Raw genomic sequence first — 70,317 nt, 5'->3', positions numbered from 1 at the left:
GATCAAGTGTAATATACAGTTGTGTAAAGTACTTATTTAAGTAAAAATACTTTAAAGTACTACTTAAGTAGTTTTTGGGGGTATCTGTATTTTACTATTTATATTTTTGGCAACTTTTACTTCACTACATTCCTAAAGAAAATCATGTACTTTTTACTCCATACATTTTCCCTGACACCCAAAAGTACTTGTTACATTTTGAATGCTTAGCAGAATAGGAACATGGTCTAATTCACAAACTTATCAAGAGAACATCCCTGGTCATCTCTACCACCTCTGATCTGGAGAACTCAGTAAATTATGTCTGAGAGTTGGAGAGTGCCTCTGGCTATCCGTAAATACAAAAAAAAATAGAAAATGTGTCGGTCTGCTGTGCTTAATAATGAATTTGAAATGATTTATGCTTGTACTTTTGATACTTAAGTACATTTTAGCAAGTACATTTTTATACTTAGTACAGACAGTACCAGACAAAAGTTGACACACCGACTTATTCCAAGGATTTCTTTATTTTTACTATTTTCTACATTGTAGAATAATAGTGAAGACATCAAAACTATAAAATAACACATATGGAATAATGTAGTAACCAAAGAATTATATTTTATATTTGATATTCTTCAAAGTAGCCACCCTTTGTCTTGATGACAGCTTTGCACACTCTTGGCATTCTCTCAACCAGCTTCATGAGGAATGCTTTTCCAACAGTCTTGAAGGAGTTCCCATATGTGACAGACCGGCTCAAATCGTTCTTGTGTAGCAAAATTTGAAATTGTGTTTTTTTACATTGGATAAAATTAAAGACCCAGAGCTACAAAATTGTATATCATACACTACAGTTGAGGAACAATGGGCAAGTAATTTAGCTTTAAAAGTTGATTAACTTGTAAACTCACTTTTGAGAAAATGGCCTTTGAATGTTTTGGTACTACTACTGGAGAGCCCTTCTTTGTCTACACCCATTCAGCATTCTCCACACCCTCTTAAGCTTTAGCCACACCATCTCTTTAAGGGTTGATCTGAGCAATTTGTACGAACTACAGCAGTCAAGCACCCCAGTAAAGATATTTTGTTATACACAGATTCAAAATAGCAATTGATAACAAATGTGTATTTTGTGGTTGTGACCCAGAGACACTTGACCATTTATTTTGGGACTATTATGTCAGAAGATTTGAGTGAGTTAGAACATTTTATTTTAAAATAAACTACTATTAATGCTAATTTGATAGACTCTGATATGTTTTATTTTGATCCAAATTATATCGACCCTGATTCAACTTTCATTGTTAACCTCGACATGGTGCCGGAGGAGATGGCCGCCGTTTTACGGTCTCCTAACCAATTGTGCTATTATGTGGGGGTTTTTCGCGATATTTGTAAATGATTTTGTATATAATGATTCTGCAACCATATCTTACGGCAGAAAAAAGCTTCTAGATACCAGGACAGCGATCACTCACCTCGGATTAGACTAAGATTTTTTTCAACAACAACAACAGCAGCAGCAGCAAGCAGAACTCACACGATATTCTCCAAATACCCCGCAGGGTAGACATCCCAATTATTCGCAAAAGGAAGCGACGCAAAGGAAGAAGAGCCGGATGCCTCGTCCGGACCCGCAGAAGACAACTAGGAAAGCTGCCGTTACCGTCTATTACTCGCCAACGTGCAATCATTGGACAATAAACTAGACAGGGTACGATCACGAACATCCTACCAATGGGACATCAAAAACTGTAATATCCTATGTTTCATGGAATCGTGGCTGAATGATGACATGGATCTTCAGCTAGCGGGATACACGCTGCGCCAGCAGGACAGAACAGCACACTCCGGTAAGAGGGGGGGGGGGGGGGGTCTGTGCAAATTTGTAAACAACAGCTGGTGTACGAAATCTAAGGAAGTCTCTAGATTTGCTCACCTGAAGTAAAGTATATTATGATAAATTGCAGACCACACAACTTGCCTAGAGAGTTCTCAGCTATACTTTTTGTGGCTGTTTATTTACCACCACAGACAGATGCTGGCACTAAGTCTGCAATCAGCCAGCTGTATAAGGAAATAAGCAAACAGGAAACCACTCACCCAGAGGCGGCGCTCCTAGTGACCGGAGACTTTGATGCAGGGAAACTTAAATCAGTTCTACCAAATCTCTAACAACATGTTAAAAGTGCAACCAGAGGGGAAAAAAGAGATATTGTAGATCCCCTCTACTCCACACATAGAGATGCGTACAGAGCTCTCCCTCGCCCTCCATTTAGTAAATCTGACCACAACTCTATCCTCCTGATTCCTGCTTACAAGCAAAAATTAAAGCAGGAAGCACCAGTGACTGTCTATAAAAAATGGTCAAATGAAGCAGATGCTAAACTACAGGACTGCTTTGCCATCACAGACTGGAACATGTTCCGGGATTCTTCCGATGACATTGAGGAATACACCACATCAGTCACTGGCTTTATCAATAAGTGCATCGAGGACGTCGTCCCCACAGTGACTGTACGTACATACCCCAACCAAAAGCCATGGATTACAGGCAACATTCGCACTGAGCTAAAGGGTAGAGCTGCCGCTTTCAAGGTGCTGGTCTCTAACCCGGAAGCTTACAAGGTGAGAGGTTGTAACCTAATGTAACGGATGTGAAACGGCTAGCTTAGTTAGCGGTGTGCGCTAAATAGCGTTTCAATCGGTGACGTCACTTGCTCTGAGAGCTTGAAGTAGTGGTTCCCCTTGTTCTGCAAGGGCGCTTTTGTGGAGCGATGGGTAACGATGCTTCGTGGGTGACTGTTGTTGATGTGTGCAGAAGGTCCCTGGTTCGCGCCCGGGTATGGGCGAGGGGACGGTTTAAAATTATACTGTTACACTAAGTTGTGACCTGCTTGACATCATGGGAAAATAGGATGGGACTGTAGGATGTCTGGGCTGATTTTCCCATGATGTCAAGCAGGTCACAATTTAGGTTACAACCTCTCACTTTCTGTTATTTGAAATGGAAATCATCTCCAAAATGTCTCTATTTTTAAAACAAGCCATAGAAAGTAGGTTGCAATTTCAGTTTAATCCTCCAGAGAAAACTGAACAAATAATACAACAAATATTGTGGCTAAACTCATATATACTACTTGATTTTTAAAAAATGCATTCATTTATTTTTTATATTTTTTAAAAGGTAATCTTTGTCAATTATATCATACATAGGACTGGTGGAGTTATGTCACAAATGCAACTATAAAACATAATTTGAAATGTCTGCTTAACTCAATGACTTTCAACTAATTGGCAAGTGGAAGGGGGAGAAAGTCAAAAACTTGTCTGTCAGCCCAGATTTAAAGACCAAATTGGCTAAAGAAAAGTATGATGAATAAAAAAAGTATACCAGTTTCATTTAAGGACTTAAAAACGTAAAAATTAACAGCAGCGCCAGAAATATTGCAAAATAGTTGGGAAGAGATTTTAAATGTACCAATTCCATGGCATATGGTTTATGAACTGATACACAAAATAGCGCTGGATTCAAAACATTTTTCAATTTATATTATTATTGTTGTCATGTTTTGTCTTATATCATCTTGTCATTTTGCTTTTCCTTCTGTTCGTTTCCCCCTGCTGGTCTTATTAGGTTCGTTCCCTTTTTCTATCCCTCTCTCTCCCCCTCCCTCTCTCTCCTCTCTCTATCGTTCTGTTCCTGCTCCCAGCTGTTCCTATTCCCCTAATCATCATTTAGTCTTCCCACACCTGTTCCCGATCTTTTCCCCTGATTAGAGTCCCTATTTATTCCTTTGTGTTCCGTTCCTGTCCCGTCGGTTCCTTGTTTAGTATTCACCATGCTGTGATTGCGTTTCGCCCTGTCCTGTCGTGTTTTTGCTGTGATTGTGTATCGCCCTGTCCTGTCGTGTTTTTTGCCTTCATCAGATGCTGCGTTGAGCAGGTGTCTCTGTCTACTAACCCCCAAGCGACCTGCAGTCTGTGGCCGCTTCTCCAGTTATTCCCCTCTACAGACTAGAGGATTTCTGTTATTCCCTGTTTGGACTTAAATAAACTCTGTTTCTGTTAAGTCGCTTTTGGGTCCTCTTTCACCTGCATGACAATTGTTACGAATAACTATGAGTGGTGGATGGAATCAGGCGCAGAGAGCAGGGGTCTGTCGTTTATCAAATTTATTACACTATAAAGGTTGCCAGTCCAAAACAACAGGACAAAACAAACCAGAGAATAAAGATAAGAAAACAAATCACATCATCAAACACAGTAACAAAAAACAAGCCCGCACAAAATACCCAGCGGGCCTAGTGCCCTTAAATACCCTACAAACAAACCCTAATACAAAACAGGTGTACCCAATAAACCACTAACCAACACAAACGGAAAAGGAATCGATGGCAGCTAATAGGCCGTTGATGACGACCGCCGAGCCCCGCCCGAACAGGAAGAGGCACCCTCTTCAGCGAGGTTCGTGACAATTATACAAAATTCTTGCAACAAATAGAATATTATATATATATATATATATATATATATATATATATATATATATATATATATATATATATATATATATATATATATATATATATATATATATATATATATATATATATATATATATATATATATATGGGGGATACAACCATCCCAGCTCTGCAAACTAACATTCAAGACTCTTGGTGCGAAGAGACAGAATCATTAGATCATTTGTGTTGGTACGGTGCATATGTAGCTTGTTTTTAGTCACAGGTTCAGGAATGGCTGAAGAATAGCAACATTTACCTAGAACTAATAGCACTGCTGGGTGATTTAAAAAGTCATAGTCAATCAATCAATAATATAATAATACTCTTAGCAGAAATGTTTCTTTAATTTACAATCTGTAGAATCTATGAGAATATAAAGGTTCAGAACTTTAGTGAAACATTACAGCACAGTTAAAAAGTGTATGGCAAATAGAAATGAAAACTGGTATTTAGAGATAGATGGGAGGCGTTGAGTGGAGCTGAAGGATGGAATATTGACAAAATAAAATATGGGGGATTGGAAATTATACAGAAAATTACATTGATGGAAGCCACAATCTATCTGCAATATAAATAACAATACCTATCACATGACACATTTAATGACAGCATTTTTTCCCCAAACAATGTTTTTCGCACAATTGATATTTTGAAATTTGCAAAAGACAAATGACAGCGGCAATCAACCATAGACATAGATTATGGAAGGCAGTCGGAAGGAGGCAAGATCAGGTGGGACTTTTCTAGCTAATGAGAGAGCAGATACTAGTTATTACAGCTTCAAAGTCAAAATTGGTTATCATAAGAATGTGCTTTTTGGTCTTAATTTAGAGTTGCACTATGCAGAAATTGTTCCACCATTTCCTGTTTGCTAAAACTCTAATAGTTCACCTAATTTCATTTTGTGACAAAATAAGATAGTATAGTGTAAAGAATCATTGTACCATCCGTGTATACGATAACTGCTAGAAATAATAGAACACCATGAAACATTTAAGAAGCCAGGCCTGCTATTTATAGCAGATTTTGAAAAGGCCTTCTATAAAGTAAGACCACATTTTATTTATAACTGCCTTGATAGTTTCAATTTCAGTGATTCTCTTATGAAATGGGTAAAAGTAATGTATAGCAACCCCTGGTGTAAAATAGCAAATAGCGACTACTGCTTAGAGAGTTTTGAATGGTCAAGAGGAGTTAAACAAGGGTGTTTGCTGTCACCTTATCTATTCATTATGGCCATCGAAATACTGGCCATCGAAATACTAGCCATCAAAATAACAACAAAACGATTAGAAATCCAAGACTTAAAAACAAAGATGTCCATGTATGCCGATGACTCAAGTTTTATATTAAGTCCGTAAACTAGATTCCTGCAATGTCTCATTGAAGATCTAGATAACTTTTCTGGACTCTCTGGACTAAAAACTCATTATGATAAGCGTAAAATATTATGTATTGGATCTTTTAAAAAATACAAATTTTACATTACCCTTCAGTTTACCTATAAAATGGGCTTATGGTGATGTAGACATACTTGGTATTCATATCACAAAATATATAAATGAGCTCTGCACATTCAATTTCAATAGAAAAGGTGTAAAAATAGACAAGATCCTGCAATCACGAAGAGGTAAATACCTGTCTATTTATGGAGAAATTGCCCTGATTAACTCCTTAGTCATATCTCAGTTTACTTATTTACTTATGGAACTGCCTATTCCTGATGATTAGTTTTTCAAATCACATTAGCAACAAATATTTAGCTTTATCTGGGATGCTAAACCAGACTAAATAAAGCGTGCCTATCTATATAATTAATATGAACTGGGTTGGTTGAGATGATTAAATATAAAAGCACTAAACCTCTCTCTAAAAACTGTACTTATCCAAATGTTTTACTTGAACTCTAAATGGTTCTCAACTAGATTACTAACAAAAGCTCATCCATTGTTTTAAAACGTCTTATGGCTGTGATCCTTTTAACGGGATCAATATGACAACAGCCAGTGAAAGTACAGGGCACCAAATTAAAAACAACAGAAATCTCATAATTAAAATTCCTCAAACATTCAAGTATTTCACACCATTTGAAAGATACACTTCTTGTTAATCCCATCACAGTGTCCGATTTCAAATAGGATTTACAGCGAAAGCACCATAAACGATTATGTTAGGTGAGTGCCTATTCACAGAAAAACAGCCAAAGAGGAGGCAGTAATAGAGATAAATGAATCACTAACCTTTGATGATCTTCATTAGATGACACTCATAGGACTTCATGTTACACAATACATGTATGTTTTGTTCGATAAAGTTCATATTTATATACAAAAATCTCAGTATACATTGGCACGTTCTGTTCAGTAGTTCCAAAAACATCCAGTGATATTGCAGAGAGCCACATCAATTTACAGAAATACTCATTATAAATGTGGATGAAAATACAAGTATTATACATGGAACTTTAGATAAACTTCTCCTCAATGCAACCGCTGTGTCAGATTCAAAAAAACTTTACAGAAAAAGCAAAACATGCAATAATCTGAGTATAATCTGAGTATGGCGCTCAGAGTCAACAGAAGTCAGAAATAGCATTATAAATATTTACGTACATTTTACATTTACATTTAAGTCATTTAGCAGACGCTCTTACCTTTGATGATCTTCATCAGAATGCACTCCCAGGAATCCCAGTTCCACAATAAATGTTTGTTTTGTTCAATAATGTCCATCATTTATGTCCAAATTGTCATGTATTGTCATATATTGTCATGTCTTGTCCCTGTGCTTTCTCTTCTATTCGTTTCCCCCTGCTGGTCTTATTAGGTTTCTTTCCCTCTCTCTATCCCTCTCTCTCTCTATCGTTCCGTTCCTGCTCCCAGCTGTTCCTCATTCTCCTAACGACCTCGTTTACTCTTTCACACCTGTCCCCTATTTTTCCCTCTGATTAGGTCTCTATTTCTCTCTCGGTTTCTGCCTCTGTCCTTGTCGGATTCTTGTTTGCTATTGCTGTGTTCTTGTTCCGTCCTGTCGTGTTTTGCCTTCTTCAGATGTTGTGAGCAGGTGTCTCTGTCAGCTACAGCCCGCGCCTACCCGAAGGGACCTGCAGTCTGTTGCCGCTTATCCTGCAATTCCCCTCTAAAACTAGAGGATTTCTGTTATCCCCGTTTGGACATTTCCTGTTAAGGATTGAGGATTATGTTATTTCTGTTTGGACTTAAATAAACTCAGTTTCTGTTAACTCGCTTTTGGGTCCTCACTCACCTGCATAACACAAATAGCTCCTTTTGTTAGCACGTTCAGTTCACAAATCAAAATTCATAACGCGCGTTCACAAGGAGCAGACAAAAAGTCAAAATGTTCCATTACAGTCCGTAGAAACATGTCAAACGATGTATAGAATCAATCTTTAGGATGTTTTTAACATAAATCTTCAATAATGTTCCAACCGGAGAATTCCTTTGTCTGTAGAAATGCAATGGAACAGAGCTCGCTCTCACGCGAACGAGTGTCAACAGCTCGTGGCTCTCTGGCAGACCTCTGACTCATTCCCCTCTCCCCTTCACAGTAGAAGCATCAAACAAGGTTCTAAAGACTGTTGACATCTAGTGGAAGCCTTAGGAAGTGCAACATGACCAATATCCCACTGTATCTTCAATAGGGAATGAGTTGAAAAACGACCAACCTCAGATTTCCCACTTCCTGGTTGGATTTTTCTCAGGTGTTTGCCTGCCATGTGAGTTCTGTTACACTCACAGACCTCATTCAAACAGTTTTAGAAACATCAGAATGTTTTCTATCCAATACTACTAATAATAATATGCATATATTAGCAACTGGGACTGAGTAGCAGGCAGTTTACTCTGGGCACCTCTGGGCACATTATTCATCCAAGCTACCCCAGCCATTAGAAGTAAAAAATGTCATTTTTACCTTTATTCAGATTGCCATGTCTCATGTTTGATTAATTGAAAAAAAAACATTGTTTCAAAGTATCTCTCTTTTTCCAACAAGCATTGCAGAGCTGGCTAGAATTTCAATTTCATCCCCCTGAAAAGATATAACAAATATTACAACAAATATTATGGCTAAACTCAAATGTATTGGTTAATAAAATACCTGTATTTATGGAAAATAGTATTTTTTGTTTGAAAAGGGTATTTGTTTTTAAATTATATTTGAAATTGGAATGGTAGAGTCTTTCATGGAGTTATCAGAATTGTAAAGGAAGGACTGCTCAATCCCAGATTACAACCAATTGATAACACCGTTACCCCAAAAATGGAGGACAGGTGGCAGCGGGAGCAGGTAAGGAACTGGTCTGTCTGCCCAATATAAAGGATCAAAACTGGCGGAGGAATAAAAATAGCATAAATAGCAAAGTATACCAGTTTCATTTGAGGACTAGGATGTTGACAGCTGTGCCTCGGTCATTCTTCAAATCACTGATTATCTGTTGGCCCTATGTTGCCACAGTAGGGACCACTCATTAAGGAGAGAGCCGATTCAGTCTAATTGAACCCATTACCCAATTAATCGTTCTCCCATTTTGCAATGACCGCATTCAAATTGTCTCCATTAGAGGAATTCACATTGTCTCCTTCCTTGCATTGTATCGTTGTCATGTTTGTTTACACTATGCTATTAAATGGAGCATGTAATGCAATGATTTACTTCTAAAGAACCAAAGCCAAACCAGACCAGGGAGGGAAATGGAAGTGCAACAGAGAGATTAGTTCTAGTTGTTTGTTGTTCTTTAGCCTCATCGAGAACCAGTTTTACCTATACTGAGGGGTGTCACGCCCTGACCTGAGTATTCTTTGTTTTCTTGATTGTTTTGGTTAGGTCAGGGTGTGACATGGGTGATGTATGTGTTTTTGTAAGGTCTATGGGTTGTGTAGGTTTATGCGGTTGTTTATCATCTAGGTGTTTATATGTCTATGGTTGCCTAGATTGGATCTCAATTAGAGGAAGGTGTTTATCGTCGTCTCTGATTGGGAACCATATTTAGGCAGCCATCTTCTTTGGGTATTTTGTGGGTTATTGTCTATGTCTAGTTGTCTGTGTATGCACATTTATAGTATAGCTTCACTTTTGTTTAAGTGTTCTTCGTCTTATTAAAGAAGATCTATTCATATCACGCTGCTGTTTGGTCTCCTCCATACGACGAACGTGACAAGGGGGGACACCGACCTAATTTTGTAGGTCTGGCTACACCAGACTAGTTGTTCTGTAATTACACGGAGAGCAGGGTTTCCTTATTGGAATTAAGAGCTGGTCAAATGCAGGGTTGGCCCTCTTCTTCTTTGAGGTTTAACGGTGGTTGGCATCCAATAAATGTTGCATTGCCGCCACCAACTAGACAGGGGTATATATCCCTTATACTTTGTGTGGAAAAAGGGGAAAGGGAAAAAATAACCAATATATTTAAAAAATACCCTGCCATCTAACCCTGCACTCATTAAAAACCCACCACCCTTTTACACTATTGAAACCTATTTGGTCCTAGCTCAGGCCAATGGCCTGAGAGGACAGGATTCAACCACTCAACACACCCTGTAACTCTTCTGACATCAAATCTCGTACACTCAAATTGTTCTCTGCAGCTGCCACCGCACAACCTCTATTTTCTGCAACTGAAGTTCCATCGCTGAAATACAGTTAACTATTGCTATGAACGTTATAAAGTATGCCTTACTGAAGCATATATCACTCAAGGTCCTATCCCTCTGTGTTGGCACAGATCTACTGCTCACACGAATCCTCTCAGGATCCCCCCCCCCATTGACCCATCTTCCTCTACTTTTTTAAAAATATTTTTTTTATTTCATCTTTATTTAACCAGGTAGGTCAGTTGAGAACAAGTTCTCATATAACTTTCTTCACTGCCTCATCATATGACACCCTCTGCACTACTCTAATACTGGTAACCTCAAACTGCCTCTCTCATACTGGACACTTCTGATCCCCAACCCCATGGGCACCCCTACAACTAACACATACCACTTATTTCCCCAATACTACACATTCCTTTGTCTCATGCCCTTCTGCACACCTACCTCCCTCCAACACACTGCTGCCACATGCCCATAAGCTTGACACCTGTAACAACGTCATGGATTCGGCACAAAAGCTCGTATGGGATAACAGAAAAGCTCGTACGGGATAACAGAAAAGCTCGTACGGGACAACAGAAAAGCTTGTACGGGATAACAGAAAAGCTCGTATGGGATAACAGAAAAGCTCGTATGGGATAACAGAAAAGCTCGTATGGGATAACAGAAAAGCTTGTATGGGATAACAGAAAAGCTCGTATGGGATAACAGAAAAGCTCGTACGGGATAACGGGCAAAGACTCAACATCAACTCAAAAGAACTCTTCTGTTCAATGAGTCTTCTGTTCCACCTCTCACGCCACCTTGTCTGCGTCACACCAAACAATGAGATTCACAAATACCTGGAATCTTCCACATCAGTTGGTTCACTTTTTCATGTACATGTACATTTTTCATGTACATGTACATTTTTGAGGACAAAACAAGCCACAGCTCTTGACCCCATTCGTGTGGCGCGGAGTGCCTGCTCCCTCTGACTGGCAGAAACACAAACAATTATCACAAGACCACTTCGTATTACCTTCACCGATTCCACAGCAACCAACTCCATTTTCACCCACCCTGAAACCACTTATGGATCAGCCAAAAGGCAGGGGGTCCACTTTCTCCAAAAATAAGACTCATTTTTTTGTGTACTTGCAAAGTGGAGGAGGTCGAAGAGAGGGAGGGAGGTAGAGGGTGAGCTTGAATCGGTTGACTTTCTCCAAAAATATGACAAATTTTAACCGATTCAAGCTCACCCTCTACCTCCCTCACTCTCTTCGACCTCCTCCACATTGCAAGTACACGTCTCCTAACATGATAATATTGCACTTCTCCTAACATACATCTAGCTTTGGACCTCCACAGTGGTGTTTCTTTTTATTCCCTGAGATATGGGTCACGTTGAGTAGTGACAAAAATGTTTTGAATTGGGGAAATTCTTTTCAAAATAATACTGAACATCACAGTGGGTTGCATTCAGTGGTCACAAACTCCATTTAATTGGTCATACTTCCTCAAAATAAAAATGTAGAATTGTTCGGGCTCCTGAGTGGTGCAGTGGTCTAAGGCACTGGATCTCAGTGCTACAGACCCTGGTTGGATTTGAGGCTGTATCACAACCGGCCGTGATTGGGAGTCCAGCATTGTCTGGATTAGGATTTGACTGGGGTAGGCCGTCATTGTAAATAAAAATTTGTTCTTAACTGACTTGCCTAGTTAAATAACGTCCGAATGCAAAATAACCAGTCATTCAACAACGTATATTGTATGATTAGTGGAAATAAATCAACCTCCATGTCATACCACGCATTGTCCCTCGGCGGTGACGTCACCAGTCGGACGAGTGGATTGTGGTGGAGGCAGCTTGTGCTCGAGGGGGAGAGGACTAGCAAGCAGCGAGTGGAATAGCTGGGCCAGAGAAAGGAATCGTTCTGAGAAACCGAACCAAATACGTGAATTTAGTTTTGTTGCGCTTTTGATCACGACTCGGTTGGTTTGTGAAAAGGTTTTCTGTTTTTTCCCCAGTGTGTGTGGCTCTCCAGTCCCGGTTGCTCGTTCTCGTTGGAGTGAACACCAAGGTAAGGACAATTTTCAACTGAGCGTAAAGTTGGTGTGGTCGCCCGGGCATGATGTTTGTGGCGTGAACTATAGGCTATGGCTGCTGTGTTTTCTTTTCACAAATGTGGTAATGCAAACTATGACACGTCAGTGGGTACAAACATACAAAGTAGCCTATCCATTGTTTGGTACAAGGCCTAGACGGGGACAATATCCATGGACCATGTTGTCCGTTTACTAGTGTAGACCGTCACTTTCTGATTCTTTAGGGCACTTGTCTTTGTGTCCACACTCCACACGGTGCAGTTGATAGGCTATATGTGCGTTATTACAGGCTTCCAGTAAAATATGGTTAACATACAAATGTAATGTTTTCCTTTTACATGAAAGAATGCACTTATTATATTAAGTAGGCTCGAATATGTTATTACCGAGTAGCCTATAGCCTTCGACTCATTCATTAACATCACTTGTGTTTCCACTGTTTTAAACCGTCGTGTTTGGTTTACATCGTAGGCTGTCTGTTTTCTTTAAATAATTCTAATTGCTTCCCAGTTTTTCCATTTTGTTTCAATTTGTTTTGTGCTTAAATCAATTGGGGAATTTCTAAATGCCATCCCATAGCCTATTGGCTTGTTCCACAATGGGTCTACAATCCGAAGATCAAATTCCCGCATACAGCTCATATTCGTTGGGATGATTATTGTTAGCCTATTGTATCGCTGGTTGTTACACTGTTGCTTTAACAGCTGCGCTTAGATGGACATTAAACACTCTTCATAGCACACTTTTCTTTCTCCACACATTGCAGAAAGTGATGTTTATTTGCCAGAATTAAAGAGCTTCACATTGTAAGCTACTGTAGCCGACAGGGTATGTAAATACAGTAGCCTGTTTTGCAGTCTGGCTGCTCTCACCCACAGCCCAGACAAAAGAGGAATGACAGCAATGTGTAAGTAAATCCCATTAGAATCCACCATGGTGTGTCCACTCTTTTGTCTACTACAGTTTAAAAACTAATGTGCGGTTTGATAGCCTGAGATGCACACGGTTTTGAGTAGCCTAATGTAGCTTCCAGTTTCTATACACCTACACCCCACAGTTCTCTAATGTTATTCCTTCCATTAGGCTTCCGGATGTGTGAAGTGGTTCCAGCTGAGAGATACTGGACTTTACAGTCAGGCCCCAATACTATTTTACTCACATTATACTGCAAATGCCGCATAAATGCCAGAACTAACCCATTTCGCTCCTAGATGTGGACAATAGCATGAACATGTTCTAGGGATTAAGAGACCTGTATGGAAACTGAGTTTATCAGTGTTCTTCTCCTTATCAGACAGTTTTATGTGATGACAGATTAAGGTACTGTAGGCTATCTGGGAGAGTCAGACAGTACGGACGCTCAGGGGTAAGGAGTAGTTTCAGGGCGCACCCACAGCGCCGCCACACCCCTGTGTTAAGGTAGGTCACCGTGGCAACACCGTTTTTATGGTACACGGTTTGCTGCCGCTGTTGCAATGACAGGTATGTGTGTGGAATGCAGGGTTTGGCGTTCTCTGTAGTCCTGTTGTTAAATTTGGGAGGGGGCCTGTTTGATTTTGGCATTATGTAAACTACTGTTTGCTGACTGAGGAAGGGCAAGCCATTCTGCTGCTCTGTGTGGCCTGCACTTGTGTTTTTGGTTGGGGGGGAAACGTGACCTAAAGGACAGAAGTCAGAAAATACCACAGAGTCTTCTCAGCACACAACCATTAACCTCAACCCACGTCTAAAATGATCAACGAATCACCAAGCTGTTGATTAGTTGAAGGGGTGTGTTAGTGCCGGGTTAAAGGGAGACTTCGGGATTTTGTCAATGAGGGACTTTATCTACTTCCCCAGAGTCAGGTGAACTAGTGCATAGCATTTTTATTTGTAGTTTGGCGAGTCAATGTTAACTAGTGTTAGCTCAGTGACTGGAAGTGTACAGGTGTCTGCTAGTGTGCACGTGAAACTACCTCTTTCGTATACTGGACACAGAGACAGAAATGGTATCCACCAGTTCACCTGACCTCTGGGGAAGTAGATAAAGGGCCTCATTGACAAAATCCCAAAGTATCCCTTTAAAACTTACAATACAGAAATAGATTGAGCAACACTGCTGTACAACCTGATTGGAAATCAAGGTGCTAAATCATTTAGTGCTGACAGTAGAAATCATTAGTTTGTTAGCGAGACCGAACACTAGCCTAGCCCAGTTGGGTTTTCTATGGCTGACTCAACCGTTTTAAGAAAGGCCGACACAACAGTCTTAAACTCAATCACGTCAGGTCTGATAAAGGGGATACCTAGTCCGTTGCGCAACTGAATGCATTCATCGGAAATGTGTCTTCATCATTTAACCCATCTGAATCAGAGAGGTGCGGGGACTACCTTAATCAACGTCCAGGTCATGTGCGTCCGGTGAAACGAAAGACCGTCATGCTTCCCAGACGAAACAGTTTGTTCGAGTTCATGCATATATTACAACATTTTGTGACGTTTTTGTTCAGACTTTGGTGAGGGATTTTTGGGAGCACACTTTTTTCTGGAGATAGACTTCGTCTTTGAACTTTAGTTTATGCCCCTGCATCAGTGATTGGTCAACAGTAGGCATTCTTCAAAAGTCTTTGTCATTCAACCAGAGACGACTCGTTTTCATGCAGATTTTCCTTTAAAAAAAAAAACTTATTAACTCAAATCTGTCATTAATTATCTTAGATGAATTCAGACTATATTTTGAGGAAGTCTACTGGCTACGGTGTCTCAAAATGGACAAACTGCACTATTGCCCCTTTTTGTCTTTCAAGCGAAGGTCTTTCAAGGGAGTTTGTGAGCACACTCGTTCGGCTGGGCGTCAGCCAAACTGAAGCATGCTGACGCCTTAAACCTGCTTTGTCATATCACAACAACTATGGAACAGTGTTCTTTCTTAAATAGCCAGAACATTTAGGCCTAATGCTATCACAACCCACCATCCTACTGAGCTCTGGAATTTGTTGTGTACACACTGTGCCCCTTCAGTGCCATTATCTGATTTTACACAAAAGAGCTGTATGGAGCTCCCACTTGGTCTGGTGTATTTGTAGAGAGGGTGTATTGACCCCACTGTGAGAGAGAAACCACTATTTGTCCCTTGACAACATGGGCTCTTTCAGGCTCCTAGACATATAAACCTCTAATGCGGCGGTCTCCAAGTCCGAGCTACCGGGTTCTTACATTTTTATAAAATATAGGCTACATGCAATGGTAAAGAAACCTCATCTGCTGTGCTTGTTATAGAGAAAATCAACAAGCTCCACATCAGAATCCATGTTGGAAAACCACTGCATCAGAACACAACTGATTTGGTAGCAAAGTAGCCAATGCTGAAAATATCTTTCTGTGACCTCTTTCTCCCACTGGAAAATGTTAATCTTCCCAAAAGGGGTGGACTAGATGGGCACAGCCCCAGATGAATGGATCATCAGTGGACATGGAGAGAGAGAGAGTGATGGGAGCCAAATGAATTCATATAGCCCTTCGTACATCAGCTGATATCTCAACGTGCTGTACAGAAACCCAGCCTAAAACCCCAAACAGCAAGCAATGCAGGTGTAGAAGCACGGTAGCTAAGGAAAAACTCCCTAGAAAGGCCAAAACCTAGGAAGAAACCTAGAGAGGAACCAGGCTATGTGGGGTGGCCAGTCCTCTTCTGGCTGTGCCGGGTGGAGATTATAACAGAACATGGCCAAGATGTTCGAATGTTCATAAATGACCAGCATGGTCGAATAATAGTAAGGCAGAACAGTTGAAACTGGAGCAGCAGCATGGCCAGGTGGACTGGGGACAGCAAGGAGTCATCATGTCAGGTAGTCCTGGGGCACGGTCCTAGGGCTCAGGTCCTCCGAGAGAGAGAAAGAAAGAGAGAATTAGAGAGAGCATATGTGGGGTGGCCAGTCCTTTTCTGGCTGTGCTGGGTGGAGATTATAACAGAACATGGCCAAGATGTTCAAATGTTCATAAATGATCAGCATGGTCAAATAATAATAATCACAGGCAGAACAGTTGATACTGGAGCAGCAGCACAGCCAGGTGGACTGGGGACAGCAAGGAGTCATGTCAGGTAGTCCTGAGGCATGGTCCTAGGGCTCAGGTCCTCCGAGAGAGAGAAAGAGAGAATTAGAGAGAGCATACTTAAATTCACACAGGACACCGGATAGGACAGGAGAAGTACTCCAGATATAACAAACTGACCCTAGCCCCCCGACACAAACTACTGCAGCATAAATACTGGAGGCTGAGACAGGAGGGGTCGGGAGCCCAATGGTTCTCATTGTTATTCTCCCTCTAGTCATTGTGGTAATCTGGAGCATGGCAGTCAGGGCAGGGCAGCCGTTAACCGTGGCAGCCGCTAACCGTGGCAGCAGTTACAGTAATAATGGAACTGAACACACTGACCCAGGAAGAGAAAGAGGATTTGTTGTGCCATTGAGAAGACTAGACACAGTGACGGCAATCGACAGTGGTGTTAGTGTGTTTTGTTCTGTATGCCATATCGATCTGTGCACACACACATTGCAAGCCTAATGATAACATGGGGAGACCAAATGTTGAAGAGATTCATGCCATTATAGGCACCCAATACATGATTTCATAAGAACCGGCCCTTCGAGCTTGGAACTCTTAAAGAGTTCTCCGGACACAGACAGTTCCAGGAGTCTTTGGACTTTGGCTGAACCTTCTTAATTCTGCCCTCTCATCAATTATGGTTTCACAGCCTTCACCTTTCCTCTATTTTATTACAGAGTGTACCAGCTCTCCCTCTTCGTCGCTCTTTGTTGCTCACTCACTCTCCCTGACTCGCTCTCTCACTCATTCTCCCATTAATGATTTTAAGCTGTTTATCTCACTTCTGTCTCAATGCTCCCACTCCCGTCCTTCCCTCCCTCTTTGCCCTCTCTCTCAGGCCCTCACTCTGCTTGAGTCCACCTGAACCTCCAATGCCCTTGTGTCACCACTGGGCACCCAGCCTAATCCTGTTCTGGGATGCATATATGGACAGAGAGGGGGACAGATGTAGGGAGTGGGAGATGGCACTGGCATGTCTCTCTCACTACCCATCCACACCCCCTGCCCCCAGCCCCTTAAACTAGGCCCTTCAAAAGACTGACCTCTCCCATGGATGCTGGAGGACAGGGAAAAGAAATTGAGCATGCTTGGGATTTCACACCACCACAACTCTCCCTATTTGTCCCCCTCGAACTGCTGTCTCCACCCCCTGACAGACAAGAGGCCATTAATTCATAAACACCCTCAGAAGTGCTCGTTAAAGAGTAATTAAGGGTCAAATGCACTCCCGTGCCCTCTCCCAGTTTGCATGGCTGGCTTCGAATTACCCCGGTGAAAATTGCCACTTTGGGCCGTGGAGCAAGACGGAGCGAGCAGCGAAACCCAACACTCCCTGAGAGAAAGAGAGTTCAGTTCAGGACCTCCACACACACACAGTTAGGTAATCGCTGCATCAAGGTCTGGATTTACTTGGCTTGCTATCTAGTCACAGGAAATACAGTGGGCGGCGGGATTCTGTGTGGGTGCACTTGCCTGCCACCCTAGGTGCAGCCTGATTGTAGGGCTCCCAAGTAGCGCAGCGGTCTAAGGGACTGCATCTCAGTGCTTGAGGCGTCACTACAGACACCCTGGTTCAAAACCAGGCTGTATCACAACCGGCCGTGATTGGGAGTCCCATAGGGCAGCACATAATTGGCCCAGCATCGTCCGGGTTTGGCCGGTGTAGGCCGTCATTATAAATAAGAATCTGTTCTTAACTAACTTGCCTCGTTAAAAAAAAATGTATGCTGAAACTGAAATACAAAGACAACATAATTTAGTTCCGTGCAACTTGTGCACTCTCCCTGACAACTCATGCCAGGGCTGTTCTGTGAACGTTGTGAAAAACATCCTTTCAACTAGAACACTGGGGTACTAGTGTGACTCCCCCAGAGGCAGCAGTCATATGCTGCTGCCAGTTTAAAGCAGCCAGTCACTAAGAGAAGGCAGGTTGCCAGAAGTAGCATGGAGCTGTGATTTTCCCCCTCTGCCTTCTGGCTTCAGTCATGTTCAGATAACAACCCAGATCCCCCGTGTGTTCTGAGGAGAGGTCAAACCCTCAAGGAGCTGGACCGGCATTACGGAGAGAGGGGGAAGGCCGAGTGAAGGGTAAAGAGATGGGGGAGGCAGTGGAAGGATGGAGGGTACAAGGAATGGAAAAGGTCAGGCTAAAGGAGGGAGGATGGAGGACACGGTTCTTGAAATTTAAATAGCGAGGGAAGGTATGAACACACAGTAACTGGTAGAAGAGTGATGTTTGTCAATTTGTTTTAGTTAGAGCATGAAGGGCCTACCAACATATCTACTAAGTGGACACTGCAATCCTCTCTCTCTATCTCTCTCTCATATACACACACACACACACACACACACACACACACACACACACACACACACACACACACACACACACACACACACACACACACACACACACACACACACACACACACACACACACATGTGTTGTGATATTTTAATGGGTTTGCTGCAGGACATCAGTTTGGCTCAGTCCCAAAATGATGGAGAATGCTTTCATGAGTGGCTCACACCTGTCCAACGGCCTCTCTGTCTCTGGGGGTGTAAATGGCATTTCTCCTCTCATGAAAAGGGAGAGTTTTTTTTCCACTCCATCTCTTCTCTTCTTATCTCCCCATTGCTGTGTTGGATGTGATCCTCTGTCCCGCTGGCTGTGTATGGATCACATAGCCATAGCCCTGATGATGAGACGGCTGTAAGGGTTAGACGTGGTTGCTATACCCTATCCCTGCTATACCCTATGTAGGTGTAATATGGCCTCCTTTGCGTACACACTCGCACATGTTGAGGATGCACTACGAAACCACTATTTATGAGACGGATGGCTTAAGAGTGACAGGGTCCTCGGGATTACCAGGGCCAAACAAATACACAGTGGACACAGTGATGCCTGTTGAATGTGGCTGTTCAGTGTTTTGTGTGACAGGGTTTCCGTGGAAGGAGACATCACCATTCTGCCTGGTAATACAAGACATAGAAACACTTCTGTTGTCAAGAGCTGGGTTGTTTAGCATGCCATTTTCAGGGGGAAAATCTATTTCATGGGGTGTTATTCTGTGACTACTTGTTATGGTGTAATGCCAGAAGTTTGTCCTGACCAAAAAATGTCAAGCTCGACAGACACGCACACACAGGTTGATGCAGCAACATTTATTTATTTTGTCCTGGGCCAGAGATGTTCCACCACACACAGACTGCTTCCGTTTCTCTCTCTGATTGTGCGTCAGACTTACTCCCTGGGTCTGAGGGCCTTGTCACATCAGAGCAGGGCTTGTGTATATATAACACACACGTGCTTGGGCAAGGCAAGCAGGACAGCAGTGACTCACCCCCAGTATATACCCGCTGCTCACCAGGCCAAAGGCCATGACAGACTCACTCACTCACACAGAGAGATCTCTTCAATCAAATCAAATAAATCTAATTTTATTTGTCACATGCGCTGAATACAACAGATTTAGACCTTACAGTGAAATGCTTACTTACAAACAACAATGCTTTAAGAAGTAAAAAAAAGTGTTAAGTAAAAAATAGAAAATAAAAGAAACAAGTAATTTAACAGCGGGAGTAAAATAACAAGTGAGTCTATATACAGGGTATTACGGTACAGAGTCAATGTGGAGGCTATATACAGGGTATTACGGTACAGAGTCAATGTGGAGGCTATATACAGAGTCAATATGGAGGCTATACACAGGGGGTACTGGTACAGAGTTATAGTGGAGGCTATATACAGGGGGTACTGGTACAGAGTCAATGTGGAGTCTATATACAGGGGGTACCGGTACAGAGTCAATGTGGAGGCTATATACAGGGTATTACGGTACAGAGTCAAGGTGGAGGCTATATACAGAGTCAATGCGGAGGCTATATACAGGGGGTACCGGTACAGAGTCAATGTGCGGGGGCACCGGTTTGTCGAGGTAATATGTACATGTAGGTAGAGTAAAAGTGTCTGCATAGATAATACACAGAGCGTAGCAGCGGCATAAAAGAGGTGTCTGGGTAGCCCTTTGATTAGCTGTTCAGTAGGCTTATTGCTTGGGGGTAGAAGCTGTTAAGAAGCCATTTGGCTACCGCCTACTGTGCGGCAGCACAGGAACTATGGTGGTCTGCTTGAAACATGTTGGTATTACAGACTCAGTCAGGGACAAGTTTAAAATGTCAGTGAAGACACTTGCCATTTGGTCAGCGCATGCTTTGAGTACACGTCCTGGTAATCTGTCTGGCCCTGCGGCCTTGTGAATGTTGACCTGTTTTAAAGGTCTTACTCACATCGGCGTGATCACATCCTATGGGACTCAGCGGTCTAAGGCACTGCATCTCAGTGCTAGAGGCGTCCCTACAGACCCTGGTTCGATTCCAGGCTGTATCACAACCGGCCGTGATTGGGTGTCTCATATGGCAGCGCACAGTTGGCCCAGTGTCATTAGGATCTGGCTGGGGTAGGCTGTCATTGTAAAATAACTATTTGTTCTTGACTGACTTATGTCATTGTAAAATAACTATTTGTTCTTGACTGACTTATGTCATTGTAAAATAACTATTTGTTCTTGACTTACCTAGTTAAATAAAGAACAAAACGAACAAATCAAAACAATACATCCTGACCAATCATCCACAGCATGACAGTAAACCAAGGGACTTCTTTCAGAACAGGGCAAAATTGCTTCAGGACAGTTGAGTACTTCAGCTAGCATGGAATTATCATTTTATTGCGTGTTGATAGTACTCCCTTATTTTTGCTTATTATATCTCATAGTAGTCGATGGGAGTTTCTCTTTCAAACAATCCCCTTGTACACAGCTAATAGCTATCTAGCTAACATTAGCCAAAGCAAGCTAGCTAGCTACTGATAGTTCAACCCTAAGTAATCGTACAGATCAAAGAATATCAGGCCTGCTGGTAGGGATGCACTATATATAACGTAGGTAGATGTTGTAATGACACCATGAAAAATGCAGCGCTACACAGAACAAAAGCAGAAAAATACTAAGCGCTACACTTCCAACAACTAAACAAGTTCAAGTCCAGCAGTCATTTGAAATAATAAGAACATTTCAGCAAGACAACACAAAGGCAAAATCCATTAACGCCAAGATAATGGAATTAATTTCCCTTGACAATCAACCGTCCTCTGTCGTGGATGATGTTGGCTTTCGCCGACTGGTCGAGCCCCGGGACACACTATATTTCAGATGTTGCCCTACCAGAGTTACAGTATTGTTGAAACATACGTCTGTGATCTACTTGCTATGGGCGTCACTGCTATTAGCTTCACGACTGACATTTGCACCAGCAATGTCAACCCCATGAGCATGCTGAGTCTGACAGCACAGTGGGTCCATGAGGATTTTGTACTGAGGAAAGCCGTATTGCTCGTATTCCCTCCGAGCCTCTACTCTTTTGCCACCATGCTCAATGCTAGGTACCAGGACTGCTACTTCGATGCAGACAAGAAACATGGTTTACGTGAAATGTTACACACATAGCTGGACAAGATGGAAACGGGCACCAAGGAAGAGAAGCCACGGACAGTCAGCTGAAACTTCACTGCTTGACATGTATGATGAAATCCTGGTTGAGAATGAAACAAATGAACAATGAAACGGCACAGCAAGTAAGGGAAATAAATAGGTTTTGATTATGTTCTACTGGTAATGGGGACATTGGTAAATGCCAACAAAATAACTTTTTTTGTGTGTGTGTAACCTTAACTAGGCAAGTCAGTTAAGAACAAATTATTCTTTACAATGACGGCCCTACCCCGGCCAAACCTGGAGGACGCTGGGCCAATTGTGCTCTGCCACTTGGGACTCCCAATCATGGCCGAATGTGATACAGCCTGGATTCGATCCAGCGACTGTAGTGTCATCTCTTGCACTGACATGCAGGGCCTTAGACCGCTGTATCCGTGTGTGTGTGTGTGTGTTAACTATTTAATTGTACTAAAATGCTTGAAAGGGCACTAAATATTATAAGTACTGGTGGCGTTTTTTTACCAAGGTAAATATCGGGAATCGGTATCGGCCAAACATGTCATATCGGTGCATCCCTACCTACTGTATTATTGTTGAACAAGTATATGTTGGAACTGTTGCTGTTAAGATACAAGGAATCATTTTTATTCTGAACTTGAATAAACTGATTGAAGCAAGATGCTTTTTGAGGCCAACACTCACACAGTTCTGGGTTGCTCATCTACAGCAGGAAGCGGTCTCCTGCTTAACTGAGAAAGCAGTAGATGTTCTGGTCCAGTTTGGCACCACATACCTACGCGAGTCAGGGTTCTCAACTCTGACGCACTCAAAAAAACAAGTACAGAAACAGACTAAAAAACGAAGCCCAGAATAGACCTGCTTGTTAAACTTCAACCAGCCACACACCTCTTATCAGGAGTGTTTTTGTTTGTTTGTCTTTCTGGTCAACATCTGTGATGTGATCAGTTTATTCTAGTTCATAATAACAATGACACATTTTATTTTAAGTCACAGTTCCAACAATCATTTCTACAGTAAGATGTACAGTAGGCCTGACCATTTATCTGTACTGTTACTTAGGGGTTGCACGATCAAACGGAGCCTGTGTGTGTTCTGTTAGATATCTGTGTGATGCGATCAGATTCTTCCTGTTCAGAATGAAAAATTACTTTTTTAATTTTAACAGCAGCAGTTCCAACCTTGACGAATATGTAAGTGTTTTTAATGGGGAACAATAAACATCCATAGCTATTCATATGGGCATCTAATTTCATTGTTATTGTCTATATTGCTATAGTTTTAGGCATAAGGGCAATGTAATGTACCCATATTTATGTATAGTTGCATGTTTTCCTAAGCTTGGGTCCCGCGCTGAAAAAATTGAAGAACCCAATGGCTATTAGCATCGAGCAGTGATGTCATCTTCCTCAGGGCTTGAAGTTCAGTTGCAAGGGTACACGACTGCCTTGTGTAGTCTGATGGAGGGCTGGGAGATGTATTGAATTCATGTTTTTGTTCCAAATGACCGTTCCAAATGCCTGTACCACAAGATTCAAGTTTTTTTGTATTAGTTTTTACGTGCGTTTCTTGTCCGCTTGTTCTCATGTCGTCTTTTTAGTCTCGTCTCTTTCTTCTGTGCTGTGTGCACATTCCCATTTACACCAGAAATCTGCATATAATGACGAGATGCTCATGTCTCCGACCTTAACAATGGGAGTCGTTGTCCCAAAGGCGGGAAGGCAGGCGACAAGGTTAGGTCCAAAATAATCCCATAGAAATGCATTGGGCTTCTTTTGGATTGATTTTGGTGAGAGAAACTTCTCTCTTTTTATACACACACACACCAAGCCCCTCCCCCTGCCACTCACACCAGTTTAAGTTTAGAGATCACTTCTTCCCCTCTGACATTTGCATTTGAGGTTTGGCCCAACAGAATCGGTCATATAGATACCGAAACGAACACATTGAGACATTATTTTACTGTAATAGAGGTAGGGCTGACTAAAAAAATAACTTGGTCGAATGAAAGTCTTGTATCTTGTATCGACCAATCGAATGGTCTAAATGATAAAACCTGTATTTTTTTCATAGACACACCCTATGCGTTTTAATAAAATCAATTATATATGCATTGAGCTTGTCTGATGCAGGAAGCCTAATGGTTAGAGCGTTGGGCCAGTAACCGAAAGGTTGCTGGATCGAATCCCCGAGCTGACAAGGTGAAAATCTGTCGTTCTGCCCCTGAGAAAGGCAGTTAACCCACTGTTCCCCGGTAGGCCTTCATTGTAAATAAGAATTTGTTCTTAATAACTGACTTTCCTAGTTAACTAAAGGTTCAATAACAATAAATAAATAAAATTTAAGGGCACTGTTTGATGAAATCAGACACAAATGACTTGAGGGAGCCAGAGATCAAGATATATACCCTCCTACTGGTTATTGCAGATTCTGCCGTTACTCTCCTGAAGTTGCGGGTAATAAGCTACATGAGGAGTCTCCAACCTTTCTCACGTGGAATGGCAATTCATCTGACCATTTCTACCGATCTGTGTTGTGTGCCAGTTATGGTTTTCAGATGCACATTTTTGTGGAACGTTTTCATTTAATTTCAAATTTTGTCTCAACTAATCCAAATGCGCGCAGAGCAGACACTCCTAAAACAAGAGTATCAATGAACATTGATTTTGTAAAAAAGTATGCCCAGTTTGTCTCGCGGCATTGCACATACCACTAGCTGCATTTCAGCCAACGTCTGTTATACTAGCTGTCTAATCTGTTTTAGAAATGGACAATAATCATAACACACAATTATATAAGGAATTGTCAACTCGTTCTCATTCTGAGAAATAAGGTAGACCACTTGAGTTCAACATCTGAACGAAGTGGACAGTCTGGCATGCTGTTCAAACAGTTGGAGATGGACAGAAGGGTTTGTTCATAACAATTCAAATGTTCCACCTTGTTCTAGTAAATAGATCAAATGTGTCTAAACTTGAAACATAAATATTAGCTGGCTACTCACTAGCATGTGGGCTTGTGCTGGAGAGATGAGACCTGTGTTAATGTTCTATAAAACCTACCACAAGAAGTTATTATTAGTGAATGTGCATTATGCATAGTTCTGGGTCAATTTGTAACAAAAAGGGAAGAAAATTGTTTTTGTACAGACTTCAATGCCAGATCAGTGCTTATTTTTGATAAAATGATTAGTGGGGCTTATATTTACACACATGACTGTAAGTCGCTTTGGATAAAAGCGTCTGCTAAATGGCATTTATTTATTATTATTATTATTATATTAGTGTAATTTCACACACCCTTAATTCATTCAATTATTGCTGACGGTTTGAAATGCAGTTTATTTGACCTTTTTAATTGTACAACAAAGCTTATTTAGAGAGAACATTTGAAATATGTAGCTGTGTTGCCCAGCCCTAGTCAGACATGTTGCCCAGCCCCATTGTAGTACCAGACCTCTTCAACCCCCTCCCTTTAGGCTTCTATGTTTCTTAACTCAAACTCGTAACATGAACACCCACGTGCACACTGGTCTGCTGCGTCTGTTCTCCCAGGTAGGCACGGCACCGGTACTAATGAGCAAAACAGGAACAGTTCACTAACAGGAGTAGCTTGGAGGTTCGTGTTTCTGTTCACGTAGTTGTGAACAACGAACGAGAGAGTTTGTGGCATCTGAAGCTAAATCTCCCCCCACATTGATTCTGAAGTTCAGACAATTTTTTCCCCCCTATACGTGTTTGCTGTGTGTGTGTTCAATTCAGCTGGCGTAGTGGTCTCCATTGTGTTGAGTGACAGATAGTTAGGTGGAGCTCTACTAAATCAGAGAACACATGCATCATGTTTTAACAGCCAATCACAGGAGAAGGACACAGTCTGACCTGTACTAAATGGCAGGGTAAACAGTAGTGGGAGACTAACCTGGACACTAGTGGCATCAGTCCCTCTGTGTGCTGAGTGTGTATAAGCTACAGACAGCGGAGTTTACCCTTTTGAGCTAACTGTGTTGCTTACACCAGCAGATCTGTGTTCTGCTCCACTGTTTCTTACTCTTTCCTACATACGGAGGGTTGTGGAGGGGTTGTGGAGCGTGGAGGGTTGTGGAGGGATTGTATAGGGTTGTGGAGGGGTTGTGCAGCGTGGAGGGTTGTGGAGGGATTGTATAGGGGTTGTGGAGGGTTGTGGAGGGATTGTATAGGGTTGTGGAGGGGTTGTGTAGCGTGGAGGGATTGTGGAGCGTGGAGGGATTGTGGTGGGGTTGTGCAGCGTGGAGGGTTATGGAGGGGTTTGCAGCGTGGAGGGTTGTGGAGGGATTGTAAGAGGGTTGTGCAGTGTGGAGGGTTGTGGAGGGATTGTGGAATGGAGGGTTGTGGAGGGTTGTGGAGGGATTGTATAGAGTTGTGGAGGGGTTGTGGAGCGTGGAGGGGTTGTGCAGCGTGGAGGGGTTGTGCAGCGTGGAGGGGTTGTGGAGGGATTGTTTGGGGTTGTGGAGGGGTGTGGAGGGGTGTGGTGGGGTTGTATAGGGGGTTGTGGAGCGTGGAGGGGTTGTGGAGGGGTGTGGTGGGGTTGTGCAGGGTTGTATAGGGTTGTGGAGGGGTTGTATAGGTTTGTGGAGGGGTTTGCAGCGTGGAGGGTTGTGGAGGGGTTGTGCAGCGTGGAGGGGTTGTGCGGTGTGGAGGGGTTGTATAGGGGTTGTGTAGCGTGGAGGCTGGATGGTTGTGCAGCATGGAGGGGTTGTGGAGGGTTATGCAGCGTGGAGGGTTTGTGGAGGGTTTGTGTAGTGTGGAGGGTTTGTGTAACGTGGAGGGTTTGTGCGGCGTGGAGGGGTTGTATAGGGGTTGTGCAGCGTGGAGGGGTGTGGAGGGGTTGTGTAGCGTGGAGGAGTTGTGTAGCGGGGAGGGTTGTATAGGGGTTGTGGAGGGTTGTGCAGTGTGGAGGGTTGTGTTGCGTGGAGGGTTATGCAGTGTGGAGGGTTGTGGAGGGTTATGCAGCGTGGAGGGTTGTGGAGGGTTATGCAGCGTGGAGGGTTGTGCAGCGTGGAGGGGTTGTGGAGGGTTATGCAGCGTGGAGGGTTGTGCAGTGTGGAGGGTTGTGGAGGGTTGGAGGGTTGTGCAGCGTGGAGGGGTTGTGCAGCGTGGAGGGGTTGTGCAGCGTGGAGGGGTTGTGGAGGGTTATGCAGTGTGGAGGGTTATGCAGTGTGGAGGGTTGTGGAGGGTTATGCAGCGTGGAGGGTTGTGGAGGGTTATGCAGTGTGGAGTGTTGTGTTGCGTGGAGGGGTTGTGGAGGGTTGTGGAGGGGTTGTGCAGCGTGGAGGGTTGTGCAGCGTGGAGGGTTGTGGAGGGGTTGTGCATGCGTGGAGGGGTTGTGCAGCGTGGAGGGTTGTGGAGGGGTTGTGCAGCGTGGAGGGGTTGTGCAGCGTGGAGCGTTGTGGAGGGGTTGTGCAGCGTGGAGGGTTGTGGAGGGGTTGTGCAGTGTGGAGGGGTTGTGCAGCGTGGAGGGGTTGTGCAGCGTGGAGGGGTTGTGCAGCGTGGAGGGGTTGTGCAGCGTGGAGGGTTGTGGAGGGGTTGTGCAGCGTGGCGGGGTTATGCAGCGTGGAGTGTTGTGCAGCGTGGAGGGTTGTGCAGCGTGGAGGGGTTGTGGAGGGTTATGCAGCGTGGAGGGTTGTGCAGTGTGGAGGGTTGTGGAGGGTTATGCAGCGTGGAGGGTTGTGGAGGGTTGTGCAGCGTGGAGGGGTTGTGCAGCGTGGAGGGGTTGTGCAGCGTGGAGGGGTTGTGGAGGGTTATGCAGTGTGGAGGGTTATGCAGTGTGGAGGGTTGTGGAGTGTTATGCAGCATGGAGGGTTGTGTTGCGTGGAGGGTTGTGCAGTGTGGAGGGTTGTGGAGGGTTATGCAGCATGGAGGGGTTGTGCAGCGTGGAGGGGTTGTGCAGCGTGGAGGGGTTGTGGAGCGTTGTGGAGGGGTTGTGCAGCGTGGAGGGGTTGTGGAGGGTTGTGGAGGGGTTGTGCAGCGTGGAGGGGTTGTGCAGCGTGGATGGGTTGTGCAGCATGGAGGGTTGTGGAGGGGTTGTGCAGCGTGGAGGGGTTGTGCAGCGTGGAGGGGTTGTGCAGCGTGGAGGGTTGTGGAGGGGTTGTGCAGCTTGGAGGGTTGTGGAGGGGTTGTGCAGCGTGGAGGGGTTGTGCAGCGTGGGGGGGTTGTGCAGCGTGGAGGGGTTGTGCAGCGTGGAGGGGTTGTGCAGCGTGGAGGGTTGTGGAGGGGTTATGCAGCGTGGAGTGTTGTGCAGCATGGAGTGGTTATGCAGCGTGTGGAGTGTTGTGCAGCGTGGCGTGGTTATGCAGCGTGGAGTGTTGTGCAGCGTGGCGGGGTTGTGCAGCGTGGAGGGTTGTGCAGCGTGCGTTTTGTGTGTGATCAACAGAACCAGTAATCTTGTTGATGTTCAGGGGATGGGTTTTTACATAAGGCATGATTTTCTCCTGTACTTTAATCATTCTGCTTCTCTGGTTTTGTTTCAGTCTTTAATTCAAGGCATCTAATCAGTCTAAATTCCAGGGGTAATACTGAGATGGCATAGTACCTTAAACAAACTAAGGACATGGGCATCTGGTGTTTAGCAGTGGTAGATGGGGTCTTCCCAACTCAAATGCAACATTCTGTCTATATCGCACTGCCGTTACATTATAAGTGTTACCTACATTACTGCCGTTACATTATAGGTGTTACCTACATTACTACATTACTGTGTTACATATCCCAACCCAGTCCTTGAGGACCTCCACATTCCACGGCTTTGTTCTATTCGAACATTAGCACACTTGATTTGACAAGTCAACTATTTGTTGTCATCTGAGAAATATGATACGTATCTGTCCCTGTATCAGTTCTTAGGCTGGGCCAACGTCTAGCTACTCTGTCACTCCTGTCCTTCCTGTTCCACCGAAAGGGAAAGTAATCAACTCATGTTAAATCACACCGCTAACCCACAGGAGGTCAGTGGAGGGGCTGGCCTTATTATGTGTTTCAGACGAGAAACATGATCTGTCTCTAAGCCTCTTTAGTCAGCTGGGTCGGTGGGCTCCCCCTCTCTTTGCAGACTGACTACCCTAATTTGTTGTTCCTCTACTGGCGGGCTGGACGACAAATGCCACCATCTTTGCCTCGTTTTGTTTTGTTCATGTTTTTGAGATTGCGGTACACGTCCAGACCCCTAACGACGTTCGGGCTGTAAAATCACTAGACTATTACACCAGTGATAATGGAGAGTCTCAAAGTGCTTCACATTGTGTCTAATTCTATGAGCACCTAGCTGGACAATTCAGATGCCCCAGGAGTCATATTTGCTCCAGGTGGTTGTGCCACAGAACCCCTTCCTGTACGGTCACTCACACCAACACAAAGGAGTTTGCATAAGTAAAGTGATGAGGATTGTGTTGGAGTGTGCTGGGGAGAGAGAGCGTGTAGTACTATAATCAATGATGATGTTCAATACAGTGCAGTGGCTTTAGCCCACAGGCATTTCTGTTGTATTTTCCCCTTTGGTTGACCCTATGGCTGATTACATTGGCACTGTGGCACACACACACACACACACACACGCACAGGCACAGGCATTTACCCGAACTCACAAACCACAGCGTTACTCCTCCAGACAGGACTTAACAAACAGATCTGTACATCAAAGCTGTTATTTTCAGTCCATTGCCTGTCATTTGCTTTGTATTGTGTGCTTTGTGATGCGGTGTCCAGGGACATGGCGCAAGCGGCCAGACTCACCTCTCTGGGAGTAAAAATAGAGAGAACATGATTAACACTGTTGTCGGGTGCACTTCCATTGAAGTGGTAAGAAATGAACAAAGAAGGGGAGATTAACAGGAACTAAATAACGGTCATACAATAGAACCCTGAGGTAGTGAGTCATGAAAAGGAAAGGGAGGGGTTGAGACTAGTAATGTAAATAAATCAACTTTCTCCAGCACCTATACCTTTATTGGTTGACCACATTTTTAAATTCCGATTTGAATCCAACTCCGATCTGAATACTTTCTGAGTGTACAGGCATAGCTTTATTACAAATATTTTTGTCCCAGGACCCCAAACGTAAGTCATTTTTGTTTGATCTCCTACGTCATCGTTTCCCGAGCTCTGTCCTTGGGACCCCAAGGGGTGCATGTTTTGGTTTTTGACCTAACGTTACACAGCTGATTCAAATGATCAAAGCTGGGTGATTAGTTGATCATTTGAATCAGCTGTGTAGTGCTAGGGCAAAACCCTGAGTTTGGAAGTCCTGTCCTATGTAGATGGTGGGACACAAGGATGCAGGGAGGTAATGTTTATAAATGTATGTTTAGAGTAACGGAATTCAAGGGTCAAATTATCTTTATGATAGACATATTCATGATGGATGATCAGGAGAGGTGGAAAATGGGGGTGCGTGTGGGTGGAGGGGAGTAAGAGATGGTAGCGTGGGAGGTAATGAGAGGAAGGAAAACTCAGATGTAGGAGCCATTAAATGGAGAAGAATAAGTATGGAAAGAATGAACAGAGAGCGAGAATAGAAGAGTAGCAGAGGAGAGAAAGGAGGATTTCAGGGGGGGGACCAGTCGCAGCCTGACCAGTCTGATATAGGACCAAGTGGAACCATGGAAACTCACTAAACAATGTCTCTCCCACTCAGGGGGAGGGAAAGAAATGACAGAAAATGAGTGATGTGAATGGAGGAAAGAAGTAGGGTATGGGGGAGGACAGCCATAAAGGGAGCAATCCCTCATTTCTGTAGTCAGCTGTTTAATGAAGATGGGCATAAGTGTGAAAGCGCTGTCCAAACGCTGTCCAAGGCTGCTTACAAAAATGTGGGTGGACAGAAGAACCCATGCTACTATTTTCTCTGTGCAGAGGAGAAAGATGGAGTGGGGAGTGATACTGTCAGAAAATAATCACATCGCTGCTTTCTGAAGCACTAACTGAGTGGGAAAGCATTCACCGAAAGTAGACTATATCCTGATTTAGAAACGGTGTAGCTTTGATGTGTAACTTTTGTAGAAATGATGAGGAAGAGAAGGGAATCTGGCTATTTCAGTCTAACACTTACTTACACTCCATCCAATCCACTTTGCCAAACAGGGTTTTGTCAGTGATATGGTTTAATCAGAGTTGCTTTGATCAGGACTTGCAGGAGCTTCTTCAGTCCCTATGATATCACCATGAAGTGGCTGGCTAAGTGACTGCAGGAGTTGTTCTCGTTCTGTGGTCAGAGCGTTCTGTCAGTAGCTTATCTCCTGAGGGTTTATTTTGAGTAGGCAGTTGAAAGGACAGCATGATGTCGTCTGCCTTTCGGACCTCCCTGAACCATCAGAACATTCGGTCTGACATTTTTCACTCTGTCCTCTTTGATGACTTCAAAGAAGACAGTAATTTTCTACCGCTCAACCTGAACCCTGTCAGAGAGATGGGCCTAGCCAACTGCATTGCATACCAGGGCAGGTGTGGAAAGAATGCTCTGGCATGACAGTGGCACTGGGCTCACTATAAAACAGATCATTAACATTGACAGTGTTCCAATTCATTTGGCCCCGATGACGAGGGCTTTGACCTGTTTTCAGCAGCCATTCACAACCAGCCAAGCAGTCTGTGGGTGCTTGTATTAGGCCTTTTCAGATCACAGTGAACCGGTTGGACTATGGGAGTACCAGGAGCTGTTTCTGTATGCTGCAGTGTATTTATTCAGGATGGTCCAAATGGATATTAACCAGCTTCCTACTCTGAGAAACAACTCAAAGCAAACAGCATCAAACAAATGAGAGTACTGGGAAAAGAAGGGAAGGAGGAGAACAGTTTGTTCCATTGGTTTTTTTCTCTTACTGTGTTTTTGACCTGAATGCCAAACAGAGAACTGTGCCACTCTTTTTCTCTTTAAAAAAAACTTTTATTTTCTTTAATCCTCTTTTACTATCCCTTTCTCTTTGTGTTGTGCTGAAAAGGCCTGGGAGCTTTTTTCTCTCCCCCTCAATGAGGAGCTGTGAAGTCCAGGAGGAATTCAACTCAGCATTCTGTCGTGCTTCTCTCCTTTTAACTCACTCAATAGAGGGATGGGGCGAGCAGAGACTCCCTCTCTTTCTCCCCTTTATTCTCCCGCTACCTCCTTTTTTTATTTTACATTTGTTTACCTCAATGTCTCCCTTCCTTGGTTTCTCCCAGATTTATCCTTTACAGACGAAATTCGACAATGGCAGGCAGGCACACATGGCAATGCAGCTAAAGCTAGATGGCTGTAGGGAAAGAGACCCAGTAATTGAATTAAGAGAGTTATATACTACAGTACTGCCTGGAGACCAGAAGTGTGAGCTGTAACACATCTCACACAGAACTGAGGTAAGCTGATCGTGTGTGACTGATGGTGTGTTTGCCGCCTGTTGGCGTGTGTGTGAGCGTCCGGCGAGGAGGATTGATGTGATTCTGAGTGGCATCCTCATCACTCTCCCTAATGAGCACGGTCATTGGGGAGACTGAATAATCATCGTGGATACGGAGGGAGGCAGGGCCATCACTCTGAGGGAGAATGAGTCAGTATTAGAATGCTGATAAATGGGGCGATAAATGAGAGCGAGAGAGGAGAGGGAGAACGAGAGGAGATAGAAGGGAGGGATACAGGTGGTTTATTGTAATACTCTTTTTGCCTGTCTACACGAGTGTGTGCGGTTGATTTGCAATTGGATGTGTGCGTAATCTCGATACCAGACACTTCCGCCCCATTATCGCCTGGGGACAAAATTGGTGTGTAACTGTGACATACAGCTGTTCTGTAAGCCACATTGGTTATACCTCACGAACTCATCCTTCTACATTCCTCCCAGGGCAAGGATCACAGGCAAGATTTGACCTGCTCCTCTCCTCCCAAAGTCCCTCCTCCTCCCTTCCTCTACCTCCTCCCTTCCTTCCCAGGCCTGTGAGGGAATCCTGTTGTGCAGCTTTGGGGTGTGCAAGCAGGGTCACGTTCATTGTATTTCAATGCTACACAAATGCTTGTACTCTCTTGTCAGACTCATGGCACTCCAGAGTAGAGGTCGACCGATTAATCGGAATTGCCGATTTAATTAGGGCCGATTTCAAGTTTTCAAAACAATTTTTGTACAATTTTTTACACCTTTATTTAACTAAGCAAGTCAGTTAAGAACACATTCTTATTTTCAATGACAGCCTAGGAATGGTGGGTTAACTGCCTTGTTCAGGGGCAGAACGACCGATTTTCACCTTGTCAGCTCGGGGGATCCAATTTTGCAACTTTACAGTTAACTAGTCCAACGCAATAATGACCTGCCTCTCTCTCGTTGCACTCCACAAGGAGACTGCCTGTTACGTGAATGCAGTAAGCCAAGGTAAGTTGCTAGCTAGCATTAAACTTATCTTATAAAAAACAATCAATCATAATCACAAGTTAACTGCACATGGTTGATGATATTACTAGATATTATCTAACGTGTCCTGCATTGCATATAATCTGACTGAGCATACAAGTATCTAAGTATCTGACTGAGCGGTGGTAGGCAGAAGCAGGTGCGTAAACATTAATTCAAACAGCACTTTCGGGCGTTTTGCCAGCAGCTCTTCGTTGTGTGTCAAGCATTGCGCTGTTTCTGACTTCAAGCCTATCAACTCCCGAGATGAGGCTTGTGTAACCGATGTAAAATGGCTAGCTAGTTAGTGCGCGCTAATAGCTAGTTAGCGCACACTAATAGCGTTTCAAACCTCACTAGTAGTTGTTCCCCTTGCTCTGCATGGGTAACGCTGCTTCGATGGTGGCTGTTGTCGTTGTGTTGCTGGTTCGAGCCCAGGGAGGAGCGAGGAGGGGGACGGAAGCTATACTGTTACACTGGTATTACTAAAGTGCCTATAAGAACATCCAATAGTCAAAGGTTAATGAAATACAAATGCTATAGACGGAAATAGTCCTATAATTCCTATAATAACTACAACCTAAAACTTCTTACCTGGGAATATGGAAGACCCATGTTAAAAGGAACCACCAGCTTTCATATTTTCTCATGTTCTGAGCAAGGAACTGAAACGTTAGCTTTCTTACATAGCACATATTGCACTTTTACTTTCTTCTCCAACATTTTGTTTTTGCATTATTTAAAACAAATTGAACTGGTATGCATGTTTCATTATTTACTTGAGGCTAAATTGATTTTATTGATGTATTATATTAAGTTAAAATAAGTGTTCATTCAGTATTGTTGTAATTGTCATTATTACAAATAAATAGCAAAAAAAAATCGGCAGATTAATCGGTATTGGCTTTTTTGGTCCTCCAATAATCGGTATCGGCGTTGAAAAATCATAATCGGTCGACCTCTACTCCAGAGGCTGTGACAAGAGTCTAGTGTGACAGTACGAGGTCTGATATACTATAAATTATATTTATATTTTACCTTTATTTAACTAGGCAAGTCAGTTAAGAACAAATTATTATCTTCAATGATAGTCTAGGAACTGCTTTGTTCAGGGGCAGAACGACAGATTTGGGGATTTGATCTTGCAACCTTTCGGTTACAAGTCCAACGCTCTAACCACTAGGCTACCTGCTGCCCCAAATGACCCACACATTTAGTTAAAACACCGTAGACACTGCATTAAGAGATGAGCCTGTCCTGCATAGCATTCATAGGGGATAGTTGTGTAGAATTTCTTCAGCCTCTCTGTGGATCTGGCCTTACTGAAGTGGAGTTTAATATCCTGTGTTAAACGCCCGAGTCTCGGAGTAATCCATTTGCATTTATGAAATACAGTGGTCTATATCTGAAGATATTTATCTTTCCAGCGGTAATGGAATATTTTATGTGGTGTAATTGTGTAATTGTGTGGCTACTCTTCTCGTGAGTTATACGGTCCTTTGTGGCGGAGCTTCATCTGTGAATTGCCCTCATTAAAGAATAAAGTGTAGAAGACAATATGAGAAAGGAAATGTGTGATCCCTAGTGTCTCTCTTTTGTGGGACTGGATGTTTTGTCATTTATTGCTGTGTCTGTCTGTCTGTCTGTCTGTCTGTCTGTCTGTCTGTCTGTCTGTCTGTCTGTCTGTCTGTCTGTCTGTCTGTCTGTCTGTCTGTCTCTGTCTGTCTCTGTCTGTCTCTGTCTGTCTCTGTCTGTCTCTGTCTGTCTCTGTCTGTCTCTGTCTGTCTCTGTCTGTCTGTCTCTGTCTGTCTCTGTCTGTCTCTGTCTGTCTCTGTCTGTCTGTCTGTCTGTCTGTCTGTCTGTCTGTCTGTCTGTCTGTCTGTCATGCTCATTATAAAATTCAGAAAACAAAACATATTTTACATAGGTTTAAAGATAAACTTCTTGTTAATCCAACCAAGGTGTCGGATTTATAAAATGCTTTTCAGCGAAAGCATACCTAGCCCAGAACATAGCCCAGTTGACAAATTATTACACACAGTAACCAGCCAAGCAGAAGCGTTACAAAACTCAGAAATAGAGAGAAAATTAATCCCTTACCTTTGATGATCTTAATATGGTGGCACTCAGAAGACATTAATTTACTCAATAAATGTTTCTTTTGTTCGATAGTCTCTTTATATCCAAAAAGCCTGAAACACTTTCTAAAGACTGTTGACATCTAGTGGAAGGCATAGGAACTGCAAATTGAGACCCACGTCAATGGATACTGTAATGGCATTGAATAGAACTACAAAACCAACAACAAAAATACTTCCTGAATGGATTTTTTCTCAGGTTTCGCCTGCCAAATCAGTTCTGTTATACTCACAGACATGATTTTAACCGTTTTAGAGTGTTTTCTATCCGAATCTACCAGTTATATGCATATCATATCTTCTGGGCCCGAGGAGCAGGCGGTTTAATTTGGGCATGCTTTTCATCCAAGATTCCGAATGCTGCCCCCTACCCTAGAGAGGTTAACACTTTTTTTGGTTACTACATGATTCCATATGTGTTATTTCATAGTTTTGATGTCTTCACTATTATTCTACAATGTAGAAAATAGTCCAAATAAAGACTGGAATGAGTAGGTGTCAACTTTTGATTGGTACAGTATTTCTCTATTAACATGCTGATTTGCTGGTGATTTGTCTTTATGTTAAAAAAACAACAACACTTTTTGGGAAACAAAATATAGGCCTACTTTACTAAAACAGGTTTGTCTAAAATAAAATGGTCTGTGACATTTCTACAAACATGGCTAAACCATGATATTAGACATTATTATTAAACTGTTTGAATGTAGCGCACCCCATTAAAAAATCCGTATCGGTAGGCTATTCATGTACGTATCTAGTTATTGTGAGTCAAGCAAAGCAACACTACTGTCAGAGGCTCCATGTGTGGCAAGTAAAGTGGGAGATTTCCAATCAATGCCAAATGGAATTACGATTATACGTTGGCTAAATGAGAAGGGGTACAAGGATCAACCAACAGATAGGATGTTTAATATGAATGAAGTTGTTGTAGACAAGAATGCGGTGAGAGCAGACAAAATAGACTCCATTAGTCTCGCTAGCTGGCTAACTAATTTAGCTAGATAGTGTAGCTAGCCTGGATTCTATGCATGGATTTGATGCAGTCAAGATAGACACTACCAGATGAGATGTTAATCTATTGCAGCAACACGTTTGTCTAGATAACATGAGCGAGTTGGTTTGGCTACTCTCTCTCTCTCTCTCTCTCTCTCTCTCTCTCTCTCTCTCTCTCTCTCTCTCTCTCTCTCTCTCTCTCTCTCTCTCTCTCTCTCTCTCTCTCTCTCTCTCTCTCTCTCTCTCTCTCTCTCTCTCTCTCTCTCTCTCTCTCTCTCTCTCTCTCTCTCTCTCTCTCTCTCCTTGTGAGACACACCTTCTTCTATTGTGCCCCTCCCCCACCCATCTGTACTGAAACAACAAGCAGAGTGCCTCTCCTGAGTCATGCAAGTAAGTCCCAATTGAAGTGCAAAGGAATATATATATTATTAGTGATGCACCGATATTACATTTTTGGCTGATACCCAATATTTTCCTTGCCTCCTCCCCAAAAAACGATACCGATAACCAATATTTAAAATGTGAGCAGCCTTTTAAGCGTTCCAGTACAGTTAAATAGTTACACATGCACGCAGCGGTCTAAGGCACTGCATCTCAGTGCAAGAGGCGTCACTACAGTCCCTGGTTCGAATCCAGGCTGTATCACATCCGGCCGTGATTGGGAGTCCCATAGTGCGGCACACAATTGGCCCAGCGTCGTCTGGGTTTGCCCTGGGTAGGCAGTCATTGTAAATAAGTATTTGTTCTTAACTGACTTCCCTAGTTAAATAAAGGTTACACACACGCTGACCAAAAAGTTATTTTGTTGGCATTTACCCATGTCCCCATTACCAGTAAAACCTATTTTTATCCCTTACTTGCTTTGCTGTTTCGTTGTTCATTTGTTCAGTTGTTTCATTCTCAACCAGGATTTCATCATGCATGTCAAGCAGTGAAGTTTCACCTGTCTGTTCCTGGCTTCTCTTCCTCGGTGCGCACTGTCACTGTGTCCATTTCCATATTGTCCAGCTATGTATGTAACATTTCACGTAAACCCTGTTTCAAATCAAATCAAACTTTATACGTCACATGCGCGGAATACAACATGTGTAGACCTTACCGTGAAATGTTATAAGCCCTTAACTTTTCTTGAACTGCACTGTTGGTTAAGAAAATATTTACTAAAGAAACTAGAGTAAAAAATAATAAATAGTAACACAATAACGAGGCTATATACAGCGAGTACTGGTACCGAGTGTGCGGGGATACAGCTTAGAGGTAATGTGTACATGTAGGTAGGGGTGAAGTGACTATGCATAGATAATAAACAGAGAGTAGCAGCAGTGTACAAAACAAATGGGGGGGTCGTCAATGTAATGGTCCAGTGGCCATTTGATTGTTCAGAAGTCTTATGGTTTGGGGGTAGAAGCTGTTCAGGAGCCTTTTGGTCCTAGACTTGGCGCTCCGGTACCGCCTGCTGTGTGGTAGCAGAGAAAACAGTCTATGACTTGGATTTTAGGAAGCTTGGCCCCAGTCATGTACTGGGCCGTATGCACTTGTCTGCATCGAAGTAGCAGTCCTTGTACATAGCATGGTGGCAACACAGTGCAGAGAGAATACCACCAAATCGCTTGTTCACAGCCTGTGTCTGCATTTTTGTTGAGCAGGTGTTTCAATGCCATGACAGAGGGTATCACGTCTGCTGCAGGCATAGTTGATGAGCTTATTTCTCCAGTCCGTTGTTTGAATGGAGCTAGAAGTGTGTTCATGTGTCCAAGTTTCAAACATGTTCTCAAATGCCATTGAAATGGCAGCAGCGGTATGAGAACCAGCACATTATTGAGCAATACGGCTTTCCTCAGTACAAAATCCCCATGGACCCACTGTGCTGTCAGACTCAGCATGCTCATGGGGTTGACATTGCTGGTGCAAATGTCATCAGTGACGCTATTACTGTTTAACTCCGGGAGGGCAACATCTGAAAAATAGCTCACTTGGTAATGTGTATCGGTGCTTGACCAGTCGGCGAATGCCAACTTCACCCACGACAGAGAACGGTTGATTGTCAAGGGCAATGAATCCCATTATCTTGCCATTAATGGATTTCAACTTTGAGTTGTCTCGCTGAAATGTTCTTACTCTTTCAAATGACTGCTCAACTTGTTGACTGCTCGATCCACACAGCAGAAATTGTGGGATAGTTTAGGAATGCTGTGTTGCACGTGTAGCGCAACATTTTACATGGCGTCATTACATCATGTACTTGCGATATATAGGTATGGACGTCAGCTTTGACATTAGTTTGGCACATTGGCGTTAAACTAGATATCGGGCCGATGTTGGCATTTTTAGCTAATATCGGCCGATTTCCGATATGTTCACCGATATATCGTGAATCCCTAATATTTATACGATCTGGATATCATAAAATTATTCATGATGTTCTTATAGTGAAACCATTTAAAATGCCCATCCCAAGTTAACTTTTACACGTTTTTAGTGTTCTCCTTTAACAGTTGGACAATGTTGACTATTGGAGAACGTTCATTATTTTTTCATCTTAGTGATCATCGCTGTTTCATGTTAACAAGGCAACGCTTCCTTAATCTATTTGAATGTTCAGTTTCCCATCTGCAGTGGTTGAGCTCTACCGTTCAAAAGTTTGGGTCACTTAGAAATGTCCTTTAAAAAGAAAAGAGCACATTTTTTTTGTCCATTTTAAATAACATCAAATTGATCAGAAATACAGTGTGGACATTGTTAATGTTGTAAATGACTATTGTAGCTGGTAATGGCAGATTTAAAAAAAGAATATATACGTACACAGGCCCATTATCAGCAACCATCCAATGGCACGTTGTGTTAGCTAATTCAAGTTTATAATTTTAAAAGGCTAAATGATCATTTGAAAACCATTTTGCAATTATGTTAGCACAGTTGAAAACTGTTGTCCTGATTAAAGAAGCAATAAAACTGTCCTTATTTAGACTAGTTGAGTATCTGGAGCATCTGCATTTGTGGGTTCGATTACAGGCTCAAAATGGCTAGAAACGAATACCTTTCTTCTGAAACTCGGCAGTCTATTCTTGTTCTGAGAAATGAAGGCTATTCCATGCGAGAAATTGCTAAGAAACTGAATATCTTGTACAATGCTGTGTACTACTCCCTTCACAGAACAGCGCAAACTGTCCCTAACCAGAATAGAAAGAGGAGTGCGAGGCCCCGGTGCACAACTGAGCAAGAGGACAAGTACATTAGACTGTCTAGTTTGAGAAACAGACGCCTCACAAGTCTTCAACAGGCAGCTTCATTAAATAGTGCCCCTCAAAACACCAGTCTCAACGTCAACAGTGAGGAGGGGACTCTGGGATGCAGGCCTTCTAGGCAGAGTTCCTCTGTCCAGTGTCTAAAGAAGGCCAGTTGTGTTGCTTCTTTAATCAGAATAACAGATTTAAGCTGTGCTAACATAATTGCAAAAGGGTTTTATAATGATAAACTTGGATTAGCTAACACAATGTGCCATTGGAACACAGTAGTGATGGTTGCTGATAATGGGCCTCTGTATGCCTAGATATTTTAGAAAATCAGCCGTTTCCAGCTACAATAGTCATTTACAACATTAACAATGTCTACATTGCATTTCTGATCACTGGACAAAAAATGTGCTTTTCTTTCGAAGTGACCCCAAACTTTTGAACGTTAGTGTACGTTCTCACATAGACACTGAATTGTGAGGAAGCTTTTCGTTCCACTGGCACTGTGGGACCCAGAGAATATCATTAGGCTGTCAGAGGGCTTGACGGCACAGAACTGTTAGACTGAGCACATCCAGCCTGGGATTGTGCTGAATTCACAATGATTTACGTTCTTGTTGGTGCTTTTTATTACTATACAAATAATATAGTGCTCATCGCATGCATACAGCCGCTCACGCATACAGCCGCTCACGCACACAGCCGCTCACGCACACAGCCGCTCACGCACACAGCCGCTCACTCACACAGCCGCTCACTCACACAGCCGCTCACTCACACAGCCGCTCACGCACACAGCCGCTCACGCACACAGCCGCTCACTCACACAGCCGCTCACTCACACAGCCGCTCACTCACACAGCCGCTCACGCACACAGCCGCTCACGCACACAGCCGCTCACGCACACAGCCGCTCACGCACACAGCCGCTCACTCACACAGCCGCTCACGCACACAGCCGCTCACTCACACAGCCGCTCACTCACACAGCCGCTCACGCACACAGCCGCTCACGCACACAGCCGCTCACGCACACAGCCGCTCACGCATACAGGCAAACATGCAGTGCCTTCAGAAAGTATTCAGACCCCTTGACCCTTTCCACATTTTATTTAAAGTAAAAAACATACCCAATTTACATAAATATTCAGACATGTTGTTATGAGACTTCGAAATTGAGCTCAGGTGCATCCTGTTTCCATTGATAATCCTTGATGTTTCTACAACTTGGAGTCCATAGAGCTCAGAGACAGGATTGTGTCGAGGCACTGATCTAGGGAAGGGTACCAAATCGTTTCTGCAGCATTGAAGGTCCCTAAGACCACGCTGTCCTCCATCGCTTTTAAATGGAAGAAGTTTAGACCACCAAGACTCTTCCTAGAGCTGGTCGCTCAGCCAAACTGAGCAATCGGGGGAGAAGAGCCTTGTTCAGGGAAGTGACCAAGAACCTGATGGTCACTCTGACAGAGCTCAAGAGTTCCTCTGTGGAGATGGGAGAACCTTCCAGTAGGACAACCACCACTGCAGCACTCTACCAATCAGGCCTTTATGGTAGAGTGGTCAGACGGAAGCCACTCCTCAGTAAAAGGCACATGACAGCCGCTTGGAGTTTGCCAAAAGGCACCTAAAGGACTCTTAAACCATGAGAAACACAATTCTCTGGTCTGATGAAACCAAGATTGAACACTTTGGCCTGATTTCCAAGTGTCAGGTATGGAGAAGGACGATAGTGGCAGCATCATGCTGTAGGGATGTTGTTTAGCAGCAGGTGCTGGGAGACCAGTCAGGATAGAGGGGAAAATGAACGAGCAAAGTACCAAGAAATCCTTGATGAAAACCTGCCCCAGAGAGCTCAGGAACTCAGACTAGGGCAAAGGTTCACTTTCCAACAGGGCAACGACCCAAACACACAGCCAAGACAACGCAGGAGTGGCTTCGTGACAAGTCTCTGAATGTCCTTGAGTGGCCCAGCCAGAGCCCGGACTTGAACCTGATCTAACATCTCTGGAGAGACCTGAATATAGCTGTGCAGGGACGCTGCCAATGCAATGTGACCGAGCTTGAGAGGATCTGCAGAGAAGAATGTGAGAATCTCCCCAAATACAGGTGTGCCAAGCTTGTAGCTTCATACCCAAGAAGACTCAAGGCTGTATTCACTGCCAAAGGTGCGTGAACAAAGCACTGAATACTTACGTAAATGTGATTTTTCCGTTTTTATTTGTAATGTATTCGCAAACGTTTAAAAAAAAAACATTTTCCTCCATTTTAGAATAAGGCTGTAACATAAAAATGTGGAAAAAGTGAACGGGTCTGAATACTTTACAAATGCACTGTACGTACTTGTACGGATGCGCGCACACGTGCACACAGACTTTCATTTACATTCTCGTGCTAACACAGAGTAGCTAAGGTGGTGCTGTAAAACTGTGTTCACCTGACTCCTCTCCTGCACTGTGAAATAGAGCATGCTTAAGCCCTGTCACTCACACATACACACACACACACTAAGCAGTGCCCTCGTGCCTGCTGTGTGATTGGATAGATGTGGTCTGTAGTTAGATGGTAAAGCTGATGATCTAATGTGAATGTAGTAGTGATTTATCTTATCTGACGTCGTAATTCTGGCTTGTGTGAAATGGAGAAAGGATTACATTAGTATGATTTCTATATATTCGTGTGCTTTTCTGCTTTTTTTTCAATCTCTCACACACTTATCTCCCCATTACCATAATTGTCTCATCGTTAATTTATTTCTAGCATTAAGATCAGTTCATCGCACATTCCCGAGATAGTAGGTGGCTAATGCTTTGGCTAACATTTAGACAACCCTCTGTCTTTCTGTCTCTCGTCTTATTTGGGGTCGATGTGTAAATTTCCATCTCTCCCTCTCCTTTCCACCCCCTGCCAGGGGGACTCCATGAAAAATGATGGAGGAGGTGACAGTTGTAGCCAAGTGGGACTACACGGCCCAGCAGGACCAGGAACTTGACATCCGGAAGAATGAGCGGCTCACCCTGCTGGACGACAGCAAGACGTGGTGGAGGGTGAGGAATGCCTCCAACCAGACAGGCTACGTCCCCTCTAACTATGTGGAGCGCAAGAACAGCCTGGTGAAGAAGGCATCGCTGGTCAAGAACCTCAAAGACACACTGGGTAAGAGGGGTGGGGCTGGGTAAGAGGGGTGGGGCTGGGTAAGAGGGGTGGGGCTGGGTAAGAGGGGTGGGGCTGGGTAAGAGGGGTGGGGCTGGGTAAGAGGGGTGGGGCTGGGTAAGAGGGGTGGGGCTGGGTAAGAGGGGTGGGGCTGGGTAAGAGGGGTGGGGCTGGGTGAGAAGGGTGGGGCTGGGTGAGAAGGGTGGGGCTGGGTGAGAAGGGTGGGGCTGGGTGAGAAGGGTGGGGCTGGGTAAGAAGGGTGGGGCTGGGTAAGAAGGGTGGGGCTGGATAGGAAGGGTGGGGCTGGATAGGAAGGGTGGGGGGTGGGGCTGGGTAGGAGGGGTGGGGCTGGATGAGAGGGGTGGGGCTGGATGAGAGGGGTGGGGCTGGGTGAGAAGGGTGGGGCTGGGTAAGAAGGGTGGGGCTGGATAGGAAGGGTGGGGCTGGATAGGAAGGGTGGGGCTGGGTAAGAAGGGTGGGGCTGGGTAAGAAGGGTGGGGCTGGGTGAGAAGGGTGGGGCTGGGTGAGAAGGGTGGGGCTGGGTGAGAAGGGTGGGGCTGGGTGAGAAGGGTGGGGCTGGGTGAGAAGGGTGGGGCTGGGTAAGAGGGGTGGGGCTGGGTAAGAAGTGCTGAAGATTGAGAGGTCGTAGAGTATGTTGTTGGTAGTTTATCAGCAGAGAAGAGTGGAGCGTCTCTTGACTCCCTCCGCCTCTATTTTTTCATCCTCCTCTAAACTCCAGCTAGAAATGCATGAATTCATTCTTTGCATCTATCCTGAATTGTGTGTGTGTCTCATCCCGCCCTCACTCAGTCTCTGTCTGACAGGATCTGGTACCTGGGTTGTGTGTCTCATCCCGCCCTGACTCAGTCTCTGTCTGACAGGGTCTGGTACTGGGGTTGTGTGTCTCATCCCGCCCTGACTCAGTCTCTGTCTGACAGGGTCTGGTACTGGGTTTGTGTGTCTCATCCCGCCCTCACTCAGTCTCTGTCTGACAGGGTCTGGTACTGGGGTTGTGTCTCATCCCGCCCTCACTCAGTCTCTGTCTGACAGGATCTGGTACCTGGGTTGTGTGTCTCATCCCGCCCTGACTCAGTCTCTGTCTGACAGGGTCTGGTACTGGGGTTGTGTGTCTCATCCCGCCCTGACTCAGTCTCTGTCTGACAGGGTCTGGTACTGGGTTTGTGTGTCTCATCCCGCCCTCACTCAGTCTCTGTCTGACAGGGTCTGGTACTGGGGTTGTGTCTCATCCCGCCCTCACTCAGTCTCTGTAAGACAGGGTCTGGTACTGGGGTTGTGTGTCTCAGTCTCTGTCTGACAGGGTCTGGTACTGGGGTTGTGTCTCATCCCGCCCTCACTCAGTCTCTGTAAGACAGGGTCTGGTACTGGGGTTCAGTCTCTGTCTGACAGGGTCATGTCTCATGCCGCCTCACTCAGTCTAAGACAGGGTCTGGTACTGGGGTTGTGTCTCATCCCGCCCTCACTCAGTCTCTGTAAGACAGGGTCTGGTACTGGGGTTGTTGTCAGTCTCAGGGTCTGGTACTGGGGTTGTCTCATCCCCCTCACTCAGTCTCTGTAAGACAGGGTCTGGTACTGGGGTTGTGTCTCATCCCGCCCTCACTCAGTCTCTGTAAGACAGGGTCTGGTACTGGGGTTGTGTCTCATCCGGCCCTCACTCAGTCTCTGTAAGACAGGGTCTGGTACTGGGGTTGTGTCTCATCCCGCCCTCACTCAGTCTCTGTAAGACAGGGTCTGGTACCGGGTTGTGTCTCATGCCGCCCTCACTCAGTCTCTGTCTGACAGGGTCTGGTACTGGGGTTGTGTGTCTCATGCCACCCTCACTCAGTCTCTGTCTGACAGGGTCTGGTACCGGGGTCGGGTGTGTGGATGTGAGCCTTTGTGCTATTTTAGAGGAGCTCTCCACCAGCAACCCAAGGACTGTGTTCAGTTGGCCATCGCTCTGAGCTGCCACACCTTGGTGTCTGTAGGTCCTCACATTAGTGTGTGTGTGTGTGTGTGTGTGTGTGTGTGTGTGTGTGTGTGTGTGTGTGTGTGTGTGTGTGTGTGTGTGTGTGTGTGTGTGTGTGTGTGTGTGTGTGTGTGTGTGTGTGTGTGCGTGTGCTAGGGTTATCAAATGGCTGGTGGAGACTGGAGAGAAACTCTTGCATGTTCCGTCTCTCTGTCTCCTTATTCCACTGATCTTATTTTTCAGTAACTTTTTTTATACTTTCTTATACATACATTGGGGCAAAAAAGTATTTAGTCAGCCACCAATTGTGTTCTCCTACTTAAAAAGATGAAAGAGGCCTGTAATTTTCATCATAGTTACACTTCAATTATGACAGACAAGATGAGAAAAAAAATCCAGAAAATCACATTGTAGGTTTTTAATGAATTTATTTGCAAATTATGGTGGAAAATTAAGTATTTGGTCACCTACAAACAAACAAGCAATATTTCTGGCTCTCACAGACCTGTAACTTCTTCTTTAAGAGGCTACTCTGTCCTCCACCCGTTACCTGTATTAATGGCACCTGTTTGAACTTGTTATCAGTATAAAAGACACCTGTCCACAACCTCAAACAGTCACACTCCAAACTCCACTATAATAATTAGGAAATGGAAGACCTACAAGACCACTGATAATCTCCCTCGATCTGGGGCTCCACACAAGATTTCACCCCGTGGGGTCAAAATTATCATAAGAACGGTGAGCAAAAATCCCAGAACCACACGGGGGGACCTAGTGAATGACCTGCAGAGAGCTGGGACCAAATTAACAAAGCCGACCATCAGTAACACACTACGCCACCAGGGACTCAAATCCTGCAGTGCCAGACATGTCCAGGCCATCTGAAGTTTGCTAGAGAGCATTTGGATGATCCAGAAGAAGATTGGGAGAATGTCATATGGTCAGATGAAACCAAAGTATAACTTTCTGGTAAAAACTCAACTCATCGTATTTGGAGGACAAAGAATGCTGAGTTGCATCCAAAGAACACCATACCTACTGTGAAGCATGGGGGTGGAAACATCATGCTTTGGGCTGTTTTTATGCAAAGGGACCAGGACGACTGATCCGTGTAAAGGAAAGAATGAATGGGGCCATGTATCGTGAGATTTTGAGTGAAAACCTCCTTCCATCAGCAAGGGCATTGTAAGTCGCTCTGGATAAGAGCGTCTGCTAAATGACTTAAATGTAAATGTAAATGAAACGTGGCTGGATCTTTCATCATGACAATGATCCCAAACACACCGCCCGGGCAACGAAGGAGTGGCTTCGTAAGAAGCATTTCAAGGTCCTGGAGTGGCCTAGCCAGTCTCCAGATCTCAACCCCATAGACAATCGTTGAAGGGATTTGAAAGTCCGTGTTGCCCAGCAACAGCCCCAAAACATCACTGCTCTAGAGGAGATCTGCATGGAGGTATGGGCCAAAATACCAGCAACAGTGTGTGAAAACCTTGTGAAGACTTACAGAAAACCTTTGACCTCTGTCATTGCCAACAAAGGGTATATAACAAAGTATTGAGATAAACTTTTGTTATTGACCAAATACTTATTTTCCACCATAATTTGCAAATAAATTCATTAAAAATCCTACAATGTGATTTTCTGGATTTTTTTTCTCTCATTTTGTCTGTCATAGTTGAAGTGTACCTATGATGAAAATTACAGGCCTCATCTTTTTAAGTGGGAGAACTTGCACAATTGGTGGCTGACTAAATACTTTTTTGTCCCACTGTACATGTTCTGAACTGCAAATTTCAGGAATCAGTCAATATTTCTTGCCTGCTTCAAAGAGAGAAACATATGAAGCTGAGCACACATGCCTTATTGTTCCTGTCAGTTGTGAGTAATTCAATTAAATCTTGTTTGTAGACTGTCAACAGACATTAATGGAATTTGTAAACCGCTGGGTTTGAATATCTGCTGCTGGTTAGAGAGAGAGTGTGAAGTTTACAAAGAGAGAGACAGAGAGACAAACATACAGAGCAAGAGAGAGTCTGTGAGGGGAGAGCGGAGTGATGGGAGTGGAGAGCAGGGCGGAGTGATGGGAGTGGAGAGCAGGGCGGAGTGATGGGAGTGGAGAGCAGGGCGGAGTGATGGGAGTGGAGAGCAGGGCGGAGTGATGGGAGTGGAGAGCAGGGCGGAGTGATGGGAGTGGAGAGCAGGGCGGAGTGATGGGAGTGGAGAGCAGGGCGGAGTGATGGGAGTGGAGAGCAGGGCGGAGGATGGGAGTGGAGAGCAGGGCGGAGTGATGGGAGTGGAGAGCAGGGCGGAGTGATGGGAGTGGAGAGCAGGGCGGAGTGATGGGAGTGGAGAGCAGGGCGGAGTGATGGGAGTGGAGAGCAGGGCGGAGTGATGGGAGTGGAGAGCAGGGCGGAGTGATGGGAGTGGAGAGCAGGGCGGAGTGATGGGAGGGGAGAGCAGGGCGGAGTGATGGGAGGGGAGAGCAGGGCGGAGTGATGGGAGGGGAGAGCAGGGCAGAGTGATGGGAGGGGAGAGCAGGGCGGAGTGATGGGAGGGGAGAGCAGGGCGGAGGATGGGAGGGGAGAGCAGGGCGGAGTGATGGGAGGGGAGAGCAGGGCGGAGTGATGGGAGGAGAGAGGAGGGCGGAGTGATGGGAGGGGAGAGCAGGGCGGAGTGATGGGAGGGGAGAGCAGGGCGGAGTGATGGGAGGGGAGAGCAGGGCGGAGTGGGGAGGGGAGAGCAGGGCGGAGTGGGGAGGGGAGGGGAGGCTATGCGAGGGGATGGGTAGAGTCTGTTACTGACACAGGGATTCCTCTCTGCTCCGTGGACCTCTGCCCCCAAAAGGAGCTCCATGATACTGTGTGGGCCAACACTGCACAGCCTGTCACTTTCATTCACCAGCAGAACGTTGTGTGCGGCATGCTCAGATCTTTAATAACTATCAATAAGAACATTTCACATAATCCTAGAGCAGGGATGGGCAACTTTGAACCTTTCAATCATGAGGGGCTGCATTTGCTTGTGGGTCAGCGTACCCACATCACCCCCCCCCACACACACACACACACACACACACACACACACACACACACATTACGAGCAAAAATATACTTTTCATGCAATTCTACACATTTTGCCATGGGGCGGAGAGAAGATTTAGCTAAATGTAACTAATTTCACGGCAATTCTACACATTTTGCCGAATTACCGTCCGGGGTGTCCCCATAGGTCGGAGAGAAATGTTTGCAATTTTTAATATGATATGAGTTAGACCAACAAAATCAATGGGGCCACCCCGTACGGTAATTCAATCATGATATCCAGTTTAGATAACTGGCCACTAAACGAACTTGGCAATCAAAAAAAAAATGTAGCTGGCATTGGCATTGATGCACAGCCACATTTCCAAATTGCACTTTTAGTATTCTACTATTCAACTTTCAACAGTAAGTTGAGACCCCGACTGAGTTCTCCCCCAACCCCACCTCCCTAAAAATGTGTTTTATCCGAGGGCCAGTTACCCATCCCTGCCCTTGAGGCACTGAGCCATCATTCAACACACATTCTAATCTCACTCTGTAATCCCCGTACTCTGTTATTCTGACACCACTATGAGTGTATCCATAATTAAAGGGAAGTGTGTCTGTATATTCCATTAAAGGATGAGTCATGTGTGCATGCCAGTGAACCTAACCAGGGTTGTAGTGTGGCCCCTAACACAGCCATGCTGTTCCCCATCCAGCCATCCATTAGAGCATTGAACAGTGCTCCACTCACCAGCCTAATGGTGTTACAGCCCGTGGCGAAACCACGGAAACAACCAATCATCCCCATCTGTTATTGAGTTATACATTATGCCCAGGTTCCTATTCAACCCCTAGCATTTCAATATGTTGTATTTGATCATGAATCTGTACTCGGATAGTTAAGATTCGGGCTTGGCAGTAACTTCTAATGTGTCTTATTTTGAATCGGTTCTGTGTGTGTGTGTGTGTGTGTGTGTGTGTGTGTGTGAAGTCAGCACTCTATAGGTTATGGTTGGACTGGGTTCCTCTTTGCTCTTCTTGAATGGAATAGAAGCTCAGCAACACTGACTCAAAATGGCTGTGCTCACTCATCCAGTGACACCTACTGCAGGCCAATACAGGGAAACCAATGATCTCCAGACTGAATCAAAATGGTTCCCTTGGCTTTAGTCCATCTGACAGATTTACAGGGTGCACAGTACACACTGTCACCGTGCCAACGCTGCCTGCCCATAATGTTTGTGAAGACATAAACAGCTGGACGTTTATGGACTGTTTTATAGACTGGGCGCTGAGCTACAGTAGTGCTTTGTGTTAATAGCACCCTGCTAACATAATGTTATGACAGGCGGTAACCTTACAGTGCAGGAAATGGAAAATATATGACCATTTATTTTTTAAAGTGCTTGTTAACCGTTAATAGCTTCTCATTTGTAGCGGTATGCAAACTAGAATGGTGATGATGATGATGATTTATGGGTTGGATGTATAGTGTTTCTCCAAGTGCTGAAAGGGTTGGATGTATAGTGTTTCTCCAAGTGCTGAAAGGGTTGGATGTATAGTGTTTCTCCAAGTGCTGAAAGGGTTGGATGTATAGTGTTTCTCCAAGTGCTGAAAGGGTTGGATGTATAGTGTTTCTCCAAGTGCTGAAAGGGTTGGATGTATAGTGTTTCTCCAAGTGCTGAAAGGGTTGGATGTATAGTGTTTCTCCAAGTGCTGAAAGTGGGGGGGGGCTTACCTCATCCACTACCTCTCATAACACCTGTTACTATATTACCTCTGACCCCCCTGGGTTTCATTGTACTGTTCCCTGTGACCCCGTCAGGTGGTCCTGTGTATTTACTATATTACCTCTGACCCCCCTGGGTTTCATTGTACTGTTCCCTGTTACCCCGTCAGGTGGTCCTGTGTATTTACTATATTACCTCTGACCCCCCTGGGTTTCATTGTACTGTTCCCTGTGACCCCGTCAGGTGGTCCTGTGTATTTACTATATTACCTCTGACCCCCCTGGGTTTCATTGTACTGTTCCCTGTGACCCCGTCAGGTGGTCCTGTGTATTTACTATATTACCTCTGACCCCCCTGGGTTTCATTGTACTGTTCCCTGTGACCCCGTCAGGTGGTCCTGTGTATTTACTATATTACCTCTGACCCCCCTGGGTTTCATTGTACTGCTCCCTGTTACCCCGTCAGGTGGTCCTGTGTATTTACTATATTACCTCTGACCCCCCTGGGTTTCATTGTACTGTTCCCTGTTACCCCGTCAGGTGGTCCTGTGTATTTACTATATTACCTCTGACCCCCCTGGGTTTCATTGTACTGTTCCCTGTTACCCCGTCAGGTGGTCCTGTGTATTTACTATATTACCTCTGACCCCCTGGGTTTCATTGTACTGCTCCCTGTGACCCCGTCAGGTGGTCCTGTGTATTTACTATATTACCTCTGACCCCCTGGGTTTCATTGTACTGCTCCCTGTGACCCCGTCAGGTGGTCCTGTGTATTTACTATATTACCTCTGACCCCCTGGGTTTCATTGTACTGCTCCCTGTGACCCCGTCAGGTGGTCCTGTGTATTTACTATATTACCTCTGACCCCCCTGGGTTTCATTGTACTGCTCCCTGTGACCCCGTCAGGTGGTCCTGTGTATTTACTATATTACCTCTGACCCCCCTGGGTTTCATTGTACTGCTCCCTGTGACCCCGTCAGGTGGTCCTGTGTATTTACTATATTACCTCTGACCCCCCTGGGTTTCATTGTACTGTTCCCTGTGACCCCGTCAGGTGGTCCTGTGTATTTACTATATTACCTCTGACCCCCCTGGGTTTCATTGTACTGTTCCCTGTGACCCCGTCAGGTGGTCCTGTGTATTTACTATATTACCTCTGACCCCCCTGGGTTTCATTGTACTGTTCCCTGTTACCCCGTCAGGTGGTCCTGTGTATTTACTATATTACCTCTGACCCCCTGGGTTTCATTGTACTGTTCCCTGTGACCCCGTCAGGTGGTCCTGTGTATTTACTATATTACTATATTACCTCTGACCCCCTGGGTTTCATTGTACTGTTCCCTGTTACCCCGTCAGGTGGTCCTGTGTATTTACTATATTACCTCTGACCCCCTGGGTTTCATTGTACTGTTCCCTGTTACCCCGTCAGGTGGTCCTGTGTATTTACTATATTACCTCTGACCCCCTGGGTTTCATTGTACTGTTCCCTGTGACCCCGTCAGGTGGTCCTGTGTATTTACTATATTACCTCTGACCCCCTGGGTTTCATTGTACTGCTCCCTGTGACCCCGTCAGGTGGTCCTGTGTATTTACTATATTACCTCTGACCCCCCTGGGTTTCATTGTACTGTTCCCTGTGACCCCGTCAGGTGGTCCTGTGTATTTACTATATTACCTCTGACCCCCCTGGGTTTCATTGTACTGTTCCCTGTGACCCCGTCAGGTGGTCCTGTGTATTTACTATATTACCTCTGACCCCCCTGGGTTTCATTGTACTGCTCCCTGTTGCCCCGTCAGGTGGTCCTGTGTATTTACTATATTACCTCTGACCCCCCTGGGTTTCATTGTACTGTTCCCTGTTACCCCGTCAGGTGGTCCTGTGTATTTACTATATTACCTCTGACCCCCCTGGGTTTCATTGTACTGTTCCCTGTTACCCCGTCAGGTGGTCCTGTGTATTTACTATATTACCTCTGACCCCCCTGGGTTTCATTGTACTGCTCCCTGTGACCCCGTCAGGTGGTCCTGTGTATTTACTATATTACCTCTGACCCCCCTGGGTTTCATTGTACTGCTCCCTGTGACCCCGTCAGGTGGTCCTGTGTATTTACTATATTACCTCTGACCCCCCTGGGTTTCATTGTACTGCTCCCTGTGACCCCGTCAGGTGGTCCTGTGTATTTACTATATTACCTCTGACCCCCCTGGGTTTCATTGTACTGCTCCCTGTGACCCCGTCAGGTGGTCCTGTGTATTTACTATATTACCTCTGACCCCCCTGGGTTTCATTGTACTGCTCCCTGTGACCCCAGGTGGTCCTGTGTATTTACTATATTACCTCTGACCCCCTGGGTTTCATTGTACTGTTCCCTGTGACCCCGTCAGGTGGTCCTGTGTATTTACTATATTACCTCTGACCCCCCCTGGGTTTCATTGTACTGCTCCCTGTGACCCCGTCAGGTGGTCCTGTGTATTTACTATATTACCTCTGACCCCCCTGGGTTTCATTGTACTGTTCCCTGTTACCCCGTCAGGTGGTCCTGTGTATTTACTATATTACCTCTGACCCCCCTGGGTTTCATTGTACTGTTCCCTGTTACCCCGTCAGGTGGTCCTGTGTATTTACTATATTACCTCTGACCCCCCTGGGTTTCATTGTACTGCTCCCTGTGACCCCGTCAGGTGGTCCTGTGTATTTACTATATTACCTCTGACTCAGTATGCCAACCTCTGATGCCCCTCTGGGTTCTTATAAAGACATGCTGAGGTAGGAGTCTCCTGGGTCAGGCTCCAGTGCTGAATGAGGTCTCTGTGTTCAGGGCAGTGAAAGAATGGAGGGATGGAAGGAGAGGGAGTGTGGGAGGAGTGAATTGAGACTGTTCCCCTGCCAACCAGCAGGCCAGAGCCTTGAAGTGGAAATGAGCGAGAGCAAAAGAAAGTGTGTGTGCACGATTCAGCTGGGCTGTGTGGGTCTCAGGGGAGTTTTATGTCTGCTGTTCCCTGCATATCTCTGCTCTCTATCCTGTGACAGTCGACAGCATAGTCTCTCCACGGGATGGCTTGAAGTAGACCCCGGAGGAGAGCATTCAAGTTGGGTCACATCAAGTGGGGCCACACACACACACACACACACACACACACACACACACACACACACACACACACACACACACACACACACACACACACACACACACACACACACACACACACACACACACACACACACACACAGTGCATTTGGAAAGTTTTCCGACCCCTTTCCCTTTTTCCACATTTGGTTACATTACAGCATTATTCAAAATGTATAAATACATTTCCTCAATCTACACACAATACCCAATAATGACAAAGCAAAAACAGGTTTCTTTTGCAAAAATGTTGGCAAAATAAAAATAACAGACCCTTTGCTATGATACTAGAAACTGAGCTCAGGTGCTTCCTGTTTATATTGATCATCCTTGAGATGTCTACAACTTGATTGGAGTCCACCTGTTGTCTTTTGAATTGATTGGACATGATTTGGAAAGGCACACACCTGTCTATATAAGGTCTCACAGTTGACGGTGCATGTCAGAGCCAAAACCAAGCCTTGTGTCGAGATGGGAGAACCTTTCAAAGGACAGCCAACTCTGCAGCACTCCACCAATCAGGTCTTTATGGTAGAGTGGCCAAACGGAAGCCACTCCTCAGTAAAAGGCACATGACAGAAGCCACTCCCCAGTAAAAGGCACATGACAGAAGCCACATGACAGAAGCCACTCCTCAGTAAAAGTCACATGACAGCCCGCTTGGAGTTCGCCAAAAGGCATGTAAAGGACTCTGACCATGAGAAACAAGATTCTCTGGTAGACGAAAAACAAGAAAACTATTTGACCTAAATGCCAAGCGTCACATCTGGAGGAAACCTTGCACCATCCCTACGGTGAAGCGTGGTGGTGGCAGCATCATGCTGTGGGCAGGGACTGGAAGTCAGGATCAAGGAAAAGATGAACAGAGCAAAGTACAGAGAGATCATTGATGAAAACCTGCTCCAGAGCTCTCAGGACCTCAGACTGGGTCGAAGGTTCACCTTCCAACAGGACAATAACCCGATTCACATGAACCCGATCGAGCATTTCTGGAGAGACCTGAAAATAGCTGTGCAGCGATGCTCCCATCTAACCTGACAGAGCTTGATAGGATCTGCAGAGAAGAATGGGAGAAACTCCCCATATACAGGTGTGCCAAGCTTGTAGTGTCATACCCAAGACGACTCGAGGCTGTAATCGCTGCCAAAGGTGCTTCAACAAATTACTGAGTAAAGGGTCTGAATACTTATGGAAATGTGATATATTTTTTTATATATACATTTGCAAAAAACACACACACACACGAAGATGATTACGTACTGTTTGAAATAGCACACAGAGGGTGAGACACTGTATGCTCTTTCCATGACAAGCTGACCGGGTGAAAGCTATGATCCCTTATTGATGTTAAATCCACTTCACTCAGTGTAAGGGAGGAGACAGGTTAAAGGAATTGAGATGGGTCTTTCATTCTTAAGCGTCTGTATCGAGAATGGTACACCACACCCAGAACATCCAGCCAACTTGACAACTGTTTGAAGCATTGGCATCAACATGGGCCAGCATCCCTATGGAACGCCAGCATCCCTATGGAACGCCAGCATCCCTATGGAACGCCAGCATCCCTATGGAACACCAGCACCTTGTAGCGTCCAGGCCCTGACAAATTGAGGCTGTTCTGAGGCTAAAAGTGGGTGCAACTCAATATTAGGAAGGTGTTTTGTTCACTCCGTGTGATGTATGTTTGTGGTGTCTTATGTCTCCTTCCCTGTCGTCACTTCTCAGGCGCTCTGAAAAACAAGCCTCTCACATAACCCTTGTTTTACATGGACCTTGAATATTCTATTAAACATTATGGTCTGTTCAATATTTCTGTCTTGTTTGCATTTGCCCATCCCTTTGTCTTTTTCATTCTCTCTTTCTGTCAGCTCTTTCTGTCAGCTCTTTCTGTCAGCCCTTTCTGTCAGCCCTTTCTGTCAGCCCTTTCTGTCAGCTCTTTCTGTCAGCCCTTTCTGTCAGCCCTTTCTGTCAGCCCTTTCTGTCAGCTCTTTCTGTCAGCTCTTTCTGTCAGCCCTTTCTGTCAGCCCTTTCTGTCAGCTCTTTCTGTCAGCCCTTTCTGTCAGCCCTTTCTGTCAGCTCTTTCTGTCAGCTCTTTCTGTCAGCCCTTTCTGTCAGCCCTTTCTGTCAGCCCTTTCTGTCAGCTCTGCCCTGTGATGTCTGGTCGTCTGTGTGTTAGTAACAGCTGCCAAGGGACTCCTCTCCTGCTCCCATCTCCGCTCTCACACAACAAAACAGCAGGAAAGTTTAGTGCCACTCTGTGTGAACCCCATAACTTCCTGAGTTAACTCACACAGTCATCTAAACAGATGTGACCTCGCTCTATCTACACTGCAACACACACACACACACTTGTCATTTTTCCCTGTGTTGTGACTAAACAAATGACAGCATTGGGAATTTTTGTGTGCAGTGGAATGTAATTGTGCTTACTTTAGTTATGCAGTATGTTTGGTTACATTTGTATTAGTCAGATGTAATTGGCTTGTACAGTAAGAGATGCCCGGATGTAGGTCTGTCTGATATGTTCCAATCAACCACCTGAGCCACGAGACATCTGTTTGCCTGTCATCCGTCTCCCTGGGTCCGGCAGATGAACGCATCAGAACAACTCTTAGTTGGCCCCGGCCAGCGCTCCCACGTGGGTTACACGACGGGTAACCAAGCAGCATGGAGGAGACAAGCGCTTTGTTGTTGCTGCTGCCTGCTGTCTTTTTGTTGTGCAGAAAGAGGCAAGGAGACAGGTAGGAGGAGAGGAACCTTTGATCCCCTGCTTGCCTGTCAGTCAGGCCCACAGCAGAGCCACGCACCAGACACCCTGTCTACTCCACTTTTCTCCCCAGCCAGCACTAGTTTCATCCTTTTGATGCGTGGAGACGCAGGTAGCTGAGTGGTACAGAACACCTGGTTTAATGAGGAGACACACTCCGACGGAGTGTGTCTGTGTGTCTGTCACTTGGGTGCATTTACTGTATGTGGGTAGAGAGAATTTCTGTGTATGTAGAGTCTGATCTTGTACTGTATGTATGTGATTGTGAATTATAGTATGTGTGTGCTTGCCCTCTCTCAGCTCTTTGAGGAGGAGGTCCTCTATCTTCTATTTTAAGTGTTGACATCTCCACTGGGCCTAGAGTACAGCCTGCACCCTCTATTAGTGTCCTGCCCCCCCCCCCCTCAACCCTAACTCCTGCCTGGTCTCTCACTGGAGCTTAAGCCTGCCCTGCCCACACACACAAATCCACTTCGTCTCCTGCTGCCTCATTTACTCAAAGCTTTGTCAGTACCACTGGATTAATGACTTATCAAAGGACTTGGGTTGTAGATATGTGGCAGGGGTGGCAGAGCGTTGGGCCGAAAGGAATCCCCGAGCCGACTTTGAAAAATCTGTCTGTGCCCTTGAGCAAGGCACTTAACCCTAATTGCTCCTGTAAGTAGCTCTGGATAAGAGTGTCTGCTAAATGTAAAAATGTAGATTTAGTGTCTGGTTACACAGGTGTTGTAGTACCAGTTTCTGCCACCTGCTAGAAGAAACCTGAAATGCTTTTGATTCATTCCACTGGCAACAACAGACTGTCTTTCACTGGCTGTCTAAAATTAAATAAAATGTCAGGTCATGTTAGCTTAACATACTGATGTAGTGATTATCTTCCTCTCTCCTCTCTCAGGACTGGGTAAGGGCAGAAGGAAGCAGAGTGCCCGTGATGCCTCTCCCACACCTAGCACGGATGCAGAGTACCCCTCCAATGGGAATGGGGGAGGAGGAGGAGGCGGTGCCGAACGCATCTACGACCTCACCATCCTGGCCGTTGTAAAGTTCTCGTACATGGCGGAGCGCGAGGATGAGCTGACCCTAGCCAAGGGGTCCCGGGTCACGGTGATGGAGAAGTGCAGTGACGGTTGGTGGCGGGGCAGCCAGGGAGGTCGCGTGGGCTGGTTCCCCTCCAACTATGTCCTGGAGGACCCCACAGAGAGAGAGGGCGAGGGGGGTGGAGGAGGAAGGGACTCTCCAGGTTATCCAGGGCAGGGCAGGGGGGCCACGATGACCAACGGGCGGGCGGGAGGTGGTGGCGGCCGGGATGGAGAGGGAAGTGGTGCGCTCCATCTGGTCCAGACTATTTACCCGTTCAGCTCAGTGACGGAGGAAGAGCTGAACTTTGAGAAGGGAGAGGTGATGGAGGTTGTGGAGAAACCAGAGAATGACCCAGAGTGGTGGCGCTGCAGGAACGCCCAAGGCCTGGTGGGCCTAGTGCCTAAGAACTACGTGCTGGTGCTGAATGATGCTGACGGGCCTCCCGGGCTCCCCGCCCTGCCGCAGTCGCCCCCTGGCTCCCCACAGATCCGCTACGTGGGGCCGGCGATCGTGGGCAAGTTTGCAGGCAGGGACTGGTACTATGGAGGGGTGACCAGACACCAGGCAGAACTGGTCCTCAACGAGAGGGGAAAGGAGGGGGACTTCCTCATACGGGACAGCGAGTCATCGGTGAGTGGGGGAAGAGAGGATGAAGGAATGATTGAGGATAGTGGGAGGAAAGGAGTGTTAAGGGAGCAGGATAGAGGGAAGAGTAGAATAATAAGTTGGAGAATAGGAGAGATCTGCACACACGAACAGCAGAAATATTGACCTGTGATTTATAAATGAAGTCATGGTGCCCTCTGCTGGTGGATAGTGAGTAGCGTTAGTAAAGGAAAGCATGTTTGTTGGAGACAAATTGGTGAGTAAATGAACTGACTCTCCCTTTCTCTCCCTCTAGCCCAGTGATTTCTCTGTGTCTCTGAAGGCACCTGGGAAGAACAAGCACTTCAAGGTGCAGTGTTCAGAGGAGGTCTACTGTATTGGCCAGCGCAGGTTCAGCTCCATTGATGAACTGGTGGAGCACTACAAGAAAGCCCCCATCTTCACCAGCCAACACGGAGACAAGCTCTACCTGGTCAAACCTCTGCTGTGACACACATACATGAACACATATACACACACAGGCACTCAGACATGCATATACACACACACATACGCACTCCACCAAATGCCCATATCCCAGCAATCCTCAACATGCTGAACTTGGGGGATAACTTAGTCTGTTTTAGCCTAGTCACATTGCTGGTCTTGGTTCTGTTTCCTTTCTTTGGTTTTAGGTTTTCTGTTTGTTTGGAATTCCCACATTTTTGTAACTCATTTAAAACCCTCTCCAGAGGTTCCGATGATTTCTAAAGGAAATAATGACTTCACTAAGTGACCATTTGTAAACACCCTCTTGCCTTTTCTCCTCTTCTCTGCCTTCATCCTCCTCAGAACTGTAGTCATTTTCTTCCACCTCTACCTCCTCTTCATCGCTCTATCATCGAGGAGAAGTAGGAGAAAGCGAGAGAGCAAATTGAAAAGAGTGGAGAGTATGAATGTCTGTCAATGTACAACGTGTACTGTATTGCTCTTCTATTGGCTCCAGCTCTACACTACACTTATGGCACATCACCAGTGTTTTACACACAAGGCTCAGACTTTTCTGTTTCCCTCTATTCGGGCCGGCACCCGTGTCTCACTGGGCCATGGCTCCGGCGGTCCTGCTCTCATTTGGGGCCAATAACAGGCCACAGGTACTTTTCAGCTGGCATTTACATACATGGCTAACTGAACTTTAACACCTCACAAAGCAACTGTTTTTGATTATGCAGAGGTTGTTTATTCAGTTCTTCACAAATCTTCATTGTCAGTCCTAGCTATGGAAACATAATTTCCCTAGTATAACATTAGGCTGTATACACTAACTAGTGTAACGCTGGTGTTACAGTCCAAAAGCAGCATTACTGTTTTGCTAGTCTATTGCTTCCAGCTCTACGCGACACTTACTGTTCTGATGTTCTATTGGCTCCAGCTCTACACTACTTCTATTTGATTGTCTCCAGCTCTACACAACACTTACTATACTTCCTCACTCACTCATTCCCCGGCCCTAGTGCTGTTTTCCAATGAAGATCAGGTCTTCAGGGTGTTTTACTCTCAAGGTTATATACAGTGCATTCAGAAAGTATTCAGACCCCTTGAATTTTCCACATTTTGTTACATTAGTTTTATTCTAAAATATATTCAATAATTTTTCCCCCTCATCAATCTACACACCCCCATAATGACAAAGTAAAAACAGGTTTGTAGAAATTTTTGTAAATATATTAAATATAAAAAACTGAACTGAAATCAAGTATTCAGACCCGTTACTCAGTAGTTTGTTGAAGCAGCGATTACAGCCTCTAGTCTTCTTGGGTATGACGCTACAAGCTTGGCACACCTGTATTTGGGGAGTTTCTCCTGTATTTGGGTATTCTTCTCTGCAGATCCTCTCAATCTCTGTCAGGATGAGGAGCGTTGGTGAACAGCTATTTCCAGGTCTCTCCAAAGATGTTCGATCGGGTTCAAGTCCGGGCTCTGGCTGGTTCACTCAAGGACATTCAGAAACATGTCCCGAAGCCACTCCTGTGTTGTCTTGGCTGTGTGCTTAGGGGTCATTGTCCTGCTGGAAGGTGAACCTTCGCCCCAGTCTGAGGTCCTGAGCGCTCCGGAGCAAGTTTTCATCAAGGATCTCTCTGTACTTTGCTCTGTTCATCTTTCCCTTGATCATGACTAGTCTCCCAGTCCCTGCCGCTGAAAAATATCCTCACAGCATGATGCTGCCACCACCTTGCTTCACCATAGGGATGGTGCCAGGTTTTCTCCAGACATGATGCTTGGCATTTAGGCTATAGAGTTCAATCTTGGTTTAATCGGACCAGAGAATCTTGTTTCTCATGGTCTGCGAGTCTTTAGGTAGGAGTCTCTGTGGTTCCAAACTTCTTCTATTTAAGAGTGATGGAGGCCACTGTTTTCTTGGGAACCTTCAATGCTGCAGACATTTTTTTGGTACCCTTCCCCAGATCTGTGCCTCGACACAATCCTGTCTTGGAGCTGTACGGACAATTCCTTCGACCTCATTGCTTTTTTTCTCCCTGACATGCACTGTCAACTGTGGGACCACATAGACAGGTGTGTGCCTTTCCAAAACATGACCAATCAATTGAATTTACCACAGATGGACTCCAATCAAGTTGTTGAAACATCTCAAGGATGATCAATGGAAACAGGATGCACCTGAGCTCAATTTCGAGTCTTGTAGCGGAGGGTCTCAATACTTGTGTAAATAAAGTATTAATGTTTTTTTTATTTGTATTACATTGGCAAACATTTCTAGAAACGTGTTTTTGCTTTGTCATTATGGGGTATTGTGTGTAGATTTATATGTATTGAATCCATTTTAGAATAAGGCTGTAACTGAACAAAATGTGAAAGAAGTCAAGGGGTCTGAATACTTTCTGACTGCTCTGTATGTGTTTATGTAGCTGACGGCAGGCACTAATTCAAGAGTACTTAAACTGTTGTTTTGATTTGCTCTGTGCGTCTGTTTACCAATGTGTCGATCATGGGGTTCTCAGCTTTTCCTCATTGATATATCTGAATGTTATTGAGCACCGTTATTTCATCCTTGTTCCCACTGTATGTATATATTCAGAAGAAGATGCGGTACGTAATATGAATCGTTTCCATCCAACCTACGGGACTGTGCCACTAATGACGTGGTGAGAATTATAATACTTTTGTTCAATAAAAGTTTTTGCAGAATAACTCAAATCATGGGCTGTGTGGCAGCGTCTACACTTTCTGCCTCGGATGTTGTACTGTGTGACAAGTGGTGATTGCTGCTGGTCTCTGGGAGTGGATGGATACAACATGTTGTTATTATTCTCCCCTATAGTTACCATCAGAGCCATGTATTTACCTAGTTGCCATTGAGGTTTCTGCATTATTTACATGACACTATACCATTCTATTTCAACCATGTTGGCGCCCCGTGAACATTACATGGGGAATATTTAAATCTTGCTATGTAACTGCCCACTAAGCATTAGGTGATTTCTTCTGGACGCCTTTTTGTCTTGTCTTGACCGGTGGTGTTATGTTTTTTTGGTGCTGTCCGGACTGGCCTTGATTTGTCGTCTATATTTGGCCTTGATTTGACCCCGCCCAAAAAAGACACCTGTGATTGGTTCGGACTGGCCTTGATTTGACCCAAATATAGACGTGTATGATTGGTCCAGTATGGTGTTTGCCTTTCATGCCACGACCCGGGTTTGTCTGTCGCTACATTGGTGTCAGAAATGGGTTGGCAGCTATGACTTTAACATCATGACTGGTAGCCTAAGCAATATGGTGAAATCTCCTACTAGCCCAGAATTCCACGTATCCTCCTCTTAGATTTGTGGGGAGTACTGTAGTGAACAAGTATAGGCCTACACTTCCCACTTAGCATTTACGGATAGCAATTTCTTTTGGCCATATTTTTGGGGTCGTATTTTTTGGGCGGCAGTCTGGACCGGCTTTCATTTCATTGTCCAAGAACGTTGATTCTTGGTCCGGACCAAATTGGAACTAATCATAGACCTCTGTTTGGTTCAGATTTGGTCCGGTTTGGACCGGCCTTGATTTTCAATGTCCATTGTCCACTGTACAGTAAAGAAACATAGAGCACAGTAAAGAAACAGAGTACAGTATTGTATTGTACCCTACTTTACTCTAATGTACTTTACGGAACTAAACTGTACTCTACTATACTGTTTTTACTGTACTGTAATGTACTGTACTCTACTGAATTAAACTGTACTCTACTGTAAACTACTTTACTGAATAAAACTGGACTGTCCTGTACCATATTGTACTGTGCTACTGTACTAAACTGCTGTACTGTAATCTATGATTTGTCTATGATTGTCTATGATTTGTTCAGATTTGAATCTGGTCTGCACCGACCATATTTGTATGTGGCGGAGGTCATTCAAATAATACCAGTATGCTTTACAAGTGTTTGTTTTTACGTTTACATTTTGGTCATTCAGCAGACACTCTAATCCAGAGCGACTGACCATCATTGCGTTCAACTAAGGTATATAAACATATCACAGTCATAGCAAGAAAAAATACAAATCTGTAACCATTACTGAGAATGTTAATGTAGCTGAAGTGGTCTGATGGTTTATTCTGTAGGTTGGACTACTTTGAACATCATCGCTGCCCGTTTTAGAGCTTTTGAAAACGCTAACATAAGTCCATGTGACAGATGGGAGCAATAATAAATATTCTGTTGCACTCTTCAGTTGGCTCTTCTATATTATTGTCATGTGACGCTTACTTCATTGAGAATGCAGTCAATTTCTCCATAGAATCATGACTGAAAAATACACACTCAGCAATAAAAGAAACAGCCCTTTTTCAGGACCCTGTCTTTCAAAGATAATTAGTAAAACTCTAAATGACTTCACAGATCTTCATTGTAAAGGGTTATAACACTGTTTCCCATGCTTGTTCAATGAACCATAAACAATGAATGAACATGCACCTGTGGAACGGTCGGTAAGACACCAGCAGCTTACAGACGGTAGGCAATTAAGCTCACAGTTATGAAAACTTGGGCCTTTCTACTGACTCTGGAAAAACACCAAAAGAAATATGCCCAGGGTCCCTGCTCTTCTGCATGAACGTGCCTTAGGCATGCTGCAAGGAGGCATGAGGACTGCAGATGTGGCCAGGGCAATAAATTGCAATGTCCGTACTATGAGAAGCCTAACAGCACTACACGGGGACAGGACGGCCAGCTGATCGTCCTCGCAGTGGAAGACCAACATGGAACAACACCTGCACAGAATCGGAACATCCGAACATCACACCTGCGGGACAGGTACAGGATGGCAACAACAACTTCCTGAGTTACACCAGGAACGCACAATCCCTCCATCAGTGCTGACTGTCCGCAGTACGCTGAGAGAGGCTGGACTGAGGGCTTGTAGGCCTGTTGTAAGGCAGGTCCTCACCAGACATTACCGGCAACAACGTCGCCTATGGGCACAAACCCACTGTCGCTGGACCAGACAGGACTGGCAAAAAGTGCTCTTCACTGATGAGTGGCGGTTTTGTCTCACCAGGGGTGATGGTCGGATTCGTGTTTATCGTCGAAGGAATAAGCGTTACACCGAGGGTCCATCATGGTCTGGGGCGGTGTGTCACAGCATTGTCGGACTGAGCTTGTTGTCATTGCAGGCAATCTCAACACTGTGTGTTACAGGGAAGACTTCCTCCTCCCTCATGTGGTACCCTTCCTGTAGGCTCATCCTGACCTGACCCTCCAGCATGACAATGCCACCAGCCATACTGCTCATTCTGCTCGTGATTTCCTGCAAGACAAAAATGTCAGTGTTCTGCCATGGCCAGCGAAGAGCCCGGATCTCAATCCCATTGAGGACATCTGGGACCTGTTGGATCAGAGGGTGAGGGCTAGGGCCATTAGCCGCAGAAATGTCCGGGAACTTGCAGATGTCTTAGTGGAAGAGTGGGTTAACATCTTGTCAAATCTGGTACAGTCCACGAGGAGGAGATGCACTGCAGTACTTAATGCAGCTGGTGGCCACACACCAGATACCCCCCTTTTTCAGGGACACATTATTCAATTTCTGTTAGTCACATGTCTGTGGAACTTGTTCAGTTTATGTCTCAGTTGTTGAGTCTTGTTATGTTCATACAAATATTTACACATGTTAAGTTTGCTGAAAATAAATGCATTTGACAGTGAGAGGATGTTTCTTTTTTTGCTTGCGCAGTGCCAAGCGTCGGCTAGAGTGTATTTAAAGCTTGCCGCCATTGGACTCTGGAGCAGTGGAAACGCTTTCTCTTGAGTGATGAATTACTGTTCACCATCTCTTTTTTTCTCCCCAATGTTGTGGTATCCAATTGTTTTTAGTAGCTACTATCTTGTCTCATCGCTACAACTCCCGTACGGGCTCGGGAGAGACGAAGGTTGATAGTCATGCGTCCTCCGATACACAACCCAACCAAGCCGCACTGCTTCTTAACACAGCGCCATCCAACCCGGAAGCCAGCCCGCGCCAATGTGTCGGAGGAAACACCGTGCACCTGGCAACCTTGGATAGCGCTGCAGTACAGCGCCCTTAACCGCTGCACCACCCGGGAGGCCAGATACTGACTGTTACTTTTGATTTTGACCCCCCCTTTGTTCAGGGACACATTACTCACATGTCTGTTGAACTTGTTCAGTTCATGTCTCAGTTGTTGAATCATATGTTCATACAAATATTTAGTTTGCTGAAAATAAACGGAGTGTACAGTGAGAGGACGTTTGTTTTATGAGTTTATTTTCCATCTGTAAATTATGCATTTTCAACTTCTGTACAAGAAAATGACTGATTTTGCTTACTCGGTGAATCTCAGATTAGAGCAATATAAAAAGGATTGGTTGGCCGAACTCTCTAAATACATGGCTCTGATTATCACCATAGATCTGTCTGGCTGTTTAAATGCAGTCTGGCTGGCTGCCGATTGACTCGGGCCAATCGATAATGGATTGATACGGTCTGCCACGGATCTGATGACACCTAGCTGTCAACATGCAGCTTGACTGATTGATTGGACTCGCTTGCCTCAATCTGATAAGAGTACATGACTAATACTTTAGCTCCCTCTCAGACATGCTGTCAGCCCCCATCACCAGTACAAATTATGTTGATGATTGTGAGAGGGTAAATGAACAGACTAGCCAACTTTTTTTCTACACTTACACCCACAACTTTGTCAGACATGGATTAGGGATTTGTTAGTTGTCAACATGGTGTGAAATTGTAGCTTCATTTCAAAAACAAAATGTTACTGTAACAACAGCAGGTACTCTCACTACAGCAGCTAAATCCCCACATTAAGAGGAAGTGGGGGAGAGGATGGTGGAAGGAGAGAGGATGGTGGGAGGGGAGAAGGAGAGGATGATGGAGGGGAGGAGAGAAGGAGAGAGGATGGTGGAAGGGAAGGAGAGAGGATGGTGGGAGGAGAGAAGGATAGAGTATGCTGGAAGGAGAGAGGATGGTGGGAGGAGAGAAGGATAGAGGATGGTGGAAGGGAAGGAGAGAGGATGGTGGGAGGAGAGAAGGAGAGGATGATGGAAGGGGGAGGGGAGGAGAGAAGGAGAGAGGATGGTGGAAGGAGGGGAGGAGAGGAAGGGGAGAGGAGAGGATGGTGGAAGGAGGAGAGGAGAGAAGGAGAGAGGATGGTTGACGGAGAGGAGAGAGGGTGGTGGAAGGAGGAGAGGAGAGAAGGAGAGAGGATGGTTGACGGAGAGGAGAGAGGGTGGTGGAAGGAGGAGAGGAGAGAAGGAGAGAGGATGGTTGACGGAGAGGAGAGAGGGTGGTGGAAGGAGAAGAGAATGAGAGGATAGTGGATGGAGGAGTGGAAGGAAAGAAAGAGAGGATGGTGGAAGAGGGCACGGAGGAGCGAAGGAGAAAGGATGATGGAAGGAGGAGGGGAGGAGAGAAGGAGAGGATGAGTGAGATGGAGGGGATGTGAGAAGGCACAGGATGAAAGAAGAGGATGAACGACGAGGAGAAGAGAGTAGAAGATTGTGGATCAGAAAACGGTAGAAGGCAGGAAATAAGAGGATGTAATGTTCCCTACCCGTGAATCTCCCATAGAGGGCACTGGTCCTTTATCTGAAAGAGATTTCTGCCTATATGGAAAAGCTCTAAAATGTCTAAAGTTTCCTATTAACTTACTTTATTAACTTCCATGTCTACTGATCTATAAACACATGATCTATGCATTAGATTAGAGGGTGCTGGTGAAGGGTAAAGCAAAAAGGACATTCATTACAGAAAGTCCAGTACACTGGTCTCTGAGACAGCCAAGCTTTGTTAATCCTGATGAATATATAATCCATTGGTAATGACCTGTCTAATGGAGTTAAGGACAGACGTGAATTGAATTTGATTTCATTCCGGTTTTCTATGAGAGGTGGAGAGGTGATTGACAGTGTAGTGTTATTGCTGCAATGTAGAGCAGGGGTATCTGCTGAGTATGGGTGTTGTGTTAGTCCTTGCAGCTTGATCTCTAGGGGAAGGGCTCGGCCAGACAGACTGTTCACATTACACTGAGTAAATCCTTCACCAGCAAAACATCACACAGTGGCTGTCTGGTGAGGAGGAGTGGCTGAAACAAGCACACAAATGATACAGGTCCTGATATATGTGTATATGTGTAACAGTGGCGTTCGATGCTGTTTAAGATGAGGGAGGATGATCATCTTTTTTATGAGCATGGACTTATTTCTATTACAGCATATTGGATGACTCTCATTCATATTCCATTCACCCAGCTCAATCTAACATCGATAGGTTTAGGCTACTACATGATACAAACATTTCCCCTGTACCCATCATGAGGTTGCTACAACAGGTTGAGAGATACATTTGAGTAATCAAGGGGACAGAGTGACACATTCAATACCACCTTGCACACTCTTGCCTGCATCTCGCTGATCTAGGTTTTAATTATTAGTCCGACAGTTGCAAATTAGAGTTTATATTGGACTAATTCAGGTACGTTCATCCCCGTTTTGAACCATTTTCTCTGTTTAAGAAACTTTTTCCACAGAACTGGTGGAATGAATGCACCCCTGATCACACGCAAACACAGAGCTAGCAGCCATATACAAACAGCATGATCATCTTGCTTGATGTATATATAGCTAATTCCTTCTCGCATCTACACTCTCTACTCCTCTCAACTTTTCCCTTCGCTTGTGGACTTCAGTGCACAATACAACAGCTGTCTGTGACCAGGTGAAAAAACCTTTCCAAGCCAAACCTTCATACCTTAACTGCTAACCAGTACACACAGCCTACATCATTGGCACCATATTAGCTAATGTTATAGTCAACATAGCTACTAGAACTAATGCGTTAGTAAACCCCCTAAAATCATGCAGTACAGTGTACAGTAATATATTAATACAACCAAAAACGTCCAGTGTTGGATAGCCATAGCCAGCTAGCTAACATAGCATCCCTCTTTGAGCTGGATGTTTGAGTAGGCAAAATTTGCTAGCTGCATTTGCTTGTTAAGTAAGTGAAAGTAGGGGAAAAAATACCAAGAAATATAGCTAGCTCTCTTTTCCTTCTTCATTTTTGAAGAAATTTATTTGTTCAAAACTGTTCAACTATTGTCTTTCTCTCTCTTTGAATCAACTACTCACCACATTTTATGCACTGCAGTGCTAGCGAGCTGTAGCGTATTCTTTCAGTACTAGATTAATTCTCGGATCCTTTGATTGGGTGGACAACATGTCAGTTCATGATGCAAGACCTCTGATAGGTTGGAGGACGTCCTCCAGAAGTTGTCATAATTACTGTGCACGTCTATGGAAGGGGGTGAGAACCATGAGCTTCTTAGGTTTTGTTTTGAAGTCAATTTACTCAGAGGAGGACTGAAGCTAGCTGTCCTCTGACTACACCATGGTGCTACCCTACAGAGTGCTGTTGAGGCTACTGTAGACCTTCATTGCAAAACAGTGTGTTTTAATCAATTATTTGGTGACATGAATATACTTAGTATAGTTTTATCTAAAAAGGATAAAAATGATACTGTTTCACTATTTTTATTTTTTTGAAATTCGCTGAGGAGGATGGTCCTCCTCTGAGGAGCCTCCACTGGTGTGTACATATTGCTGTGTGTGTGTGTGAGCTCACATACCGGTGTGTGTCGTGGTTGATTGATTACTGATTTATTGGCTTGTCTGATCCACTTCTATCTGAACGAGCCATGGTTGTATTGATTGGCTAATGGGTCACACCTCTTCTCACTCCTTCTGCTCGTCTGTCTTTCATCTCATTGTGTTTGTGATGGTGTCAGTGAGAGGCAACTGCTCATAAAAAAAGTATGTCTCAGTCTCTGTGATTCCTCTCACTGATCGGAAAGCTTTTAACACACATGTACACACATCCTCCTGTATCTCTTTCACACACACATCACACATTCCCTCTCTCTCTTTATCTGACTCTCACACAAACACTACATTTTTTATTTATGTTTTATTCGTTTTTCCTAATTCTAACATATGGAATTGTTTTAAGATAAAGAACACTCATAAATGGCAAAAAATATGTATCATAAGGAGTAAGGTTTTGAAGTGTCTATCCTATATCTAGGAGATATAGTAAAGCTCAGGATTTAAAAATAAATAAATTGGGACATATATTTAACCCCTTATTTTGGTTGACACAGAACTACCTCCATACTTCCATTTGTTTGTATGGTGGTTGACACTTCTGGGTGTTGTAGAGCAAAACGAAGAACAACATCATGTCCGTGAGAGTCTCCCTTTTCCATAGTGGTCATAAAATGTAGGCCAAACCGTTTGGACGCTAGACGTTTTTGCGAGAATAATGATTTTCTGGATGCCACATGGTCTGACAAACACTGCTGTAGCTCGGCCACCTTCCACCGCAAATGAGGATGTGGTGGATTGAGACGTAGCCCAAGATATTTCTATCTTAAATTGACGGATTTTGATGGGGATTTTTGTATTATGTTAATTAGATTGACGCACAAAATTGTAAGATAGATAGGTGGGACATCCACATTTCACAGTCATAGTAAGAAATTTTTCTCAGCATTGTCAGAGCTAGTAACAGGGAAAAGAGTCAAGTGCGAGTGTTAGTTCACAAAATACTTTTTATTTATATATTTAATCTAACTGCACTGTCCAATTTACGGTAGCTATTACAGTGAAAGAATACCATGCTATTGTTTGAGGAGAGTGCACATTTATGTACTTGAAAATGTATCAATAAACCAATTAGGCACATTTGGGCAGACTTGATACAACATTTTGAACAGAAATGCAATGGTTCATTGGATCAGTCTAAAACTTTGCACATACACTGCTTCCATCTAGTGGCCATGAAATAAATTGTACATAGAGTCCTAAGTCAGACAAAAACAATACAAAAAAACATTTTTTTCTTTGTATTATCTTTCACCAGATCTAATGTGTTATATTCTCTTATATTAATTTCCCATTTCCACAAACTTCAAAGTGTTTCCTTTCAAATGGTATCTTAATTATGCATATCTTTGCTTCAGGTCTGGAGCGACAGGCAGTTAGATTTGGGTTATGCCATTTTAGGCGAAAATTGAAGAAAAAAAGGGTCCCATACTAAAGGGGGGTGGTAGTTTTCAAAGATACTCTGACAAGTTAGGGTTTCAGATGTTTTCGGAAGATGGGCAGGGACTCTGCTGTCCTAGCTTCAGGGGGAAGCTGGTTCAGACGAAAGATGACTGCCTGCACTTGGACCTGCGCCGATTTCTGTGTGAGGTAGGGTCATACTCTATTGATGTTGTAGAGCATGAACCTGCAAGAGCGAGTAACTGCTTTGATGTTTGCAGAGAATGACAGGGTGTTGTCCAGGGTAACGCCAAGGTTTTTTGCACTCAGGAGGGTGGACACCGCTGAGTTGTCAACCATGATAGAGAGGTCTTGGAGCTGGCAGGCCTTCCTGAGGATGAAGATCAGCTCCATCTTGTTGAAAATGAGCTTGTGGTGCTGGGCCGACATCCAAGCTGAGTTATCTGCCAGGTACGCAGAGACGTGTGTCACCACCTGGGTGTCAGAAGGGGGGGGGGGAGTAGTTCAGTGTCATCTGCATAGCAATAATAGGAGAGACCATGTGAGGATATGACGGAGCCCAGTGACTTGGTGTATAGAGAGAAGAGGAGAGGGCCTAGTACCGAGCCCTGGGGAATACCAGTAGTGAGAGTATGTGGTGCAGACACAGATCCTCTCCACGTCACCTGGTAGGAGCACCCTGCCAGGAGGATGCAATCCAAGAGTGTGCAAAGCCTGAGGCATTCAGCCCTGAGAGAGTGGTAGAGGATCTGATGGTTCACTGTGTCGAAGGCAGTGGATAGATCTAGAAGGTTGAGAACAGAGGAGAGAGAGTCAGCGTTGGCAGAGCGGAGAGTCTCCATGGCACAGAGAAGAGCATTCTCGGTTGAGTGAGATGTTTTGAAGCCTGACTGGTTAGGGTCAAGAAAATTGTTCTGAGAGAGATAACAAGAGAGTTGGTCAGAGACAGCACGCTCAATTATTTTGGAAAGAAAAGAAAGAAGTGCTATCGGTCTCCAATGCTCCCTCTAAGCTGTGTGCTTGCACAAGATGGAACTTCACTCAACTTTCTAGAGTTTTCCCCCTTAGTTAACACTATCAACGTTTTCCTTTACTGTGGGAATTGTGATCGAATCAATGCAATATTAGTCACTTTCAGTGCAACATACCGAAACAAAACAAACTATGCAACACTTAGTATGTAAAACAAACTACTCAAGAGATTTTTTTGAAGGCAGAGCGCATCGGAGTAGTAGGCTTATATGCAAATAGGTCATTGCTATATATGGATCTGTTCCATTTACTCTGAACTGGACTGTTTACAGCATGAGCAGTCTTGAGTAGATGCACTTGTTTTGAGATCAAAGCGAGATCTGCATGTAGCCATGTGTGCACACTTTGTTCATATTTTTTGTTAGTGAGTTATTAGCCCAGTTATAGATCATTTGTATTCAACAATAAGGCAGTGTTTGCTTCCTATAAGAGTACAAAACGTGTACATTTCTAGATTTCTTTGAAAAGCAAGCTAGATAAAGATTTTTTTTGTCTTAAAGGGGCAATGTTTTATTTTGAGACAAGCTTGAATAAGCTAAGTAGCCAATAGGCAGAGGGTAGCATCATTTGTCTGATTCTCTGTAATAATGGTATGGGAATAATAACTCTTTAAAAAAAAATATTACGTGGTTTCTTGCATCAATCAACAAAACAACATTTTCAGTCACCTCGTCTGAAGGCC

The 70,317-nt window shown here is 44.6% G+C and overlaps 1 protein-coding gene across 2 annotated transcripts; it reads left to right on the top strand.

Annotated features, from left to right (window-relative positions):
- The first annotated feature begins 11,943 nt into the window (after window positions 1-11,943).
- Window positions 11,944-58,693, top strand: LOC124044308 (cytoplasmic protein NCK2-like). 2 transcript variants are annotated; one of them, XM_046363965.1, is made up of 4 exons: window positions 11,944-12,192; window positions 42,475-42,719; window positions 56,235-57,049; window positions 57,321-58,693. In XM_046363965.1, the coding sequence occupies exons 2-4, from the start codon at window positions 42,491-42,493 to the stop codon at window positions 57,513-57,515; spliced, it is 1,239 nt and encodes a 412-aa protein (XP_046219921.1). In that variant the 5' UTR covers window positions 11,944-12,192; window positions 42,475-42,490; the 3' UTR covers window positions 57,516-58,693. The 2 variants fall into 2 exon arrangements, with proteins under 2 accessions (XP_046219921.1, XP_046219930.1); XM_046363974.1 differs by lacking the exon at window positions 11,944-12,192 and adding an exon at window positions 31,988-32,177.
- Window positions 58,694-70,317: the final 11,624 nt, after the last annotated feature.

The sequence above is a fragment of the Oncorhynchus gorbuscha genome, linkage group LG01 (assembly GCF_021184085.1).
Source record: "Oncorhynchus gorbuscha isolate QuinsamMale2020 ecotype Even-year linkage group LG01, OgorEven_v1.0, whole genome shotgun sequence".
Lineage (NCBI taxonomy): Eukaryota > Metazoa > Chordata > Actinopteri > Salmoniformes > Salmonidae > Oncorhynchus > Oncorhynchus gorbuscha.
The sequence above is the reverse complement of the archived record's forward strand: the minus strand, read 5'-3'. Positions and strand labels throughout refer to the sequence as shown.

Excerpts from the sequence above, each read along its gene's own strand:
- LOC124044308 (XM_046363965.1), top strand. The coding sequence starts at position 42,491 with ATGATGGAGGAGGTGACAGTTGTAGCCAAGTGGGACTACACGGCCCAG. Across the intron at positions 42,720-56,234 it reads GAACCTCAAAGACACACTGG|GACTGGGTAAGGGCAGAAGG; the intron begins GTAAGAGGGGTG and ends CTCCTCTCTCAG. Across the intron at positions 57,050-57,320 it reads TACGGGACAGCGAGTCATCG|CCCAGTGATTTCTCTGTGTC; the intron begins GTGAGTGGGGGA and ends CTCTCCCTCTAG.